The sequence below is a fragment of the Cotesia glomerata genome, linkage group LG1 (assembly GCF_020080835.1).
Source record: "Cotesia glomerata isolate CgM1 linkage group LG1, MPM_Cglom_v2.3, whole genome shotgun sequence".
NCBI classification, from domain to species: domain Eukaryota; kingdom Metazoa; phylum Arthropoda; class Insecta; order Hymenoptera; family Braconidae; genus Cotesia; species Cotesia glomerata.
This window is the reverse complement of record NC_058158.1, coordinates 14,559,467-14,631,555: the sequence shown is the minus strand read 5'-3', so window position 1 is coordinate 14,631,555 and position 72,089 is coordinate 14,559,467. Positions and strand designations below refer to the sequence as shown.

The 72,089-nt window shown below is 33.6% G+C and overlaps 1 long non-coding RNA gene across 2 annotated transcripts; it reads left to right on the top strand.

The window, feature by feature from the left end:
• The first annotated feature begins 15,975 nt into the window (after positions 1–15,975).
• On the top strand, positions 15,976–41,735 carry LOC123263189. 2 transcript variants are annotated; one of them, XR_006509120.1, is made up of 4 exons: positions 15,976–16,052; positions 39,689–40,026; positions 40,676–40,864; positions 41,572–41,735. It is a non-coding gene; the product is annotated as an uncharacterized LOC123263189 (long non-coding RNA). The 2 variants fall into 2 exon arrangements; XR_006509119.1 differs by lacking the exon at positions 15,976–16,052 and adding an exon at positions 39,415–39,617.
• The last annotated feature ends 30,354 nt before the right edge of the window (positions 41,736–72,089 follow it).

Sequence of the window (72,089 nt, the reverse complement as noted above, 5' to 3'; positions counted from 1 at the left end):
AATTAATATTCAATATTTATCAAAATGAGACAAGTAACATTTATTTAAGAATTTTCAATTTATAAAATTACGCAGAAATCGATTTAATGAATGTTATACAAGTTAAATAATATTTACAATATTAAATGTTTAGGAACAATATAATAATGATTTTATCGTAGCCATGATGTTCCTCTCAATATAATGGATGTTTTAAACATGATAAATTAATAATTTGATAACTTTGCTTTTTTTACAGATATTTCATTTGTACATAAACTCATATTGTAACACATAGCTTATAAAACAGCATTATATTATCATTATAAAAGAAAATTCTTTGAATTTCACCGTAAATGGGCAATTTCTCAATTCTTAAACTGTCCGAAAAATGTCCTAAAATTGTCCAAAAAATTTTTCATCCATTAATTTCGGGACAAACCCACAGCTGTCCAAAAAGAAATTATCTTTATGAAAATCATTTAAAAAACGTTAAAAATTGTCGTAAAATTGTTCTAAAAACATTTCAAATTTTTTGTAAAAACACTCTAAAACTGTTCAAGAAATATTCCAAAAATATCCGAAAAATGTCTCAAAAGTATTCAAAATTTGTTCTCAAATAGTTAAAAAAAACGTTTTAAAATTATTCAAAAAACGTTCCCGATAAGATTTAAGGACAAAATTTCAACTAAATTGCTTCAAATAAATTGCATTAATTCTAAAATTATTTTAGAAGTATTCCGAAAATCAAAAAAACTACTCAAAAGTTATGAAATAATTACTAAAATGCACTATTTTGGAGTTTACGATTATGTATATGATGTCCTAAAATTGACCTTTAATAATGGTGTTAAAGTAACACGGATCGAAAATTTACACCGAAAGAATTTCACACTACACGGCCGTGTAAAGAGCTCTAGGTCCATTTTTACATCGAAATTTTTTACAGTGTATTTATTTTAATTAAATATTTTTATCTACTTAATATTTTATTATTTTAAACTTTCTAAATTAAATATTAACTTTTTTTGATTATTTATTTTTGATTATTAAACATAAAAAGTTTAATTATAAAAATTGTGTTAGTTAAAATATTATCAACACCGGAAAATTTATAACACCGATTTAACACCGAAAAAAAATATTTACACCGCGAACGGTGTTACTGCTACACTGATTTCGGTGTTGAATTTAACACCGGAATTTTTAACACCGTACACCGCATGGACTCACACCGGTTTTTTTTTACAGTGTATAAAAGAATAGTTTTATGATGTAGAAGCGGTAAAAAATATTGGATAAATGATGTCATAATAGTACACGGTAAATACATTTTGGATGGCATCAAGGTTACTGTGTTCATGCCAACCAAGACATAAAATAAGCTTTTTTCTGAACCTCTGCTTCTTATTTACCTTCTAGATAAAGTCGAAATCAAAATAACTTGGAAAACTTTAACCTCAAGAGTATAAAAATATATATTCTTTCTATCTGCTAACAGAGATCTTTACATCCGGTTCACAAATCACTTGCGATAACAAAAAATAGCATGAATTTACCTCAGTTTTGTGTTCTAGATTTCTAATTTTGTTATTCGCGTTCTTATCCATGGTTCATAATACATTCAATAGGTTTTTGTTTTAAGGATATTTAATATTCGATGTTTATTTAATTTTCATAGTATGAAAATTAAATAAGCATCAAATATTAAATATCCTTAAAACAAGAACCTATTGAATGTATTCCTGATTTTGTTTTTGAAGAAACAATGTTTTTCTAGTGCATACGGCAATCACCACATTTATTATTTGTTTAAAATTAATGCTTTCATCAATTAATTTTGTATATTATTAAAATTATCTTTAATGTAATGATATAGCAAAAATTTTAGCTACATTACTCAGACTTCGTGGTTGCGAAGCGTGTAACATATGCTTTTATCTAAATTAAACTGTGTTGGTGCGATTTTCATTTCCTGTTGCCGAAGCCGCCGATGTTATCCACGGTAGGATAACGCGAGATGCCAAGGGTCGAGAAAGGTTTTCCCTCGACGTTTTCCCTAACCACGTGCACCCCCTTTTGCCAAGCTTTCATGACACTCACTAAAGTCTCGTTGCTAACTTTATGTCACTTTCTCTCTTCCACTATTTTTTCAGCTATACACTGCTATTCTACTTACTCTTCATACTCAGTCTCTTTCTATATTTTAACCAATTTTTTCGCAATTTTTCTTCTCCTCTGTTTTGATTTTGACATCGCGCTACAAATTTACTTACACGCAAATCTTTCGAAAAATTTCTGCCTTTAGAAATTTTAATTTAAGTAAACAAGGTATTATAGTTAATTTAAGTAATTTTCGAGTGAACATTATAAATTGTGCTAGTTAAGAGCTGATTAGTTTTTGGAATCGATCGGTAAAGCCGTTAACAAGTTATTCCAAAAAAACAGTTTTTCAAATTTTTTATTTTTGAGATTTCTCAAAATCTACTGGTCTGACTCGGTTCAAATTTTCAGGAAATCTAAATTTGGTGGAATTCTTCGGAATCCCGCTTAGTTTATTCCAATCGGTCATGCCTTTCAAAAGTTATAAAAAGGTCACACACACACACACACACACACACACACACACACACACACACACACACACACACACACACACACACACACACACACACACACACACACACACACACACACACACACACACACACACACACACACACACACACACACACGCACACACACACATATGGACATCATCGCGAAAACATTCAGGGAAGCTTCCTAGGACCTCAAAACGTTGAGGTCTAATGAAAAGTCGATTTTCGAAAAACGGGATAAAACCAATAACTTCCTGATGTTCAAAAATTTTCAATTTTCTTAGTGGAAAGTTAAAAAGTTTTTTTTCACCCAGAATACAAATATTTTTATGCAAGTTTTTTTATATTCAATATACGTTTCTTAATATAAAAAAACTGGCATTTTTCGCCTGAGAATACCTAAGTTTTTTCTGAAGCTAAAACTTTATGCTGCATTACCATAGCAACCGCAGCGGTGGTGCCACCATTTCTCTGATGTCCCTCCAATTTCACAGTCCCGACGTGTTTGTTTACATCATTGAAAAGTTGTACTAATTCATTATTTATTGAACAAATTACCTAGCTGTATTACAATTAATATTACAATTTGGATGGGTCCTTGGGTACGAAAAAAGTTGCTTGATGGGATTTACCATCTCTGCAACAAATCTTTGAAAGTAATTATTTTTTTTAATTCATGTTTCAAAGAGTTATTCATCACAAAAGTTTGATTCAATAAAATAAAAATAGAAATCAAATCGTTGAAGGTAATTAAAATTCAATTTTTCAATAATTTAATTGCACTTTAATTTTTAGTGTAGAAAAAAAACTTTGGTATTCTCCACACAGGTATACCAGTTTCTTTACTAAAAGGAAAAATTTCCTAGGTGGAAAAAGACTTTTTTTCAGTGTGTATTAATTATTAGAAAATATCAAAATTATCTAGTTATTGTATAGTTGTGAGACATTTTAGTTGAAGATACAATTTTTTTAGAAAGTACCAAAAAGCTAAGGTACCTGCAAGGAACGAATAGCAATATAAAACAGTCTAGAAACAGATCTAGAAAACAGTTGACTCTGTAGGCTGCCTCTAGAACTTCACACTATTTTCAAGCTCACAACACTAAAAAATTTTTCCATTACAAAGTTTTGAACTCCTTGAGTTAATAAATACAACTTTTGTTCATTCTTCAAGCTCGAAAATCTAGTCACTAAATTGATAGAATAATTTTTAAAAATTTGGAATTGTGATATCTTCTGAATAAATAAACTGATTCTGAAACACTTTGTATCATTCAACCTTACGCACGCTCACACATACACGCACGCAAACATATACGCGCGCGCGCGCACGCACACACACACACACACACACACACACACACACACACACACACACACACACAACCAGATGGAAGGGTGGAACGAAAGAGTATTGCCTGGTGGCGACCCTAGACATCAGAAACGCATTCAACTCCGCCAATTGGGAATGCATCATGCAGGCCCTCCAAGAGAAGAATGTACCAGAATACCTTCTTAAGATCGTAGCAAGCTACTTTGAAAACAGGGTCCTGAAGTATGACACGAAGAACGGTCCGAGGGAGTATGATATTACTGGAGGTGTACCACAAGGTTCAGTCCTAGGCCCGCTCATGTGGAATATTATGTATGACGGTCTATTAAGACTAACTCTGCCAATTATTATCTTCATCGTAGTAATAGTCATCAGAAAACTTTCCCAAAATCAATAACTTTTTAAATTTTGAAAACAATCGATTTTTACAACGAGAAGTTACAAATGGAAACCTATCCGTTAAGCAAATAATTAAGAGATAATTCAAACTCATTTTGGCTTAATTCTAATTTATAAAACGTTGAAATTGCAGAAAAGAACGCACAAAATCTAGTCGATTTCACTATTTGTTAAACAGAAAGTAACGAAGTAGTATTCTGTCTATTTTCAAAGTAATATTCTCCAAGAGAGTCTACATTATTTATCTTCAACTTGAATTGAGTGTATTATATGTGTTGAGATAAAGTGTATTGCTATCTATTTTTAATAGTCTATACTGCGTAGTTTTATGAAGTGAGCTGTTCCCTTAACATTCGTAGTTGCATCCTTAAATCTTCATATCTGTTTACCCTTTGATCAAATTTTCAACATTGCGGTTGGATATATTGTGGTATTATGAACATATGTGAACTTTACTGTGAATCGTAAGATTAGAATACAAACATAGAAGACGATTTTCTCTGGTCTAATTATCTAGTAATTTACATCTTTGTATTGCCGACCCGTTTTCACAGAACAGTAATATAGTTTCTTTAATATACCATTCCAAGGACTCAACAGTTTCCTTAAAAAAATCGCTTTTCTGAAAACTTCTTCTCAACGATATTTCTCCATCAAATTCAGATCTCTTGGAAAATCGCTCTCAATATAAGATTGCAAATAAAAATGTGTTGCGGAATGTTTGGTTAAACGCTAATACTAACCGTTTTTTTTACCCCCACAAAAACATGAACATATGACAATATAAAAGCAAAGCTTTAAAAAATTTAAGTGACATATATATATATATATTTGATTCTTAATTTTTGACTTACTACTATAAAGATCAATGATTTTCAATAAATCGAAAAGTTATTGGTTTCACCTCGATTTTCAAAAATTAAGTTTTCATCAGATCTCCACTCTTTGAAGTCCTAATAGGTAGCTCTTCTGATTATTCCTACAATGATGGCAGTATGCCGGCATGTATATATTTAGACACTACAAAATGTCCCGATTTTATCAGCTTGGTGAATTACCCCGACTAGAAATTTTAGTGTAAGACCTATTGGGTCCTCATTGGGTTGCCCAATAGGGACCACACATAGGGATGTAACGCAAAGCCCTATGCGGCCCTCATTGGGCAATCCTCTCTTGTGTCCCAATAGGGAAATCCCCATCAGAACCCCATGTAAATTTTAAAAAAAATATTAAAATTTTCGAAAAAATTAAAAATAATTCAGGATTAGATACTCATATTAAATTAGAACTCATTAGTGAATTTAATCTCGGATTGACATGGAATTATTGATTGAAAAAATCCTTGGCATGAGTTGGGCTCGAACTTGCGTCTTTTAGGTCCTCAGTCGTTCACGTTACCGCTGGTCCAAGCAGGAGTACTATTAATGTGGGTTTTTATTTCGTATACATCAACTTAACCGATTTACTGAGACATTATTTATGTTATACTTCAAATTAAAGAAATTATTTTTTGCACGTCTCATAGCGCGAAGCGCGTGAGGTTGTGCTTTATACTCGACTCGTCAAGGTCAAGCAATTTTGTGATCTTTAAATGTCTCTATCACAACCATATTACACTTATACAATAATATAAGTAGATGTACACGGAAAAATCACTTAAATCAAACCATTTTTTACTTTCTAAAATCATTTCATGTAGCTATTTTGAAAAAAAAAAAACGTTTTGAAAAAAATTTTACGTGGACGTCCGGATGTCACCCCATTTTGGATGTACCAATGATTACTCCCGAACAAATTGATATTTCAAGACCGGACCTTTTTTATTAGTTTACGAATGCGATGAACTGGGTCCGTATTTCATATCAGTAGCCTAGTTTACGTATTTTTTTTTTAAATTGAATTTTTATTAAAATTTATTACGATATAACCGTACAAAGACAAACGAATTTTTCTTATTTGTCACGTGAAAACTATGGCACCACTTGATAAAGCTAGATTTTTTTAGACTGCGTACGCATATAACAAGAAAAAAGGGCGCTGATATTTAAAAAAAAAAAAGTACTCTGTAAGAAATTACTTAATTATAATTTTCTTTTTTTTCATCAGTTACACAATTTATTTTTTCTTAAAAAATGAATGAGCGTTATGAGGCGTGCACTTTTGGATTTTCCAAACTTTTTTTTATTTATTCACTTTACTGACTTAAAAATACAATTTTTGTAGAAATTAAATAGAAAATTGAAACATTAAAAAAAAACTTTACTGAAAAATGAAAAAAAATTGAAAGAATCAAAAATAAAAAACCATAAAACTGTCCGATTGATTTGGAATCCTCCTTATACTAGCAAAAAAATTTTTTCTAGAAAATTAAAATTTTTTTGAAATGCAAATTTTTTTTTAAATTTTCGGTAATTATTTACAAGTAGGGTCAACCCCATATTTGGCCATATCTAGGCGAAAAATTACATTTTTGAATTTTTTTTATTCTGCTTGTTTTTACGGCGCATTTATGATAAAAAAATGTCGTGAAAGAAAAAAAAAGGTTTCGATAGCTTTTTTGCCTTTAAAATTTAGAAAAAATTTTGGCTTTCATGTTTTTGGATAAAATTTCTATTTTATCTTTTTTCGATGTTTTTGAATTTTTTTTAAGTACATAAAAAAACGAAAAATTAAAAAAAAAATTGTTTAATTGAATTTTTACATATTAATAATAAAAATTTTTTTCAATAAAAATTTTTTTTTTGTAGTGAGAAGAAAAAATTTCACGTATGAATCTTGTTTCAACAACATAAAAATCTATTTCAGTCTCACAACTTAGTATCTGGATTTAATCTAAAATTGATCCCAAATTAATCTGGAATAACTCTGCTAAAAAAACTCCGCATTCACTCCGTGCGCGAATTGCTTAATTATTTCACTCCGAAAATCCGAGTAATGGGATTAAATTTAAATTGGGATTAAAATTTTCTTCGAATTCATCCCAATTTGTTACAATTTATTTTTAATCCCGTAAAACTAAATTTTTCAAAATATAAAGTTATGTACAATTTGAAAAAGCTTAACTAAATTTTATTGTTTTTATTTAACAATATTGAATGAATTTTTTTCCTAATTCTTTTCTATACTAAACGACTAATTTTTATTTATATTTCTAATTAATTTACAGCAAATATATGCTAATAATATAAGCTCACATAATGCATTTGCAAGTGATGAATTAAAAAACTGATAGTTTTTCATTTTTACCCTAGGTATTCCCACTTTGGTCTCATATGAATCCCAACTAGAAAAAAACTCCTAAAAATTTTGTTATTTTACATTGGGCATTCCCATTTTGGCTCCTCATGAATCCCAACTAGAAAAAATGTGCAAAAAATTTTTTATTTTCATGTTGGGTATTCCCATTTAGATTCCACATGAATTCCAACTAGAGAAAAACTTCTAAAAAATTTTTAATTTCACATTGGGCATTCCCACTTTGGTCCCACATGAATCCCAACAAGAAAAAAGTGCAAAAAAATTTTTTTTCTCACGTTGGGTATTCCCATTTAGATCCCATATGAATCCCAACTAGAGAAATTGAGAATAATTTATTTCATTTTCAATTGGGATTTCCCAATTGGGTCCTCATTGGGATTTCCCTATTGGGCATGCCTCATTGGAACCCAATGGGGCCCAGATATATACCTTGGGTATTCCCAATATAATTTCTAGTTGGGACCACCCGAAATTTTCGTTACCGACACTAGCTAACCCGGGAAAAAATGATCAGACCTGATCAGACATGAACAGGCATGAGTCTCCAGGCCTAATCAGGCATGAAAAATGACCATGCTTGATCAGGCATGAATTGACCTGATGAGGCTTGATCAGACATGGTCAGGTCTAAAAGCCCATTGTTACTTTTAATTAATTATTTGCTTAATTTTATCGATATAGTACTTGATAGAGTCATACGCAATTCTCTATAATGAATTAAAATTTTAAAAAATAATTACAGATAATTGTACAGCTGTAACACCAGCAGTCACCCATCCAATTACTAACCACGCTCAATGCTGTTTAACTTTGGTGATATCAGTGCGCCTTGAAGTTCCTGCCTACTGTGCTGCTATCGTATGTGATAACAATTCTATGAAGTGCATAACGTATCGAATAAGTTTATCATAAATATAAAATAAAAATTTATTTTATAATATATTTTAATAGTCCTAATTTATTTATTTAAACGAATCTCATTATAACATCACATTTATGTAAATAATAAAATAAGTAATGATTTTAATATTAGGCAGGTGCAGAGCAGACTAAAACAGCAATATTTATAAATAATGATTTCAAAATAAGTTATAAAAAATCTATAAAAAATTAAATTTATTAATTGATGAATTTCAAATTATTTATTTTATTTTTATTTAATAAAAAAATCTGGAAAACGGTCAATCCTGCAGGTCATTCCTAGAACTTCCCGCTTATTTTCGAGCGTAACTCAAAAATCTATTCATTTTTTGAGCTCTTCGAGCTCAAAAAATTCTTAAATGGTTATAATGTTTAAACGCGTTATCTGACTTTGACTTGCTTGGTGACATTCGACGCAGTTTTTTAAGTACAAAAAATAATCCGAAAAGAAATGTCGGAGTTATGTGAAAAAAACACACACAAATTTATAGACTCTTCAAGTCGAACTACAGCTTGATTAGTGAATTCTTATATCATTAATAGAACTAGTCAAAATTTTACTGACAACTGATGAAAAGTACTATGACTACACGCATAAAACAATTTTGTTGAAATAACAAAAGACGGGATAACTGAAAAATATGTTGTGGTAACAAATGAGTGTAGTTGGAGCAAAAAATCCATTAGGTGCATTAACAAAATGTTTCAAGTTGTACTAACAAACCAGTTTATTAAATCACAAAATCAATTTGTTGCTCCTAACAAAATCATTTTGTTGCTGTCACAAAATGACTGTTGTTGCAACAAAATAATTTTGTTGCTGTTACTAAGTGATTTTGTTGCAATAACAAAACTAATTTGTTGCCAAAATATTTTCCAAATCAGCTATATAGCTAATTATAGCGTATTTTTGAATGTATTCTTATAAAATTTACTCTAACAAATTTATTTGTTATTGCAACAAATTCTCATTGTTATTATTACAAATTCTCTTTATTACTTCAACAAATTACCTTTGTTACTCCAACAAATTCTCTTTGTTATTTTAATAGAATAATTTTGCTATTTCAACAAAAAAAATTGTCATACTAACTAAAGTATTTTGTCGAATCAACTTAAAGATTTTGCTGTAGTAACAAAACTTTTTTGTTGTTATAACATATCAATAACTTGTTATAACCTAAATTTTGTTATTTTAAAATATAATTTGTTATCCCTATGTTAACAAATTCATTTGTTACCATAACATATCTTAGGTTATCTTAACAAAATTTTTTTCTGCGTGTACTATGAAACTAACAAAAGTTTATTAGTAAGTAGGAGTTTAGATCGATAATATTCGAGTTAATCAAACCATAATTATATGTTTATATTATGTACAAGTATAAAAATAACTCTGATAAGAGATTAAATAAAAATATAATTTTACTTTATCTAATTAATGATTGAAGCAGTAATTCTATACCATTAGTATAGTGACGTCAGAGTTGACGCAAAATTGAGGGCAAAAAATTGATTGTAAAAAAAAACTTAGAAGAAAAAACAGCTCAGGATCACTTTTTTCATCGAAGAAATGGTCTCACCCTCACTGAATGGAGCTGCGATCTTCGTTTCAAGTGAAGAAATACTGAAAAAAGTATGGCAAAGAACAAAAAGAACGAATTTGACCTACCGTATTAGTAAAAGCCAGAAGATGATGCTAAAGAAAATAGTGGGTAGCAAATATAAGAAAAGACAGAAGAGGGTGATAGTAAGAAAACTGGCGGCACTGATCTGCAGACAGCTCTTACCCCGGTAGAGAATAGCTGATTTTGTAAGGGAGAGTTGCAGCAAGGGAATAGATGGCGGCAAAAGAGGACAAGAGAAAAAGGATGAAAAAAAAAAAAAAATGGGTGATAGGACGGGCAGATTCGTTCCAGCTATGAGCGGGAGTCTAAAAAAGAAGGTTGTACACCGTATAAGGCTACACTCAAGGCATGCAAGACTAAAACGTTCAACAAAGATGGAAAGAGAAGGAAGAAGTAGAAGATATCAAAGTTAAAAGATTCAAGAAAAGACGATACGGAATGAAATCGAGCAAGAGAAAAAAAGATGAAAAACCGTTCTCGAGTGAGGTAGGAGACTAAGATATCGTAGAAAAATACATTCAAGCTAAGTAATGCTGATCAACTCTGTTTGGTTACAGTTTATTTCATCAACTCATGAATTCAGATCATCAATGGATATTTATATTTATGTATCTAAAAAATAGCCTAAATCTGTGATCAGGGTATTTTCTTTGTGTTTGGAAAAAGTTGCAGTCAGTATTTTGAGGAATTTTTTCTCTTCGTCTTAATTTGAAAATATTTCAATTGTAAATTCAACATTATAGAGTATTCAGTCAATATTACGGTATTTAATCCAAAGTGACACCTTGCTGTCAATTCCAAAAAAATATTGAATTTATTTTTTTACAACGAAAAATTAATGTATTTCTAAATCGTATATTTGAAAAATTATAAATCAAAATTTAAATTATTTTCAATGGTATGAGCGTTATTAGTCTATTGTCATAATATTCCGTAGAAAACTTTTCTAGTACAACCTGATATGTCTATATTTGACCCAATATAGTCATGCAAATATGTTTATTAATTATTTTTATTTTTTGAAATGGTCTGGCTTGACATGTTTTGAAATATTCTAATATGCTCAGATTTTTTGAATTATAGTATTGGAAATAGAGGACACATGGACACAGAGGACACATGGTCGGTGAATCGTCTCATTCTTAGAAAAGAGGTAAGTTTGCATTTTCTATTTTTTTTACTCTCTAAATAACATTAAAAATTTAACATTTAACATTAAAAATTTTAATGAAAATTTATTTTATATTCTCACATGTCGCCTAAAATGACTTTTTACGACAAGATTAACCCATATATCAAGTGTGATATTAACATTGGTCATAAAAAAAATTGATTTGATAGGATTATTTATTATTACAACAACTATATGCTTTGGCTCAGAAAGCTTGAAAAAATTTCAGCTCAGATATTTTGGAATTATAAACTTAAAAAAAATTATACATACATTTTAGTAGGTTCTAAAAGGAAAAAATTTTGAGTACATTAAAACGTTGTGGTTCAATTAGGCTTTTTTAAAATGCATTCAAATTTTATAATGAGCCTTTATCGAAAATTTTAAATTTTAGTTTCCATGTAATTCAAAGTTAAAGATGCAATTATGTTTTAAATATCCTCAGATCCATTTTTTAAAAATAGTATGTTGGCATGTTACTCATACTGTCCAAATGGCTATATACAGATAAAAAATTGTTCTCTAAATAATTGATAAATGATTGTCACATCGTAATCTAAGACCAGACGTACAATATATTTACTTTCATAATTTTACATTTTAAGGAGGTATGGTGAAAAATCACTTTTCTTACAATATTCCTCAATTTTTGAATACGCGTACTTCTAAGTGTCCTCTATACGAATAAATTTTTTTTAATAGTCCTTGCAGTGTTAATTTTCGAAATATTAGCAATTAAAAATCGTACATTTAACATGTATTCCCTATCCTGACCGTAGTTAGAGTGAACATTTTATTGAATAACAACCATACTTTTCTTAGGATTTTTTTTTAAAACTGAGAATATTTAATTGAAGTTATAACAAGTATTTTTTTGAAAAAAAAAACATAAACGAGCGATATTAATTTTTTTATAAACAATGTTCAAAGTTTGTTACTTTTAATGATTTTCAAGCGTTCTCTTATAGCCTAATAAGTGAGAGATAGTGACTTGGCAACGTTGCACTGCGCGGGAAGTTCAAAATACAGTAGAAGCCTAACAGATTCAAATAACTATAAAAATTTAATGGATATAGGTTAAGCACAAATTTACTGTATAGGAAAAATAAATATGTAAAATAATAAATAGTATAAATCAAGAATATAGCTACAATATTAATATAATAAATATTTATTTATTTAAAAGTACATTTTTCAATAAATATTTTATTGCACTTATTTAAAATAAGTCATTTTTAACTTTAGAAGAACATTAATACTACTAATTATTTTATTCTTTTTTAGAAACTCTTTCTTTCTTAAAATTATTTTTTTTTGGTTTCTTAACTGAGTTTTTTGGTAATTTTTTTAAAAAGTCTAAGACGTTCTTTATAATATCTTTTTTTTTTGTTATTCTTACTTTGTTATTTACTTTTTCAGTAAACAATTGCACGATAGCTTCATCACCTCCTTGTTTAAATATTTGTTTCAAAGAATCAACTGAAATATCATTCATAGCTAATTTTTTACATATATTCAACGAAATAATATCTTTCAAGTCTGTTAATACTTTTAAATTATGTTTTGTTTTATTTGCATCAGATAGTTCTTGCAAATAAACGTGACATTTTTTATAACAAGTGAATAAATTATTTTTTAAATTTAATATTTTCACTAAATTCTGTAAAGTTAGAACGTCATAAGCTGCATCATGAAATGATTGTTGTTCATCATCTGAATTTTTTAAAAAATCTTGACTGAGACTCTCTAATTTAAATTTACCAGGACCTTTTCTATCACTCAAGACCGATCGAAATATTGCTAAAGTAAAATCTGCCATTCTTTAGCCGCGAAGTTATTATTTATTATTTGCAGTCTCCAACTATACGTAACCTCAAAATTATTTCAAAACATTAAATTTTTCTACAACACATGTCTCAAGGGGCAAATGATTCTGAGCGAGAATGCAATGTAGCCAAGTCAAAAAAAAGACGCAGTGGGATTATTTTTCTACTTCTGCGCATGTGAGAGGAGGCGCAAAAGTGTACTGCATCTCTACTACTTCATATTGTAGTTATAATGCTTTACATTGGGGCATATGGGGAGAAATTTTTCTGAAAGTTGAGAACCGTTGTAGGGTAATACCTCCTTAAAATATACTACTTTATACATATTTTAAAAGTAAATTTACGATGTTACGATATTGAAAGTCTGATCCTAGACTTCAATGTGACAAATTTAATTTTTCGTAGAATTTTTTTCGGTATATTCTGCAAATACCAAACCTAAATTCCGTCGAACAATGTTTGAACATCTGATTGAAAATGATAATTTTTCAAACGTTGAAAATTTTAATTTTATAACTAGGTAAGCGAAATTTGAATATTCCCTACACGTTAATTGTATGGAAATATCTGGTGATATTAAATTATTTTTGAGCTATTGATGGATAAAGATTAACGAGTATTATTACGGAAAAAAATTTTATCAATACGCAACAAAAAAGCATTAATTTTTCATTCTATTCAGAACAGTGTAGATAGCTGGTAACTCAATGTCACTCTAAGCGATTATTAAAAACAACGTTTAAAAATGTTGCGACATCTGTTGATGCATAAATGAATCTAGTATGTGGCTAGCTCTGCTAACTAAAAGAAGTATGTGTTTGCAGATACATAGAAACTTGTTTTATCGGCGATAGGTCAGAAATTTCATCTCTTGAGCAAAGTTTTTGAATTTTTTATGCTATAGTCTAAATATTGAACTATTTTAACATTCAAGTTTGATATAAATATATCTTAATCTTACTAAGTAATATGATGATGTCAATGTATAATTTATACTTCTCGATAGTTAATGTGAGAACGATAACGAAGAAATTTGTGAATATTTAATGAAATCTAAAAAATTAAATTAAGTCAACAGTAAATTACAATAAAAAATATATATATATATATATATATATATATATATATATATATATATATATATATATAACGATTATGACACACTCATTTAAAAATATTCTTTGGAAAACTAATTCCAAATACTTTCATATAGTTTCATCATAATTCTCATTTGTCTCGTGGCATCGTGTAACGCAGATCAGTCAGAGCGCAACGAAGCGACAGCTGTTCGCCGGTTGGGTACGATATTCGATTGTCTCGCCCTTGATGATTGATGATCGTTTCAGGCTGCCGCTGTTATGCCTTCCTGCAGTACGTTTCTCCTTCAGTTTTATTTATTCTATCCTCTTTCATATATGTATAGAATATTTTGCTACTTTTTTTATATGTTATATTAGAGTAAAAACAGGAAAGATGTATAAAATCATTTTGTAACAAAATCTTCATTGATTAATATTGATGAAGAAGATAAAATTCCAAATGTTGTGAATATTTTGCACCTAAGTATATTAATAATAATATCAAACCTTCTGCATGATTTTAAATTTAGAACAGGAGTTTATTCTATTGACATTACCGATGAGCCAACGAGCCAATACTAATGGGTCATTATAAGTTTCGTATCGGTTTTTATGTTAAATAAATTGCTATTTATTATGCTATCGATTCCAATTAAAAGAGATTTTTGTTCTTACCTACATCATAATCATTTATCGTTGTCACCAAGAGGATTTAAATTTTTTGAAAACGATTGAACATTTCGACCGACACGAAAAACATTGTGCTATTATTACATACATTCAATCTAAATTTTTAATAACGAAGAAAAAATTTTAGTTTCATTAACAAAGTTTTAACTTATGATTATTTAATTATTTCAAATACATAAAAATTCTGAAAAATGTTCTAGTCACTCCGGAGTTCTTTGTTGATTATCGAAATGCATTCACATCGGATTAAAATATCCACTAAGTTATTAGTATTATGATAATTCATTACAATTCACGGAAACTCTACAATAATTCGGTTAATTCTCACTTTTAAATAATTTTTCAAGCAATGTTTACAAAAAATACTACACGTGGATCACAATATGAGCGATACTAACTGAAAAACAGTGTGAAGCAGAACTTTGCTTGATCCTCAATGGCACCCTCTCTGAACTCCCTCGTGGTCATAAATCATTTCCCCGCAATACTACCCTTCAGGCTTTTCGTGCACCACTACCCCGCTCGACCAGCAAGCATCCAGCATCACCTGGGAGCCGACTATTCTCAGTTTCTCATTTGAAAGTCTGACCTGAAAGGTCGACATTCTCAAGTAACGAGTAAGTATACGCAGTCTGAATATTTTCTATTTTTAAACGTCAAGTATAAACTTAACTATTAACTATGTCACCGGAATTAAAATCATAATTTCAGTTCTATTGCGAGCGATGTGAAATTACAATATTTGTGTTATGTGGTTAAAATGTGGCTGAAAATTAGTGCTATTTTTTATACATTAGTACCTAGAGTATATACAATATATGTATTATTTACATATGTATGTGTGAAAACAATACCCTGATGAATAAGTGTGAGTGAAGTTCTTGTTTATGGTATTTCATAAACAATTTATTAAATCATTTTTCAGAATCTAAATTATTTACAGAATTGGTCGATATGCTGTATATAATTTTGTTTATTTGAAATCAAGTTTTTGAATCAGAAATCGATGAATAGTTAATGTTAATTACATCCAAGATCAATAACAAGGACATTCATTCGTTGTTAAAAAAAAAAAAAAAAAAAAAAAAATATAAGCGGAAGAGGAAGGGAGAGGTACTTCACGGCTGGCGCCATCAGTAGCAATATAGGAGAACTATTTTCCTATCGAGTAAGTTTCCCAGTGATACAGAAAGATGACTCTTAATTGATCATAAAGTTTATTGTTTTTGATATTTTTTTTGCCGAACTTACATATGAATGCTTCTAATGAAAAATATGGTTAAACTTTTGTACGATGATAATGATTTAAATAGTATTAAATAATTTTAACAATTTAATGAATGATTATCTTCAACTCAAAATACACAGCTCGTGAGAGTCAGTCTAAAATTACATTTAGGTATTGATATGTTCTATTCCTAAACTTTTAACATTTAAAATTTTCAAGGATTTGGAAAGTAACTGTTTTTACTTTTCTTTTCTACAGTTAAATTTGTTCCGGTTTTCGAAAAATTTGCTTGTGTATACGTATGTGTGTGTTTGTATGGACTTGTGCACAATCGTTGCATGATATTGCACACGAAATTTTTACAAATTGGTAGAATCTCTGTTGAAAAATAAACTATCATTCCAATTTTGCATGTATCGATCGAGCGATGCAACAGCTCTCATCATACGTATCAAAATGACTGACTGGCAGTTGTGAAATTGCGCGGATATCATCCCCCTTCTTTTCATATCTCTCACGATCCAACCTCCATCAACGATTTAGCCGTTGGCCAACCCCTCGTCTCCGCCTATATTCCTTTATTATGTTTATTTCTTTTTAACTAGTAGGAGCTTAACCGTTATTATTATGCTGTATTAGCTCTATTGAAGTATTTTTTTATCCAATTTTGAGTGAATTCAATCGAGAATTATGTCATCAATGTCGATCAATCAACTAATTTATCGAAAGAATAGTTTCAAAATACATCGTCTGAAGCATTTAAATTGACAGGTATTATTTACAAAATGTATTTCTTTCAAATGTGTAAGATTAAATTTTTCTACTATCAATCTTAAGATTGAATTTATCAAATCAAGTGTGTTTTTCGCAGAATTTGCGAAAATAGTGATTTTAAAATATCACGGTGTTATTTAGTTTTACATGGTATTACTAGCTATTTTCTGATGGATGTGATAGTGACTGCATATGAAATAGAGAGAATACCACTAATAATTTCGTTCTTCTGACCAACGATGAAAATTTAATCGGAAATTGATGATCATATCAATCATGTTATTGTATGAATCCAGAATTATATCTAATTTCAAAATGTCAAAACTTTTACACGTATATTTCTAAATCTTTTTTGAATACTTGCAAAATGTTTTTTTTTATCTTTCGTAAATTCAAGATTGAACATTTCGTTTCGACTCAAAAGACTATATTTTTTTATTTTTGATCTATGATTACTTTTCGCTGAGAATACGAAACTGTTGACCTTACGTGGGTTACAACCTCTACGTACTGCAAGAGTAATTTCAATAGTAATTTCAAATGATTTTTTTAATTTTTAGCTCCGCTCGTTGTGAGTGTGCGCGTGTGTGGAATTCACGCACGCGTGACCCGTGAGGGTTCCAAAGGCTGATTGGTCGAGCAGACTTTATGGAAGTTTGTAAACAATATCTAAAAAATATTTTTTATTTTGGTGTCCTTTACTGTTTGGAAGTTATCAGTATTTCTTCTGAAATCTTTTCGATTGCTGCACGGCAAAAATAGCTCCTAATATACCAGTCTATTAATATCCGACAGCAATATTTCATATATCAATATTGTAATCTTAATACTCGATTAAAAATTATTGATGGAAAACTATTTTAAATACTAAATAAATAATAGATAGCAAAACTAAAAAATACGCTTTAATAGAAAACTCAACTAAAAAGTAAAAAACAATATTCAATAAGTCTGAAATGAAAATAAAGTGATTAATAAATAAATTTTTTTTTTTATGATGATAAAAGTTGAGTAATTATGAAAATATCTTAAAAAACACCCCACACTTTTTAATAATAATAAAAATTTTTTTGTTAATCACTTTATTTTTATTTGAAACTTATTTTATACTTTTTAATTTGGTTTTCTGTTGTTAAACTGTTATTTATTCTTTACTTTTTAATTTAATTTACTATCAAATTTTTTTAACTATAATTCATTGAATTGTAACTACCACTCTGTGACAGGAGTAGGAAATTTGCGCGCCTGCTGCTTTCCTTGGATTTGATAGCCGTTTCTCAAGCTCTTTCCTGAGTGAATTTAAAATTGCCAATCGTGACAATTTTGAGCAGGATAATGGGTCTAACTGATTAAATTATTGTATTTTCATCGGTCCTTGATAAGTGTACAAGGATTTGATTTTTCATCTAACGTTTTGAGGTGGCCGAAAATCGAGTTCAACCAGTCCGTTATATACACATAGATACAAAGATATAGGCGAATCCGATAAAAGCGTGTTAAAAAAAGTAATATATCTGTATCTCGTACTCAACCGATTAAATTTACTGCGTTTAGCTCCATGGCATTATCTAAAATTATAGAAAGTAACATTTCTCGTGAAAAAATTATCTGATATAATAAATATATAGATATAATACATAAGATACGAATTTAGAACCACGTGTAGAAACAAATTTAGAATTACTTTCTTTTCTGTGTACCCCAATTAAGATGCCGTATTAAATAAATTTAATAATTTTTTAATTTATTTAATACTTTATTTAATTTAAATTTATTGACCGAGAGAAAATATTTATATATAAATTACTTATATATGATTATATATGAAAAATGGCCAAATATAATCATATCTAATCATATATAATTATATATAATTATGTATAATTATATATAACTATATATAATTATATATAACAATATTCAATTACATATTTATTACATCTAATTAATTATTGGGTTAATTTTATGGATAGAGTATTTAATATGGTCCTACGCAATTCTCACTAACCAATTAAAATCCCGAGTCAAAATTCGAGTCCCGTTTTGACCGTAAAAATGTCCCAACTCTTTGAAGTCTAATATGCCGCTAAAAATCGAGTCTATTTTGACCGTACAAGATGGTATCGGAGAATAAGTATGGTTAAAACAGCCGTACGCAGGTCTGTTTTGACCGTAAAAATTTCCAGGAGTATAATATTATCATTATAAATATTATTACTATATTTGTCATCTTGTTGATTATTATTATTTCTCTTGCCATCTTGTAGTTCTTAGGTGCGAAAATTTAAATTAATAAAAAACATGAAAAGTTGACATTTAAAAATTAAAAATTTAATAATAATAATAATAACAACAATAATAATCTCAGAGAAGGCTTTTTCTTTCAAAAATTTGAATTTTGGAAAAAAAATATTATTCTTTTCTAAATTCAGCTTAGTTCACATATTTTCACTGAAAAAGTTTTAAAATATATAAGAATCGCAGGTAATTGTTTAATTTCACATTTTTAAAAGTAATTAATTTTTGATATTTTTTCATAGTTTTTTTTTAATCCAACAACTGACGTTTTTCATATTTTTTACTCTAAAATTGAAATTTTCAAAAAATTAAAAAAATTTTTCTATTTTAGATTTACTCTGATAAAAAAAAATATTTTACAAGTAGAAAAAAAAAATTTTTTTAATTATCGATTTTTCGATATTTTGCTAAAACTTTTTTTTAACCCAAAATTTGAAATTTTTCATAATTTGTTTTTAGTTAAAAAATTGAAACGTTTCATAATTTTTCTTATCCCAAAATTAACATTTTTGAAAAAAATTTTGAAAAATTTTTCTATTTTAGATTTATTCTAAAAAAAAAAAAAAATATCTATTAAGTAGAAAATAATCTAATCATGTTGATTTCACACCCCATGAAAATAAGCAATTACCGAATCTTACAATTGAAAATAGAAGTATAAGATTAATAATTGAGAATGGGTATCTAAATTTCAATTTTGAATGTCTATAAATATAATTATTACTATTCATTTAATTTCTCCGTAAAGTTCTTTTTCAGATTCCACTCAGAACTTAGTCATTTCAAGACGCGTCATTTAAAAAGTTTATGAGACTACTGAGATTCGCCTTTTACCAATCGGCAGTGTAGCGATGCGGGTAGCGCGTAAGTCTTGACGAGCGATAGGTTCCAAGTTCGGTTCTCGGTTAGGGCAAAGCGACTTTTAATTATTTCTTTATTTACGAAGCGTATTAGGTTAAGTTACCATAAGTAATCCTTTCCTCCTATTTCCTTACTCCTTAATATGTATAAACTGGACAATAAATAACCCCTGTTCGTAAAAAAAAGACTCAAATTTGGGAAATCATCCATTTTTGTTTTTTTTATTACAAAATTAATTTTATATATTTTTTTGTGCTCATAAACAATCTTGATAGTAGTAATTGTAATAATTGTTAATTACAAATTTTTATGTTAATGACAATTATTATTAATTACTATTACTTATTTCTTATAACAATAATAATTATTAATTATAATAATAATTATTATTGCATAAATTAAAACAAAAAAATAAATAAATGTGATTTCAATTGGATTTGAACCCGGACCCCTAAGAATTTTAAAATTTAATTTATTATTATTTATTATTATTATTATTATCATTATTTCAAGCCTGGTTTGACCGTAATCGTGGTAGAATGGGACAAAACTCCACTAGTTACGGTGAAACCAGGCTCAGTTTAAATGAGCTATCAATACAGCGCCAAGTCTGTTTTGACCGTAAAATTGAGATGGGAAAAAATTACGGTTAAAACGGAACTCGAATTTCGACTCGGGATGCAAAAAAAATTTTGATCAAAATCTAAATATAGATTTTAGATCTTACCAGATCTTTCTAGAAATTTCTAGATTATTTTAGAATTTTCTAGAACATTCTCGACCGATTTGAACATTGGTATACATATTAAGACTTTCTAGATCATTCCAGAAATTCTTAGAACAATCGAGACCATTTTAGACCAATGATAGTCTCACATTTTTAAAGTTAATATCTTTCAACCCCCGTATCATTTACACCCTTATAATTATCAACTTGCAACCACCATAGTGCACGATGGGAACCTTGTACCTATTGCCATATACAAACACTATTCGTCTGCGATGCGTAGTTTTGGCTGCAAAGTGAAATATCGGGACACCTCCAATTTTATAAATATATAAAGATATATGGAACTATATATAATCTTGCCTGGCTGTATATTGTTCCATATATAGTCATATATAATTATATATAATTGTATATGGAACTATATATAATCCTGCATGGTTGTATATTGCTCCATTACGAGTCTTGAGAAAAAAAAATCAACATGAAGCAAAAAAAAAGAACCCAATTAAAAAAAAAAAATTACAAAAATAAGGTCAAAACCAAAAAATTAAAAAAAAAAAAATTAGGAAAACGGTTGACTCTGAAGGCCATCCCTGCAACTTCCCGCTACTTTCGTAATTAAGCGCTCAAAATTGCACTTATTACGTTTTTGAGCTCTTCGAGCTCGAAAATATGATTTTCGTGTAGTTTTGAGCTCTCCGAGCTCAAAAATCTGATAGGAGTTTCATAAAACTATTTTTTGAATTTTCAAACCGCAATAACTTTTGAATGAATGAACCGATTTTCACGCGGTTGGCGGAATTCAACGCAGTCTTTCAAATTCTATGATATGTTTTCAAACACAAATTGATCAGACCGGAAATTTGGGTGTAATTCGAAAAAAACACTTTTTTTCGATTTCTTTCGTCAACGATTACTCACGAACGAATCAACCGATTTTAACCGGCTTGGTGGCGATCGACGTGGTTTTTCGATGTTGAGAGCTGATTAGTTTTTGGAATTGATCGGTCAGGCCGTTTGAACGTTATTAAACAAAAACCGCAGTTTTTTTAAGATTTCTCAAAATTGATCGGCCCGAATCGGTCCAACTTGTATTCAAAATCTTAGTTTAGTCAAACCCTTTCGAATGGCAACGACCGCGATCAAATCGGTCAAGCCGTTCAAAAGTTATGAGAAGTTTACACACACACACACACACACACACACACACACACACACACACACACACACACACACACACACACACACACACACACACACACACACACACACACACACACACACACACACACACACACACACACACACACACATATATATATATATATATATATATATATATAGACACAGTGACAACATCGCGAGGGTAGTCAGGGAAGCTTCCTATGACCTTAAAACGTCGAGATCTGATGAAAACTCGATTTTTTCAAAACAGGGTGAAAACAATAACTTCCTAATTTTTGAAAATCTTCGATTTTGTTAGTGGGAAGTTAAAAATGTCGCAGTGATTTTAAAAACACTTGTTTTCAAATCTTTTATTGACGATATCTTTTGAACTAATTAACCGATTTCTACGTTTTTGGCGGCAATCGACGCGGTTTTTTAAGCTCTATAAATTATGCTATGTCATCAAAAGTGATCCGAGAAGAAATGACGAAGTTATGTGGAAAAACACTTTTCGGTTTTCGGTTTTCTTTCGTTCACGCTATCTCTCGAACGAATCAACCGATTTTGATCGGGTTGACGCCGATCGGCGTGGTTTTTCAAGCTTAAGGGCGGATTAGTTTTTGAAGTTGATCGATAGAGCCGTTTAAAAGATATTCCAAAAAAACTACTTTCAAAAATGATTTTTTTCTTATTTTTTTTAAGATTTTTCAAGATTTCTTAAAATCTATCGGTCCGAATTGGTTCAAATTCTCAGGAAATCTAAGTTCAGCGTAGCCCTTTCGAATGGCACCAACCGCGATGAAATCGGTTCAACCGTTCAAAAGTTATAAGCGAGTCACATAGTCACACACACACACACACACACACACACACACACACACACACACACACACACACACACACACACACACACACACACACACACATACATACATACAGACATAGTGACAACATCGCGGGGGTAGTCAGGGAAGCTTCCTGTGACCTTCAAACGTCGAGATCTGATGAAAACTCGATTTTTGCAAAACGGGGTAAAAACAATAACTTCCCGATTTTTGAAAATCTGAGATTTTTAGCGGGAAGTTAAAAAACATTTTAAATATTTTTATTTATTATTATTAGCATTTAATAGAATATTTTAACAATTCTTAAATACAATTGGCCAGGAGTTCACTGGTTAAAAAATATTTAAAATATTTCCATTTTTACATATCATAGCGTGACTTTCATATACATAAAAATAAAAATAAAAATAATATTTGGATACATTTAGTTATCAAGGACATATACTAACATGAATCAAGCTAAATACTGACTTCTTTTCTGGAAGCACTTTTTCAAAAATAAATAAAGTTTGACTAGGTTAGGGGAGTTGTTTGCACCAATAATTCGCCCCAGTAGGGCTAGATCATCTTCCTCAGCCAGTGGAGCCCAGAATTCCGTTAGAATGTCATTTAGGAATGGACATCATGCGATGACATGAGTGATAGATTCTTTTTCCTGGAGCTGGCAAAAGCTGCAGTATCGGAGCAGTGTAAGCTTGTGTGTTACTTTCTTAAGTGTGATATTGCACACATAATTGTTGGCAAGACGTAACTGCACCAACACTTTGAGAAAGGATAAAGGAGCATTTTCCACGTGATAAGTTGCACCGAAGAGTGGTTGTGGGAGTATGAATTGGCAGGCTGAAGAGTGCTGGTATCTTTCAACATCCAGTCTGCAAAGATATTCTAAAAATTTATCTATGATCCGGGGAACCTCTAATTTCCAGGTAGTTATGTCAAGGTGATCCAGAAGACCATCCTCATTGATTGTTCTAAGCAGGTCTCTTAGTTGCTGTACCCAGTTGTGTCTGTTAGAGTTATAAGGAGATAGACTGAGAGTGTGAAGACGACGGAAGCATTTTTTCGGAAGTCTGTTTTCATGCATATCCAGGATTTTTAATAACCAGCTTAGCGCTTGCTTGAGCACCGATACAGCTACATGTTCCAGGCCGAGTTAATATCTAATTGCATATCCCGGAGTGCATATTGGGAGGTAAAACATTCTCTTGTGGAAATCAAGCTGGGTTGCCTCTAGTTTCTCAAGGTTTTTTGTCCTTAAACACCAAAAGTGTGATAAATAGATCATCATGCTTCTCGACAAGCTGTTAAAGAGGTGGACTTTACCTTTCCAAGAGTTCGCCGCAAGCTTCGCGAGGATATTGAGAACTGTGCCGGACGCCAACTTGCTTTTCTTTATAGCGGAGTTAGTGGCAGTATCTCCTTGAAGGGAAGACGTAAAGTAGATGCCAAGGTATTATTGGTATGAGCTCACAATTCCCAACGGTTCGCCCTTGTACAAAAATTGTTCATTTCTCTTGCCAATCCTACCACAAGAGCTCGTTCTAAGAATTTGCGTTTTTGAGGTGTTGACCGTCAAATCATTTGGATCACAGTAAGTCTCAAGGTATTTTAATGTTCTGCGAAGCATAGCTGGAGTCCGAGCAAGTAAGGCAAGGTCATCAGCGTATTCAAGACAGATTAGATCAGTGTGTGCATCTACGTTGAGTCCCTGTATATCATGCTCCTTCAAAAAAGTAATGAGATCTGCTATGTAAAGTATAAATAATAGGGGAGTCAGCGTTTCGCCTTGAAGCGCTCCATTTGATACGTTGAAGGTCTTTGAAAGCCCATCTTTGCTCTTGACTTGCATGACTGTTGTGTCGTATAAGGACTTTAGTATGTTCAGTATTCTGGGGCTGATGCCAAGATGGAACAGCTTAGACCATAGCTTGTCATGCGGAATGGAGTCGAAAGCGCGATTGAAGTCAACGAACAGTACGTAGGCTGCAGTTCCTTGGAGACGTATGGCCATTTGGAGAGTAGCTAGTAAGCAAAAGACATTATCACTGCAACCACGCCCAGACTGAAAGCCAGCTCGTTCTTCAGGGATGATGCTCAGCTCTACAGCCCACTTCTGAATACGAACCGCAAGTGTTCGCGTAAATATCTTTAGGATGCAGTTTATCAGTGCGATGCCACGGTAGTTGTTGGGGTCTTCGACATTACCTTTTTTATGTAGCATGCACATGACAATCTTGGACCAATCTTCAGGAGTACTGCCAGCGTTCAGTACTTTATTGTAGAGTGTCAGCAGAAAGTATAGCCAATTGTCCGGCATTTCTTGGAAAAATTCATAACTAATGTTATCGGATCCTGCTGCTTTACCTGTTTTGAACTTCTTAAGGCTGCTTATAAGTTCCGCACAGGTTATGTCAGCATCGAGTAGCGGAAAGCTAGGACCGAAAAAGAGCAGATCCATTCTGACTTACGGCTGGTAGACGCTTTCATAGAATTGCTCTCAAACATGTGTAGGGATCGAGTTGGGCAGTTGTTTGAATTTGCGAACTGAGTTTACTGCCTTCCAGAAATCAGATGTGTTACTGATGTTAGCGAACTTATCTTATACACCTTTCTCATATGCGTGTTTTTTAGCTTTTGTTAAAGCAGTGTATTTTTCCTTCAGCTTATCATATTCGGACCAAAGCAGATTGCTGGACTTATGTCTTTTACAGAATTTAAGTAGGTTGGTAACTGTATTTTTAAGGGCTGCATACTCAGCATCATACTAGGGTTTGCTTACGTAGATACGATTCTTAAGGTGAGCACTTTTACTTGTAACCATTTGCGCGTGCGTGGCTGCATCAATGACGGTTCAGTGTAGCTTGGGATAAAGGTCCCCAGCTGATTCCTGAGGGTACATTGCCACATAAGGTGAGTTGAGCATGTGATATTTGTACTCAGTGGATGCGTTTTGACACCATCTTAGGATGTGTCGTGGCTGACAGCAGCTTGTGGGGTTGACTGTCTGCAACCCAACTGTAAGTTAGATAGTCACTGGTAGGTGGTCAGAGTCTGATGTCATGGACTCAACCCACATGTTATTGATGAGGTCAGCTCCCAAGAGGTTAACCCAGATGAGATCAGAAGTACTTTTGCCTAATTTGCTAATATATGTATAACCTCCGGGTATATCCTTTTGACAGCGGCCATTGAGTAAAATGAAGCCATTTTGCTCCAAAAATTCTAATAAAACTGAACCGCGCTTGTTAGTTTCGAGGTCGAGAACCGATCTTCTGGGATTAAGAAGAGTTGAAAAGAGAAGAGTTTGGTCCAGTTCACCAAGTAATCCAACTCTGGCATTGAAATCACCACCTATAATCATAATGTCGAAGCTTCATGCACTTTCCATTTGGTGTAACACACTTTACAGCGAGCTGAGTTGAGAGCACAAGTCAGCAGTAGGCTTGAGATATACAGAAACAACTACAATTTTTAGGTTGCATATTGACGGTTGACCGATAATCCAGCTGCTGGAGCTATGTAAGAGGTTGTAGGTTACCCCATTTGGCGTGAGAACTGCTAGACCACCGCTGGCACGCCCAGGAAGATCAGATTTTTTGTCAGCTTCAACAGTGATCGCTTGCCAACCGGCCGGAGGGTGAAGTTTGTGCTTTGATGAAAGCCAGGCTTCGCAGAGACCTATATAGCTTTAAGAAAGATCTTTGATACAATCGATGTTTCTGGGACCCTGAGTGTTCCAGAAGGTTAGCTTGATTCTGTTAGGGTTGATTAGTTTTTTGAGACGACGGGCGACTCACTATTGGAGAGATCCATCATTGTATTGGCCGCAGATGCTTTTGCAGATGAGACCAGCTTATTTAGAGACATATCAAAAATGTAAGGAGAGCCATCGACTATCAGCTTGTTCGGTCTTATTTTAACGGATTTCCCATTAGCTCTTAAAATTTTGGCTTCGTCCCTAAGCTTTTTTGCTAATTTTTCTTCTTCTGGGGTAAGATCATATCCAATATAGACCGGGACCTTAAGTTGGCTTTTTCTCTTCATTATATACTCCTTATTTGAACTGCAGTTCACCGTAGCCTTGATATTTTCTTTATCTTTACCTATGACAGAAACATCTGTTATGCAATTGGTGAGTTAAAAGTGTTGATCGAAGAACTAAGAAACTTGTGAACGGACATCTTGATTATTTGGCTTCAAGCCTCTGATGATAATGTTATTCCTAAGGTGTTTTTCTATAGCGTCAATGCTGTTTCTTATCAGGGTTCTTTCCGTTTTTGCCAGACTGGTCTGAGACAAGGGAGATACGAGTACGTCAGGGTCCATAGAGTTTGTACTCGAGGACTCAAGTACAGCTAATCTTTTTTTCACTGCCTCAAGTTCACCTCTTAAAGCAGCATTTTCTTTCGATAGGGCCATATTCACCTTCTCAATTTTCTCGTTACTAGCAGCACTGGTTGCTTCGATTTTATTGACTAACTCCTCCTTCATTTGGACGAGATAACCCTTGTCCTCCGTTCTCCATATTGCGAACTGGGTAAACAGCTCCTGAACAGTCTTTGGCTGATTGTCCACCATGTCGCTATGGGACTTTGAATCAATAGGACGAGAAGTTTTTTGCGGAGGGGCAGCTTTATCTAAGTGTAAATCGGCTTCTACAGTACATTGTCTTTTACCTGCTTGTCTCTGCAACGCGGCATATATAGTTTCCGATGACTGCGGTTGTAATTTGGATAGCTGGGCAGTGTTCGATGGTCGGCCTTTTGGTGTGAACTTTAAAACAGGCGAGGATTTGGCTGAAAGGGGTTCGAACTTTCGTGACAGATCTATAGCACTTGGAGAAGAGATATTACTTGAGGTTTTGTTTACAATACTACTGGTGACCTCTAGTGGCTGGTCCGAGGGTCTACTGTTCACTGAGCTGGTGGCTTAATCGGTAAGGTCACTTACTGTCGACTTTATGTCCAATCTAACCTCATTGACTGAGTCCGGCATTTGTAAATGAGGGAAAAACTGTTTAATAACTGTAGTTGAGCTTGTTATTTATCACAATTATTGCACACAAATTTTTGTAGTATTGATTTTGACAAACACTTGATTTTTATGTACATAATAAAACAAAATATCTAACTTAAAAGGTGCAACGCACGAAAGCACGTCTGAACGCCAAACGGTCTCCAGTTGAACTCAAAAACATTTTAAATATAAAAATGAGGATTGCCATTGTCTGTATTGCAATGGACTTTCCTCAGAGTCCTCAGAGTCATGGATTCAATGTAATAATTGTAATAATAGGTCTTATGATTTTTGCGCAGGAATTGGCAAAGATTATTCTGACGAATATGTTTGTGATCATTGCAAATAATCTTATATTCATTAAAATATCTCGATGTGATTTCCTAATCATCGAACATTTATATTTTATGATTTATTCAAAGTGTAATTTTTGTTAACGTCTTAAAAAATTATTATAAATTTTATTGTTAAGCTGTTAATTAGTTTTAAATAAATAATAATTAAAAATATAATTAATTTCTTTTATTGCACTCAGAGGTTTTAAACCTACATACAAGAAAAAATATAGAGATCTTATTTAGCAATGAATTGGTTACATTAATTTACATTGATTGAAATCACATGTTGAGTTTTCAGATTGAGATTTTAAAATACGTAATATCTTGAATCAGACCTTTTTTTTTCTATATTTTTATTAAGTCAAAATTAGAAATATGAATTGCGTAGAGTAAAACATCCTTGGAGGAATTCAAATAAAACTTTGAGATTAGGTTTCTGTCTGGTGCAGAGGATACCGTGATCAATAATTAATAATATAATCATTACTGTTTTAATTAAAAAAACTTGTGTCTTCAATTTTTTATAAGCCATATAATTCAACTTTTTATTAAATTTTTCAGTTTAATTAAATTCATTCTAATTCATTGACCTGCAAAGGTCTAAAATAATGAATTCTTTAAATTTGTCATTTTTTTCTCGAGTGGTCCATTACGCCCCACATATCACATATTGGCCCGAAATATAATAAAAACATCATAGAGGCCATGACGGAAAATGGAAAAAAAAATTTTTACCTAATTTATGAGAGAGGCCGTTATGCCAGGGACCGTAGTGTACTTCTCTCCCCGGTATGACTCAATTTTTTAGTTCAATTAAATTTTTTCTAATTCATTTTAACACAAATTTATCACAATTTGAAAAAAAAAATTTTTTTCCGTTACAATTTTTTTCTCGAGTGGTTATAAAGGTCATAACTTCAGGGAAATTGAAAAAAAAAATTTTTACCTAATTTTTGAGAGGGGCCGTCGTGCCCCAGGGGGCCTTCGTGCCCCAGGTTCCCCTATAGAATTATATATGATTATATAGAAAAATTTTTTTCTCGGGTGGTTTCGCCTCGATTTTTGAATTTCAAGTTTCCATTAGATCTTCACGTTTTAAAGTCTTCAGAAGCTATTTTGACTATTTCTAAGAAGATGCCTGAGATATGTGAATATATTTATGTGCCTGTTATAAATGTATATTTATACACTAATTATAAATGTATATTTGATGATGGTTCTGAGGGAGCCTAGGCTACAGAATCCAATAAAATTATTATCTATCTATCTACCTGTGTGTATGTACTGGTGTGCATGTATGCCCAGAAAAAAACGTGATTCTAATTTTGGATGATGCTATTTTTGGCTCAGTGGTATAGTAAGTGTTGTGCTTCAGTTTCGTAAGTGTACTTATTAATTCAAAGAGCTCAGAACTTAGAGATAGGAATTTTTTGGAGAATGTCAAGTTTGAAAATAACGAGAAGTTTCAAAAATAGTCCCCAGGCCTATTTTAATAGGCCAACTGTTTTATAGATTTTTTTATTTGAGAATTTAAAACCTCAAACTTAACTTTTCTTGTGAGTAGACATGAATTGTTCCTGCAGAGATTGTGCATCCTCCGTCGGGAATTTTCAATCCTACCTAGGATCGAAAAATTATACATAGAAAAAAAATTGACTTGAATCAAGTAAATAATTTTGAAGAACTTCATCTTCTTGATTTGAGTATAAAAATTCTTAAACTAAGAAATTTTTCTTAATTTAAGTGAATTTTACTTGATTCAAGAACTTTTAACTTCCCGCTAAGAAAAGTATGTGAACCGCTTATAACTTTTGAACGGCTCATCCGATTTTATCGCGGTTGGTGCCATTTGAAAGGGCTTGGCCGAACTTAAATTTTGAGTATAATTTGGACCGATTCGGATCAGTAGATTTTGAGAAATCTTAAAAAAACTAAGAAAAAAAATTTTTTCAAATGTGGTTTTTCTTGGATAATTTTTAAACGGCTTTACCGATCGATTCCAAAAACTAATCAGCTCTAGACAATAAAAAACCACGTCGATCGCCACCAAGCTGGTCGAAAGTGTTTTTTTTGAAATTACTCCGAAATTTTTGGTTTGATCAATTAAAATCTGAAAATTCTTTATGATGCTGATAAAACTGCGTCGAATGCCGCCAACCGTGTGAAAATCGGTTGATCCATTCAAAAGTTATTGCGGTTTGAAAATTCCAAAAGTAGTATTCTATGAAACATCTATCAGTCTTTTGAGCTCGAAGAGCTCAAATGCATAGAAATACTATCTCTTTGAGCTCAGCGAGCTAAAAATATCACATAAATTATATTTTGAGCTCAAAAATCTCAAAAACGTCATAAGTACAATTTTAAGCGCCCAGGTATGGAATTAGCGGGAAGTTGCAGGGATGGCTTTTAGGGTGAACCGTTTTACTAATTTTTCATCTTCATTTAATGAAACTCTTCAAAATATTTTCTTGGTTCAAGAATTTTTCTCTTGATTCAAGATAAATTTTAACTTCCCACTAAAAAAAATTGAAAATTGAAAATAATTCAGGAAGTTATTGGTTTTAACCCGCTTTGCGAAAATCGGGTTTTCATCAGATCTTAACGTTTTAAGGTCACAGGAAACTTCCCTGACTATTTCCGCGATAGTGTCCATGTGTGTGTCCGTGTGTCCGTGTGTGTGTGTGTGTGTGTGTGTGTGTGTGTGTGTGTGTGTGTGTGTGTGTGTGTGTGTGTGTGTGTGTGTGTGTGTGTGTGTGTGTGTGTGTGTGTGTTTTGTAGGGGGAATCCTTTTTACGGATTCTAGGCATAGCTGTTTGGCCTGGATATGTGGCGACTCGACGCAGCGTCATACTAACTCGACACTAACGCCCCTACCCACTAAACCCTAAACCCCTTTCTCTTCTATCCTCTGATCCCCCATGGTACCGCCGTAAGGCATTTCTTCGCGGGGGGAGGAATTAGCTGCCGCTCTTCCTTCTGGTGGCTAAGATGTTTTTTATTTCTATCTCCCTTCTAGTTTCTGTTTTCTGCTCTTTTTCTCTCGATGGACCGCAACTCTGTAAGCACTTCAGTGGCAAAGGTGCTCGTGGCGTTCCAGACAGCTTCTGATGACAGCATTTCTTCTACTATTGTCTCCGGTTGAATTCTCTTTTTTAGAATCTTCTCTAATTCATCGCGCTGTTGGTTAAAACGAGGACATGCAAAGATCACGTGCTCCACGTCTTCAGCGACACCTGGGCAGGATGGGCACTCCGGAGAATCGTCGTGCTTAAAGCGGTGAAGATAGGCTCGGAAGCAGCCGTGTCCTGACAACATCTGCGTAAGGTAGTAGTTAACCTCTCCATGACTCCGGTTCAGCCAGTCGTCGATCCTCGGTATAAGCCGATACGTCCATCTTCCTTTTTCTGCAGCGTCCCACTGGAGCTGCCATCGGTCGAAGCTGTTTTGCCGTTCTTCAGTTCTGAGCTCTTCAGCGCTTAGTGTAGTTGACCTTTTACGATGATAAAGGTTCCGTCTTTCCTCAGCGAGGACTCTGAGAGGCAGAGTTCCGGAAATAACGCACACTGCTTCCTCGGATATTGTGCGGAAGGCGCTGGCGACTCTTAAGGCACATTGTCGGTATACTGGTCCAGCCTTCCTCCATGATTCTTGCATCTCGAGAGCGTTGGTCCAAATAGATATACCATATGTAAGCACCGATGTGACTACAGATGATAACAGTACCCTTCTGCTCTGCTTTGGCCCTCCGATGTTCGGCATCAGTCGTGCTAGACTTGTTCCCACTGCTGACGCCTTGGCACTGACGTGTTCTACCTGCTGCTTAAAGTTGAGTCGGGCATCAAGCATCACTCCTAAATATCGAATATAAGGTTGTGATGTGATTTCTTGTTCGGCGACTTTCAGCTTAATTGTCTCTACCACTTTCCTGCTGGTAATAAGCACTGCCTCAGTTTTGTGTTGCGCCAGTTGCAGGTTCACTGCGTCTATCCACCGGTTAACGCGCTCGAAAGTGAGATCGAACACATGGTTTATCTCGTCAAGATGTTTGGCAACGATCACTACGGCTACGTCGTCTGCATATGCTACGAGTTTGACGTTTCTTGGCAGAGTTAGTCTTAATAGGCCGTCATACATAATATTCCACAGGAGCGGGCCTAGAACTGAACCTTGTGGTACACCTCCAGAAATAGCATACTCCCTTGGACCGTTCTTCGTGTCATACTTCAGGACCCTGTTTTCAAAGTAGCTTGCTACGATCTTAAGAAGGTATTCTGGTACATTCTTCTCTTGGAGGGCCTGCATGATGCATTCCCAATTGGCGGAGTTGAAGGCATTTCTGATGTCTAGGGTCGCCACCAGGCAATACTTCTTCGTTCCACCCTTCCATCTGGTTGTGTGTGTGTGTGTGTGTGTGTGTGTGTGTGTGTGTGTGTGGGTAAGTATGTAAACCTCTCATAACTTTTTAATGACTTTCCTCTCATAATTTTTTAATGGCTCAACCGATTCGATCGCGGATCAAAATAGGTAGTGATCTAAAGAATATCATTGCCATTAAATTTCGTAAAAATTTGAATCGGTTCGGTTGGCTAGATTTTGAGAAATCTCAAAAAAAAAATTTCAAAAAATGGTTTTTTTTGGAATAACTACTTAACGGCTTCACCGATCGATTCCAAAAACTATTACACTCTTGAGTTTAAGAAACCACGTCGATTGCCACCATTCCCGTCAAAATCGGTTGATTTGTTCAAGAGTTATCGAAAACGAAAAATTTCGAAAAAAGTGTTTTTTTTTCACATAACTTCGACATTTCTTTTTGGATCGTTTTCGCTGAAATAAAATAATTATTAGAACGTAAAAAAACACGTCGATCGCCACCAAGAACGTGGAAATCGGTTAATTGGTTCAAGAGATATCGTGCAGGAAAGAAAACCCAAAAAAGTTTTTTTTCGGAATTACTCCGAAATTTCTAGTTTGATCAATTTTAACTTAGAAATTTTTCATAAGGCTTAAAAACTGCGTCGAATGCCGCAAACCGCGTGAAAATCGGTTCATTCATTCAAAAGTTATTGTGGTTTGAAAACTCAAAAAATAGTGTTTTATCAACCTTCTATCAAACTTTTGAGCTTGAAGAGCTCAAAAGCATAGAAAAGTTATCTTTTTGAGCTTAGAGAGCTTAAAACAACATATAAATTGTATTTTTGAGCTCGAAGAGCTCAAAAACGTCGTAAATGCAATTTTAAGCGCCCAGGTATGGAATTAGCGGGAAGTTGCAGGGATGGCCTTCAGGGTCAACCGTTTTCCTAATTTTTTTTTCTCGTAGAAATTAGTTAGATGAGCTTTAGTTTGTGAACTGTAATACACATAATAAATATAATACTATATGTTCCTTTCAGCATCGTCAAATACGGCTGACACAAAATTTCTGTTAAATATTTAAGAACAAAGTAATACATTTTATATTATTTTAACACAAAAATTTTTTAACATAGGCCGTATTCAACACAAATACACAATATTTTTTACTGTGAAAATTCTAAATAAAGCAACCATTTAGTAACAAATTTAGCAACACATGTGTTATATGCATATAAATTTTTTTGCTTGAATAATGGTTCAATGCATGATGGATGAGTCTATATATATATATATATATATATATATATATATATATATATATATATATATATATATATATATATATCTATCGACCTCCTTTTCAGATTTTACTTCACATAATTCATAGTCTCATCCTCGTAATCAAGTTGATTATTATTATTATTGTATGTAATAAAGTTCATACTTAAGCTATCATATTTATTTATATCTTTTATATCTAAATCCAGTATTTGTGTTAATTAACATTCTTGCTCTTAAGAGTAATATTTAAGAATAATTTAAAATTTTAAATATTCTAGAATTAATTTTAATTACGTTTCAGTAATCTACATTTGATATTTATTTTGCCATACACAGAAAAAAATTTGCTTTAAAATTATATCACTTATGATATTAAAATTGAATTTACGTTTAACATACTGTTTTAATCACAGTCATATAAGTAATACGGGTTATGTTCTGCGCTGTTATTGTTTACATTATCTCATATTTGGACACTGTTATGCATTAATGTGTTAAGTGCTATGGAAATTCTATGTTAATTAACACACTATTGTATAACAGAGTCTATTTATTCCTAAGTAACAAGATGCAAATGAAAAATATGTGACTAATAATTTTGTTCATTTAAAATGAAGGTAGTGTTTATCAGAAAAATCGATCAAAAATTGTGAACTTACGCGGACTTCTTATAACTGATGTAAATTTTAAATCATCTCGGTTAATATAATAGTTGATACAGTTTTTAGATAGTTTTAGATAGTCAACTAGTGAGGTTTGTACACCACTATTTTCCTTGTACCAAAATGAGCATTTTCTTTAACATTTTAAGTATTTTATATATGAGAAAAAATATGATTTCGGATAACTGTTTAGATTTGTTGGCAATCCATCACTTGGTTTCCGAAAAAATATTTTCAAGAAATATGATATAATAAAAAACATCAACAGGTGTACTTATAACTTTTCATTACGAGCACCCAAAAATTCTACATTCTACATATGACTGGAAGAAATACACCTGGTAATTTTACCGCGTCATATGCTTAATTTAAGGTTATATGGCACATTAGTACTTCAGCACAAGTCTTATAAAAAAAGATTATCATCAAAATGAGAGGTATATCATTATGGTCCCGTAGTTATAAGTACGTAAGTAAAAACTATTATTAATGATGATATCACGAAATTTTGACTTATAAGCTATTAAAAACAGAAATTCAATCTTGTCTTGCAAAATAATTATTATGTATAGACGTACATGATCATATATGTATGACTATGTAGGAAATTTTACTAAATATTTACTAGTTATAAAAAAATTTAATCGTACAGGTCTAAGATAATATGCTTTATACTGACATCTGACTAATTTAACGAATATCTAGGTATATTGACACGAGTATAGATAAATTTGATTGCATTTGGTTAAGCTTATGTAAAACTATATGGGCTGTAAATTGTCAACAATTTTTATACGTAGCTAAGTGCAATCACGTATGGATAAATAAAATTAGGAATTGGTATTTCTACCGAAGTAGATTGCAATTATGTATTTTGATTTTTCGTCTTGAGACTTTTTAATAATATAGTATTGAGCAAAAAAAAAAATTACAGTTTTCATAATTAGAATTGATATTTAATAAGCTCTTACAAATACACGAATTAATCAATCACCGTAACTTGAGAGGGCTGATCCAACTCTTTTACAACAACAAAAATTTAGTACAACTTGTACCTTCTATTGGAGATTTTCAGAAGTGTTTACACATAATCTATGTGCAACAGTTTTCAATGATTTGGATAAATTATTATCAGCTCTTCGACAGTCGCGCTTTTTTGAGTTTATCATTCACGCTCAAGAATTAGTCATCAGTTGAGTACTATCAGCGCGTTCCTATATGATCATAGCACGACGGGTAAAAGTTTAATGCGATCATGATGTAATGAAAAATTTTGAGAGAAAAATTAGAAAATGGAATAAAGAGAAATTGGGTAGAATAAGATTATCATGTAAAAGTTTTTCAGAGATTGAAAAAATTTAGTCAGCCTGGACCAGAAGTCGAACCTAGCTCACTCAGTGAAAAAAATTCATTGTCCAAGTTGACTAATTTTAATAAGAAAAAATACATCGTTCATATGAAAGAGATCAAATCTGTTTAAATAGGATGATTTTTTTAAAAGGATGCCTTTATAGTAATGAGAACTAAAATATTATGAAAATTGTAGAAATTTTCAACATGAAATTCAGTGAAAATTCCCAAGTAAATACTAAAATAATAACGATGCTTCGATAACATTTTACAATGATAAACAGAGAAATTATGTTTGAAGTTGGTACATGGAAAGAAAACTATGGGAACTATTTCTAAACATTATAGGAATATCCCGTGTCAAAAAAAAAATTGTCCCGTAAAAAAAACCTAATAAATAATCAAAAATTTTTATAAGAGTGATGGTTTTTAACTAAATTTCAAAATCCATTAACGACGAATGAATTAATAATTTTAGTAATGAAAAAACTTTCAACCAAATTGAAAGTGGTCAATTTCACACCAAAACAATCATAATGCGATTGTAAATATAGTTTTAGTATTTACAGTGAAAATTTAGAAAACGGTTGACCCTAAAGGCCATTTCTGCAACCCGACTAGAAATTTCAGTGAGGCAGTGATTTGGCGCAAGTAAGGCATGCCGAATTCCAAACTTGCAGTAAGTGAGGCATCCAAACCAGGCCGAAGTTTGGGATGTAACGCAGTTGCGAGGCTCAGCCTAACTTGGCTTCCTGATTAGGTTGCAGTTTGGAAACCAAATTCGCAACGAAGAATCCAAATCTAATTCTTTCTTGATTTTTAGCTTTTTTATTATCAAGCGAAAATTAATAATAACAAATGCTTATTCTTTTATCTTCTTTTACTATTTTACGTATAAATATTAAATTTAGGACTAAATTTTTTAAATATTTCATGAATAAAAAAAAAAAATTCTTTGTTTTTATTTAATATTATTTTTATTATTTAATTTTATTTTTTCTGTAATTTTTTTTTGTTTTTTGGAGCGTTTTTTAATGTGAAGAGGTTTTTTTGATTGGTAGATTTGATAAGTCAAGGGGGAAGGAGATGATGGAGGAGTTAGATACACTAATCACACATAACACTTAACTTTACTTCACACTCGCCTTAATAGTAATTATAATTAGTAATTATTAATTATTAAAAATCGTACATGTCGAACGCGAGACTCGAACACGGTACCCAATGCACGAGGGCCCTATACCCTACCGCGACGCTACGCCGATGATGAGCGACCTCTTACCTCAAGATACTTATAAGCACAACTAATGTTCGGCTTGCCTAATTTAAAACAAATAAGATTCGAATTGGGCTAGCCTAAGTTCGGAAAGCCAAGTTCGCTCCAAACTAGCAAAACTCAGGTTATCGTTACTTGAAACCAGTTCGGCGTTCCCATGATATATTAGACTTAAGGAATCCATGAAACTTTCCTAGTTACGTTCAAATATGGCAAGCCAAACATTTCGTTCTGCCTACCTTGGTTTTTATGAGGTATAACCTAGGCAAGCCAAACTTGCCCCGAATTGGTTCTTCGGCATATGCCTCACTGAAATTTCGAGTCGGGTACATGAGACACCATGTTTATATGTACAATACACAAATACTCTCATAAATACACACTTTTATAAGTATAGAACTAAAAGGCTTAACCTTGGAAAGACTTGAAGCCAAATATCTTCTCCCACTCCGTTTTAGAGTACTTTGGCAAGAAACGCCGAAGTTCGTCAAACGTTTGGAATGCCTAACTTGCAGGAAATTATAAAATCCAAAGGTCTACGGAAGTTCGGTTTGCCAAACTTAAAAGTAATTGGGGCCATCTTTGATAAGACGAAGTTTGGCGAATGTTTGGAATGCCTAACTTGCAGGAAATTATAAAATCCAAAGGCTTACGAAAGTTCGGTTTACCAAACTTAAAGGTAATTAGGGACATTTATGGCAAGCTAAACTTCGGCAAATCTTTGGTTATCGTTACTTCCAGCTAGTCAGGCATTCCAAAGGTTCGCCGAAGTTCGGCTTGCCATAGATGTCTCAAATTACATGCAAATTTGGCATGCCAATCTTCGTTTTGCCTAACGTGGATTTAAGAAGGCGCAAATTAGGCTTGCCTAAGTTAGGCAAGCCAAACTTGCCCCTCACTAATTCTTCGGCATTCCTCACTACAATTTTTAGTCGGGAACTATCCACTAAATTCAGTCATTGAGCGCTTGCATCTTTGCCGCCTATTGCAATATTTTTGAGCTCTTTGAGCTATGGTTTACTTTTAAACACAAATTGATCAGACCGAAAATTTTAGAGAAATTTCAAAAATTCACTTTTTTAGAATTTTTTCGACAACGATATATCTCGAACCAATCGATTTCCACGTTCATGGCGGCAATCGACGTGGTTTTTTAAGCTCTAATAATTATTTTATTTCATCAAAAACGATCAGAAAAAAATTTCGAAGTTATGTAAAAAAAACACTTTTTTTTGAAATTTTTCGTTTTCGATAACTCACGAACGAATCAACCGATTTTGACCAGCCAGGCGGCGATCGACGTGATTTTCCACAGTTAAGAGCAGATTATTTTTAGAGATTGATCAATAAAGCCATTTAGAAGTTATTCCAAAAAACGATTTTTCGAAAATTTTGTTAGTGAGATTTCTCAAAATCTAGCGAACCGAATTGGTCAGGGCAACAAACCATTTTTATAAGTCTTAAATTATGTTTCGATTGGTCACAATCTGTTAAAAAGTTATGAGGGTTATACATATACACACACAGACACACATATACTCTAGATACCATTTTTAACTTAGGTAGAGCAGTAGAGTAGTTTTGTAGGACATCAAAACGTTAAAATCTAGATCTGATTTAAAATTTAATTCTCGAAAAAACAAGACTGAAATCAATAACTCTGATTCCTTAAAATTATAAATTTTTTTTAGAGGGAAGTATAAAGCAAAGAACAATTTGTAAAAAGTGTGTGAACAGAATATCGTGTATATATTTTTATGTCAAAGTTACTCGCTTTATTTCTCATTAAATTTTGAAAAAAAGGCTACCCAGACATTCAAACATTTGCTTACACACATTATTATATATACTCAGTATATTTCCTCCAGACTTCAAATGCGTGAAAATTTGAGAAAGACTCTATTTTCAACAATCAGACTGAAACCAATATCTTGGTGAATTTATCTTGTATAGTAACAATTTTCTTAGCGCGAAGTTCAAAAAACTCCAGACTCATAAGAGTACATTGATATCCTCCCCACTTCATTTTCATTGGATTTTTCAAGTTCTTCAGCTTCCTCTCTCGATCAATACCACACAATAATGTGTAAGTAAGTCTCTCAGGATTCATGAATAAGAACACAACAGCTTATAACCTTATTTTTGTATAGTTTAAAGTAGAAAAATGAATTATTAATACATAAATATCTTATAATGCTTTAAAAAAACAAACACGGTTGTGTAAGTTCAATAAGTATGAAAGTCAAAAGATAATGAGAATATTTAGAGAGCAGATAGTTAAAGCGAATTCGGAAGAGCTTACAGTGGCAGTCGGAAATATCCGAGTGCTACCGAATCAAATTTAGTTCAACAGTCAGTTGATGGCATGTATCGTGCCTTCATATTTTTATCTACTACACTTCATTGCTTAGTATAAAGATTATAAAATCCCAAAGTTTGAATTCTCTTATTTTACAAGAAGATATCAATGTTCTAAATGCACAGATTTGTAACGAACGTTTATAAACTAATATGCATTGTAAAAATTGACTAGCCATGACAGAACTAAAACGTAAATTTTCGTTCAAATTTAATGTAAATCTGTTTAATATAATGATTAATAAATATATTGATATGTTGCAGGACTGAATAGAGCATGATCGAAAGCACAATAAACATAGACCAGTTTTTTGATATGATACGATGCACGGACCTATATTGGGATCGCCTTATAGAGTTGGTGGGTGCGCGTGATCCAATCATCACAGAATTTGGGAACCTCCTGCTTTTGCCCGGGGAGCTTCAATGAGGAGACGCCCCATGTTACGACAACTCGCTCGACGAGACACCTTTCCTTTCATGGCGAAAAGAATAGTCGAGATATCGCGCATTGAAGGGCGTTGGCCCATGTTCCTGTGACGCACTGAGACAGCATTCAGGAATCAGCCTCTTCGATTTCATAAATTTACTTTCATATTACGGTAGATACTTAAAAATAATATCTAAGTGCATTCATAATCTATTAAAAACTATAACAATGTTTGTGACTTAAGGATAATGTGCTACTGCTAGAAATAGTGCTGGCCAGTTCAAGTTTAACGTATCGTACTTCATTTGTTCAATTTAATTTCTTAATCAAAAGCTTTTCTTTATACAAATTTTTAGCTATTAGCTATCAACAAATATTTATTTTATATTGATTTACAATCTTTTGTTTAGATTTATAATTTATAATAAGAAAAAAAAAGATTCAAGTATTTGATTGTTTATTTTTGCACATATTTCATTCGTTTTATAGAATCCCTGCTTGACCTATCAATTAAAAAATGAAAATAGCAACTTTCTATCAGTATAATAAAAAATAATGAAATTCAATCTACTTTTGGAAATTTATTCAAACAAGATAATTATTTTGAGTGATTTTTTTTCCTAAAATATATTTTAACGTATATTAACGTTAAATTATCAAGTCTAATTTCAAATATATCAAAATTTTTTTAATAGGGAAATTATTTCCATATTTATTAGAGGAAATTTTTTCGTATCGTTGAAATTTGTATAACTATTTTTTTTTTTTTTTTATTAAATATAAATTTCGAACAATATAATTGAGCCAACTACTTTTTTCAGGTAATTTAACAAACATTATTCTGCACGTATCAGCTATAGAAAACGTAACAATTCGTTCGTCATCTGCAACTGATATTGAAGAAAGTTCTATAAATAATAAACAACTTATCATGGAAATATTGATGAAAACCGTTATTGATTGCAATAACCATATCCAATACTATAATATAAAAATTAAATTGCACAGTAGTAAGTATCAAGTAATTATGTGTTTAGCTTTGTGTGTCTTTTTAATTTTAGTCATGTCAGGTATAAGCCGTTCAGGAACCTGACTTCCTTTCACCATATAGTATTGATATTAATGCCCAGTCAACTATTCATCAATGAATAAGTAACTGGCCATATTACTTTTGTATTCGAAACCTAGTGGTGAGGTTATACATTCTTGTGAAAATTTTAAGTTTACTATTAATAAGTGCATACATTTTTTTTTTATTCTTGTTTTCTATGACTTGTAAATTTTTTGTGAAAAAATATTTACCTAAACAATTTTTTTAATTTCAAAGGGATATAATTAATGCATAACTTGCAAAAATAGATGGAAGTTTTCTTAGAATCATTTTTAGAAATATAATAATACAATTTTGTTTGATAATTAATCGATTTATTAAATACATCCATAGGTTTTGCCAGTTAATTAAAAAAAAAATGATAAAAATAAATTTGTTTACATATATTTAATTAAACTTTTTGAACTAATTGAACTTTTTTTAAGAATTGGAAACAACAATTTTTTTTGGTTCATTTTTAAAACAATAGCTTGTTCAGGACCGTTAATTTCTCCCAGTGAAAAAATCTTGGTGTAACTTCTATTGATTATTATAATTTACCAAAAATTTTTAGCTGCGTACAACGATAAACATAGTATATATATTTTAAATTTTTTTCATTTCTAGGATCTTAATGGTGTACAGAATTTGTTGGAGCTTACATTTCAAAGAGAAGATAATTGCAGAATCATAAATATCGAAAAAAATACATTAATCCTATTTTTTCGAGCAATGGTAAAAAAGTGAATGTACGTAAATGATTTTGAATAAGGTAATGAAAAAAAAAGTAAGAAATTATTTTCAAGGATTGTATTGCAATTATTTAGAAAAAAAAAAGAATCATTATTACAAGATTAATTAGCGAAAAAAAAATATTCTATACTGTATTGCTCAGAAAGTTTAAAGTTTTCCAATAATTTTTATGTTGATAGTTCCACTACATATAATTTTCAAAAATTTTATTATTTTTTTACGTGAGTCTATGTCTATTAGGGTGTATAAGAAATATCGACAGTTTAGATTTTTTAAATGATCTTGCAATTTTGTCAGAAGAGGCAAAAATGACGACATGAAATTTAAGCCCTTAATTAAAAATTAGAAGATCACGTATAACAATTCCCAATTTTCTACCTAAATAACGTTGGCAATAGATTTTTTTTTCTTTTCCAGTGAAACTATTATTTTCTAGACATTTATCATTTATTTGAAAAATATCTAACTCAGACTATGTAATGTTGAGGAACTAGAAATAAATTTAACGAATGAGAAAAAACATGGCTAAGTGTATAAAAATTTGCTGTCTTAATTTGAAAATTTTATATCTTCCAGAATTATTACTCTCACAATTTACAACTTTATCTGTCGTTTTATGAATTTTTTTCTCCTAGATAAGAATTTAAACAATCGATAGGTAGTGCCTATTTTCGAGTCGCTCGTTTCGGGGGCCATATCACAAAATGCATTTTTATTTTAATATACAATTGTCAACTAAAATTTTTAGTTGGCATAACTCTTTTATTCAGTAACTCGATTCCTAATAATTATTTAAAATTTTAAATTGTTTTAAATTGTTGCCATTTACTGATGTATCCGCAATTCCTACTAACCATACTAAAATGGATGCTTCAAGCCATGTTATTTTTCAGGAATTAAAATTTATTTTAAATTTATCGGTTACAATACTGTCAGAAGTGATTATTTTATTAATACATGAGAATTTTTGTTTGAATAATAATAATTTGATTGCAAAAAAAATTCGAAAATGCAAAAAACATTAAATTTTACTCTTGAATAATTTTTAGAAAAGTCATTTTCTCGTAAAATCATTAACCCCCATGGTAATAAAATATATTTTGGATATATTAACCCGTTGAGGACACATGGGGTCCAGTGGACCCCAGGCGAACTTTGAGGCAATTTTAAATTTAGAAGGAGATTTATAAATGAGTCTTAGTGTGCAATCTGTTATCGGTTGAAATCTACGCAATAAGTTGTGATACGTCATAAAGGTCTCCATGCTGTTCCAGGTATCCATGCCTCATTTTAAGCGACTGACCAAAATTCGTAACTTCAAACTTCAGAATAAATATATTTCTTTCAAACTTCATTAAATATTGATTTTTTTCTTTAAAATATATTGTTTTCCGAATAAAATGGCGTCGGTTTTTTTTCGATACCGTAAAAATCAAAATTTCTGCGACTTTTATTATAAAAAAAGTTTACTTTTTTTTTTTCTAAACGATTTTTTAGAATTTTTAAATTATTAGAAATTAAAAATAGCTAGTAGATATTTCGAGGGAATGTTATATTAAAGTTTGGTGCCAATTATAAGTCAATACATCACATAGGAAATGAATTAGAACTGTTTTGCTGAGTGGGATCTACTGGACCCCGTGTGTCCTCAACGTAATTTTTTCGACGTGTGTCCTCAACGAATTAAAAATATATGTCATTTTATATTTTGAATTTAAATAAAATATATTTATTATAGGGGAACCTGGGGCACAACGGTCCCCCTCAAAAAAATTTTTTTTTCAATTTCCGCGAAGTTATGAACTCTATAATGTTTTTATGATATTTTGGGCCAATATGTGATATGCAGGGTATAATGAACCACTCAAAAAAAAAATTGTAACGAAAAAAAATTTTTTTTTTTCGAACTATGGTAAATTTGTGGTAAAATGAATTAGAAAAAATTTAATTGAACTGAAAAATTTAACAAAAATTAAATCATACAGGGGACAGTGGTATACGATGGCTCCCTAGGATATGACGGCCCTTCTCAAAAATTAAGTAAAAAATTTTTTTTTCGTCAATTTATGACCTCTATGATGTTTTTATGATATTTCGGGCCAATACCTGATATGTGGGGCATAATGGACAACTTGAAATAAAAATTGAAATGAAAAAATTATTTTTAACTTCGCGCTAAGAAAATCAAAGATTTTCAAAAATCGGGAAGTTATTGTTTTCACCCCGTTTTGCAAAAATCGAGTTTTCATCAGATCTCGACGTTTGGAGGTCACAGGAAGCTTCCCTGACTATCCCCGCGAGGTTGTCACTATGTCTGTGTGTATGTGTGTGTGTGTGTGCGCGCGTTTGTGTGTGTGTGTGTGTGTGTGTGTGTGTGTGTGTGTGTGTGTGTGTGTGTGTGTGTGTGTGTGTGTGTGTGAGTATGTGAATCGCTTATAACTTTTGAACGACTAAACCGATCGGAACCAACCAAACGGCGTTCTAAAGAGTTTTCTCAAACTTAGATTTCCTGAGAATTTGGACCGATAAATTTTGAGAAATTTTGAAAAATCTCAAAAATAATAAGAAAAAAATCATTTTTGAAAGTGGTTTTTTTGGAATAACTTTTAAACGACTCGATCGATCAACTCCAAAAACTAATCAACCCTTAGCATTGAAAAACCACGTTGATCACCGCTAATCCGGTCAAAATCGGTTGATTCGTTCGAGAGATATCGTGAACGAAAGAAAATCGAAAGTGTTTTTTTCACATAACTTCGACATTTCTTATCGGATCGTTTTTGATGAAATAGAATAATTTTTAGAGCTTAAAAAACTGCATCAATAAAAACAATAGCAATTATCATTTTTATATTATAAATGTTTGTTTTTTTTTTTTCAAGTTTTTTGTTTTTGATTTTATTTTTTTTTTTTTGTTTCACTACGGTCTTTTTCTTTTTGCTTGATTTTGACTTATTTTTCTTTAAATTCTCAGCGATACTCAAAACTTGTAAGAATCGTGATTTTCCCTCAACGTCGTTATCTGGGAAGAGAATCTCTAGATTTCGATGGTTATTGTTTCAGTAAAAAAAAAAAAAATTTTTATATGATTTTTTGAGAGGGGGCCGTCGTGCCCCAGAAAAAAAATTTTTTTTTTCGATTTTTTGCAAAATTTCGACTGATTGATTCGAAATAGATAGAAAATAAACGAATTTGATGGTTAAAAGCCACAAAAAGGAAAAACCGGCTTAAGGGGGCCGTCGTACCCCAGGCTCCCCTATACGAGAAATATATAAAAATATATTTCACGTATATTTCAAATATATCAACAGACTCGATAGAGTCTGGCGCCAAGTTCCGTTCTCAAGCCAGACTACCGAGTGTGTATACACCGTAAGCAGAACGGTTTTTTGAGGCTACAAATTTTTTTTCAAATTTATTTTGATTTTTTTTTTTATATGATATTTTATAATAGTAGTTCATGCTTTTTATTACGCGTATTACTTGATTATTATCAATTACCTTTATAATTTCTATTTAAAATTATTAAAAATAATCAGCACAAACTATAGCGACCCAGATTTTTAGATTTTAACTTTTTTCTTATGTAAAAAGCGGACGGCCAGAAACTAAATAATATAAGGATGCATGCTAATCTTATAATAGATGGGAAACTACAGTGAAAAAAAGACATTTGACAGCTTGCAATTACACACGCCAGGCGGCGCAAGAATAACTTTTACATGAACTATAGCTTAAAGGGGATAGTTTGCCACCGGAAATGTATTAAATTAAAATTGTCAATTTTTATTATAATTACAAAAAATACTGAAATCCGAACAAAAACAGTTTCACTGTAAAAAAATCACGCCAAGTCCACGTTCATAAGACTATTAAGAAAAAAATTTTATTTCTTTACAAAAAGATATAAAATGAAAAATTAAAAAATTCAAGTAACCGATATGGTTGTATATGATTTTCGGAAATTAAAAAAAATTTTGTTGTAAATTTAAAAATTAAAAGAAACAACTTTGGAACGTACTTGGTGTGCGTCATTGTGTACTTCAATTTTTTTTAAAAGTCCTAGTAGATAGATTTTAGGAATTTCATAAAAAGTGAAATTTTTCGTAACCACGCACACTAAATACGTTCCGAAATTGTTTCTTTTAATTTTTAAATTTACAACAAAATTTTTTTTAATTTCCGAAAATCATATACAACCATATCGGTTACTTGGATTTTTTAATTTTTTATTTTATATCTTTTTGTAAAGAAATAAAATTTTTTTTTCTTAGTAGTCTTATGAACGTGGACTTAGCGTGATTTTTTTACAGTGAAACTGTTTTTGTTCGGATTCTAATTACAGTACTTTTGGCCGTTTTTATATATAAAAAATATATTTCTAATATAAGAAAAATAAACGCAAAATATATGTTTTGGTATAATAAATATAAATGACGAATATATAAAAAATATACTCAGAATGTATTTTAAATATTAGCAGCTTTATAGGGGAGGGAGGAAGGCAAAATGGGGTAGGGGTGGCAAAATGGGGTACCCCCAAAATTTCGTAAGAAAATTTTTTTTTTCCAAATAGCTCTTTCAGCTTCCTAAAATATATTTTAACGTCATTTCCTATAATTTAAAAGAAAAAAAAATTTTTTAATTAAAAAAACAAAAAAAATTTTTGTTTTCTAACTTTTCTTACAGTAATTTTTATCGTCATTGTGCATCGTAATAAATTTTTTTTCACATCTACGATGACTTTTTCTAAATTTTTAAGTTCTCGCTTTACAAATGAATAATTTAAAAAAAAAAAAAAAATGGGGGAGTCATTGGTTCCATGCCAATTTTCGAAAATCAAATTCTAATCTGATCTTCACATTTTTAAGGTCCTAGGAACTAGTTCTTAATATTCCTACGAGGATATCTGTCGGCGTGTGTGTATGTGAGTGTAAACCTCTAATGTGTCGAAGAAAAATCTTACACAGAAAGAAAAATTTCTTGACTGGAGAACAAAATTCTTGGCTCAAGAAAATTTTCAGGTTCCTGAAGGAAAACTGAAGTTGTGTTGCCCGAAATAAAAATTTTTCTTGAAATTCTATTTTTTGTGGAAGTAATTTTTTCTTAATTCAAATTATCATAAATACTTGATGCAATAAATTTTTACATTTGATCAAGATTTTAAGATACTTTAGGGAAGCAGTGCCACCTACTTCAGCTGAGAAAAAAATTTTCTCACCTTGAGAAAATTTTTCTCTTGAATATTTGATACCCATTATATATTATTTTAGCGTGCAATTATACATATGGGATGAAAAAAAATGATTCAACATTATTTGATCTTCCCATTTGATATGTTAATCAATAAAAATATTAATCAAAATTTACTTCTATCTTTATATTTAATTTTTTTGAACGAGGCTTAATTTTCTCAAAACAAGAAGATTTTCTTGACTTAAATAAATTTTCATGGATCAAGATACATATTTCTTAAAACAACCCGACTAGAAATTTCAGTAAGGCAGTGATTTGGCGCAAGTAAGGCATGCCGAATTCCAAACTTTCAGTATGTGATGTAAGTAAGTGAGGCATCCAAACCAGGCCAAAGTTTGGGATGTAACGCAGTTGCAAGGCTCAGCCTAACTTGGCTTCCTGATTAGGTTGCAGTTTGGAAACCAAATTCGTAACGAAGAATCCAAATCTAATTCTTTCTCGATTTTTAGCTTTTTTATTATCAAGCGAAAATTAATAATAACAAACGCTTATTTTTTTATCTTCTTTTACTAATTTAAGTATAAATATTAAATTTAGGACTAAATTTTTTAAATATTTCACGAATAAAAAAAAAACAAATTCTTTGTTGCTTTTATTTAATATTATTTTTATTATTTAATTTTATTTTTTCTGTAATTTTTTTTTTGTTTTTTGGAGCATTTTTTAATGTGAAGAGGTTTTTTTGATTGGTAGATTTGATAAGTCAAGGGGGAAGGAGATGATGGAGGAGTAAGATACACTAATCACACATAACACTTAACTTTACTTCACACTTGCCTTAATAGTAATTATAATTAGTAATTATTAATTATTAAAAATCGTACATGTCGAACGCGAGACTCGAACACGGTACCCGACGCACGAGGGCCCTATACCCTACCGCGACGCTACGCCGATGATGAGCGACCTCTTACCTCAAGATACTTATAAGCACAACCAATGTTCGGCTTGCCTAATTTAAAACAAATAAGATTTGAATGGGGCTAGCCTAAGTTCGGAAAGCCAAGTTCGCTCCAAACTAGCAAAACTCAGGTTATTGTTACTTGAAACCAGTTCGGCGTTCCCATGATATATCAGACTTAAGGAATCCATGAAACTTTCCTAGTTACGTTCAAGTATGGCAAGCCAAACATTTCGTTCTGCCTACCTTGATTTTTATGAGGTATAACCTAGGCAAGCCAAACTTGCCCCGAATTGGTTCTTCGGCATATGCCTCACTGAAATTTCGAGTCGGGTACATGAGACACCATGTTTATATGTACAATACACAAATACTCTCATAAATACACACTTTTATAAGTATAGAACTAAAAGGCTTAACCTTGGAAAGACTTGAAGCCAAAAATCTTCTCCCAATCCGTTTTAGAGTACTTTGGAAAGAAACGCCGAAGTTCGTCAAACGTTTGGAATGCCTAACTTGCAGGAAATTATAAAATCCTAAGGTCTACGGAAGTTCGGTTTGCCAAACTTAAAAGTGATTGGGGCCATCTATGATAAGACGAAGTTTGGCGAATGTTTGGAATGCCTAACTTGCAGGAAATTATAAAATCCAAAGGTCTCCGGAAGTTCGGTTTGCCAAATTTGAAAGAAATTGGGGCCATCTATGGTAAGACGAAGTTTGGCGAATGTTTGGAATATCTAACTTGCAGGAAATTATAAAATCCAAAGGCTTACGAAAGTTCGGTTTACCAAACTTAAAGGTAATTAGGGACATTTATGGCAAGCCAAACTTCGAAAAATTTTTGGTTATCGTTACTTCCAGCTAGTCAGGCATTCCAAAGGTTCGCCGAAGTTCGGCTTGCCATAGATGTCCCAAATTATATGCAAATTTGGCATGCCAATCTTCGTTTTGACTAACGTGGATTTAAGAAGGCGCAAATTAGGCTTGCCTAAGTTAGGCAAGCCAAACTTGCCCCTCACTAATTCTTCAGCATTCTTCACTACAATTTCTAGTCGGGAAGAGAGTTAATTTTGTTGGAATAAGTGAAATTTCTTGCGTCAAATAGAAAATTTTTTTTTCGCTCAAGGAAATAATTAGGAAGAAAAATATTTTCTTGGCTCAAGTGAACCTTGTTTTCTGTGTTGTAACGGGTGGTTTTCCGCTCATTGGCCCCTTAATTAATTTAATAGAAATAAAACAATACCTAGCAAAAATGATTCTAAATTAACAAGGGCGCCACCAGGATTTTGTATCTTGGTTCCTGGAACCGGTAACCAGAGCTGAGCTTATAATCTACAGGAAGAGAGAGTCGAGGAAGGTGGTCTGAAAGAAATAAATTTTTATTTAACAAAAATGACCGGTATTTATTTAACAACAAAATATGATAACAACTCGTGCCCTTGCACGTACACCGCTCACTTACGGCTAATTTACTTACAACTAAACTTACTTAACGCTTTCCCCCGGAAAGTCGCTACTACAACTTATATCTAACGGAGGATTTCGGGCTAAAACCGGCGACTCCGACTTATCAACAAGACATCTCGTACAAAGACATCAGTGTACGAGAGCTTATCAACAACGCCTGGCTACAGAAGCAACAGCCTAGTGACTGCAACGTAAGCCAAGAAGCCTCTGCAGCTCACGCACACACTCCACACTATCCTTACGTCGCGCAGTCCACCGGACCCTCACGCTCTATCAAAATTCTTAATCCTGACGGTACCCTCTTATGGAGCGTCTATACCGCAGTTTCTAACTAAGTCGCGCTGTCCACCGGACCCTCACGCTCTATGCCAGCGAAACACCTCGCAAACGGACTGCTCGCTTGCGAAGGAACGCTGGTAGCATTCACACACACATAACCCACGCGTCTCACACACACTCTGACTCTACTTTACTTTTATTTCCTGGATTACAAAATTAAACTCCAAAAAAAGTCAACGTTCAATTCTTACTAAAATTATTCAGTCATTAGCTCGAGATTAAAATCATAAACAATTTTCACAATTAATAATTACTACTTAAAATTTCCGACTTAAAAATCGACGCCTAAACTTATTTCAAAATTACCACGAGTTTAATACTCAGCACATTGTATAATCCTCAGAATATTCTCTATAAAATTAACTAAATTTCTCAGACGTAATCCACACTGATAGGTAGTTTTACAAAGAATTTTACCGGAATAATGGTATTAAATTTTACTTATTATAATTTTCACAGGCTTCAATTTCAATATAAGATTCAACCGCGTGGAATTTCCGACTAGACAATTATTATTATTGTTATTGTCGACTGGATAATTAATTAACAACAATTTTATCTCGATGTAAAAATAAATTCCGAAAATCATCCACGGTTATTTCAATTTCTAATTTCGTCGCAATTTTCTCAATACTTAATTTTCCAAATAATAAAATAGTTTCCAAAATTAATACGATATCAATATTTAATTCAAGATAATAAATAGTCTTAATAAAAGATAATTCAATTGTTGTAAATAGTAATAATAATCCAGTTGTTAATTTTACGATTTATTGCGTAATAAAATTCACAAGAAATTTGCGCGCTCAAAATGGATGCCGGCGTTCGTTACCGCGTAGCACGTTTTGACCTCGGGTACCGAATACTATGTCGTGTCGATTGGAACCTTCTCGGTGTTCAGAATTTAATTAATATAAAATATATTTATTTAAACCAATCTCAAGATGTTAATAATTATTAACCAACTGTATTAATAAAATTAATTATTCACGACTTGCAAACCCAAGAGGTCTAGAACATTCCTCGGGTATAAACCCCCAGGAGGAACGCTCCCAGCAATTAACGAAACAATTCAATTAAATAATTAATCATTATTGAGCAAAATTATTAAACAATTGAATTATCCAAACTTGAATAAATAAAATGAGAAGTAGTGTAATAAGTGAGCCGGGTATGAACCCCAAGGCTCAACGAAGAGACCAAATTTCAATACCTTGATAATTTTAATAAAAGAAGAGAACTCTCGTGTGGAATTTGTCTTCCTTCTTGGTGGCTCGGCAGGCGATGTCGCTCGTTTAGGCACTTCACTACTTCTGCTTCACTTATGTTGAGCGATCAGCCAAGAAACCTCAACCTTCCCCCTCCCGCTTGATGCTAGACGGGTCCCGAAGACCGAGACGCGCCAGTACTGCGTTGAATTATAACCACGTGTGATCGGTTTTACCGATCAAGGGCAAATTACCCTGTTACAGTGTAAACTAACCATTCTAAATGAATGTCTTTTTCAAATAACTTCGAAATTTATTCTCGGATAATTTTTGATGTCATAATTTAACTATCAATGCTCAGAAAACTGTGTCAGAGGCCGCCAATTTCTTCAAAATCATTTGGAGGGCTTGTGAGATATTTAATTTAAAAAGTAAGATCTTCAGGCCTACAAGATCATTCAACTTTAAAAAATTTTCCTGAATCCCTAAACGAAGAAAGAGAGTGCAAAAAAATTACGAATGTTTTTTTTCGTGCTATTGTTTGGAATTGCGTGAGAACTACCCGACTAGAAATTGTAGTGAGGAATGCCGAGGAATTAGTGAGGGGCAAGTTTGGCTTGCCTAACTTAGGCAAGCCTAATTTGCGCCTTCTTAAATCCACGTTAGGCAAAACGAAGATTGGCATGCCAAATTTGCATGTAATTTGGAACATCTATGGCAAGCCGAACTTCGGCGAACCTTTGGAATGCCTGACTAGCTGGAAGTAACGATAACCAAAAATTTTCCGAAGTTTGGCTTGCCATAAATGTCCCTAATTACCTTTAAGTTTGGTAAACCGAACTTTCGTAAGCCTTTGGATTTTATAATTTCCTGCAAGTTAGATATTCCAAACATTCGCCAAACTTCGTCTTACCATAGATGGCCCCAATTTCTTTCAAGTTTGGCAAATCGAACTTCCGGAGACCTTTGGATTTTATAATTTCCTGCAAGTTAGGCATTCCAAACATTCGCCAAACTTCGTCTTATCATAGATGGCCCCAATCACTTTTAAGTTTGGCAAACCGAACTTCCGTAGACCTTAGGATTTTATAATTTCCTGCAAGTTAGGCATTCCAAACGTTTGACGAACTTCGGCGTTTCTTTCCAAAGTACTCTAAAACGGATTGGGAGAAGATTTTTGGCTTTAAGTCTTTCCAAGGTTAAGCCTTTTAGTTCTATACATATAAAAGTGTGTATTTATGAGAGTATTTGTGTATTGTACATATAAACATGGTGTCTCATGTACCCGACTCGAAATTTCAGTGAGGCACATGCCGAAGAACCAATTCGGGGCAAGTTTGGCTTGCCTAGGTTATACCTCATAAAAACCAAGGTAGGCAGAACGAAATGTTTGGCTTGCCATATTTGAACGTAACTAGGAAAGTTTCATGGGTTCCTTAAGTCTAATATATCATGGGAACGCCGAACTGGTTTCAAGTAACGATAACCTGAGTTTTGCTAGTTTGGAGCGAACTTGGCTTTCCGAACTTAGGCTAGCCCAATTCAAATCTTATTTGTTTTAAATTAGGCAAGCTGAACATTGGTTGTGCTTATAAGTATCTTGAGGTAAGAGGTCGCTCATCATCGGCGTAGCGTCGCGGTAGGGTATAGAGCCCTCGTGCATTGGGTATCGTGTTCGAGTCTCGCGTTCGACATGTACGATTTTTAATAATTAATAATTACTAATTATAATTACTATTAAGGCGAGTGTGAAGTAAAGTTAAGTGTTATGTGTGATTAGTGTATCTAACTCCTCCATCATCTCCTTCCCCCTTGACTTATCAAATCTACCAATCAAAAAAACCTCTTCACATTAAAAAACGCTCCAAAAAACAAAAAAAATTACAGAAAAAATAAAATTAAATAATAAAAATAATATTAAATAAAAACAACAAAGAATTTTTTTTTTTATTCATGAAATATTTAAAAAATTTAGTCCTAAATTTAATATTTATACTTAAAATAGTAAAAGAAGATAAAAGAATAAGCATTTGTTATTATTAATTTTCGCTTGATAATAAAAAAGCTAAAAATCAAAAAAGAATTAGATTTGGATTCTTCGTTGCGAATTTGGTTTCCAAACTGCAACCTAATCAGGAAGCCAAGTTAGGCTGAGCCTCGCAACTGCGTTACATCCCAAACTTCGGCCTGGTTTGGATGCCTCACTTACTGAAAGTTTGGAATTCGACATGCCTTACTTGCGCCAAATCACTGCCTCACTGAAATTTCTAGTCGGGTATGTCTAAAAAATTTTTCACCGGGAGATCCAAAAATTAGAATCTTTTCAAAAGAACTTTCTTTTTTATCTTGATATTATTTTTACTCAAGCGAAACCCGTCAAAAATTACTACAAAATTAAAAAATTTTTTTTGCTACCTCAATTTTTGTTAGGAGTATATTGCGTCAACTATAACAATGTTTCTTTTTTTTTGTGATTTGCTCATCTCTCTGGGTTCTTTCGTAGACTTATCGATAAGAAAATGTTACTTTTTTAACGACATTTCATTTTCGGATAATGAAAATTTTTTTTCACTTTTTCAGGGGGTACCCCATTTTTCCCGCAACAAAAAAAATTTTTTTTTCTACGGTAACTTGAAATTTGATTATTTTTCTTCAATTACAACTGAAAACGAGAAAAATCAGCACATTCACGTCCTTAAAATCATAACGGTTTCTTAAGTACCCCATTTTGCCCCCCCCCCCTCCCCTATGATGAAAATATTTTCCAGACTCTATTTTTTATAAATTTTAAATATAATTAAAATATACGCAAAATAAACTTTATAACGGGTATCATCGTCCCCGTGCGTTAGCGAGGACGAAGTCCGAAATAAATAACCTGGCCTACCTGCTTTACCTGTTGTTGGGCGCCAGGAGCTTTGCTCTGATCACGTGGATTTCCGGCTACTCCGGTTCGGGACTCTCTTCGTCGGGTGGTGGGCCTTAAGGGTACGACTTAATTATAGAGGAACGAGGAAAGTATTCGGGATTGCTCGGATTAATTCGCAATTAATTAAAAAAATTAATAGAGAAAATTAAATTATAAATTTATTAACAATAAATGAAAACGATTGGTTAATATTGACAAATAAAGAAAGTAAATGCAAGGAAAATTAATAACAATAATCGTCGACGCTGTCGTCGATTCGCAGTTCGCAACCCGAACAAGGAAAAAGTTCAAAGTCGCCGCAATAATAACAATGAGTTAATCATAATAATCCACTTAATAATAACTCGCTAAATACCCAAAAAAAAATAATGAACCTTCGCTCAGCTAAATTAATAACCATCGAATCAATAAAATCAATCTTCGCTCAAATTAATTAACGGCAATTAATTAACTAAATAAAACAATAATCTTCGCTGAACTCAAGTAAATACAATTAAGCAAGATAATAAAACATAAATCGTTGCATCAATTCAGTTAATTCCAGTAAATTAACAAAAACAAATTAATCTTCGCTAAATTCAGTTAATAACAATTTATTAACTCAAAGAAATAAATCGAATCGCCGGCTTTAATTAATGATGATTAATTAAAATTAATAACAACACAAAAAAAATAAATCTCCGCTTGCTTTAATTAATAAAGATTAATTAAATAAGTAAACTCGATAATCGATGCGCCAAAATTCAATTAAGAATAGCCAAATTAAATTTCAAGATTTAAATAATCTATTCGCCGAATTTAATTAAACCTTAAATAATAAATTCAATCATCGAATTTACTTAATAATTAAATTAAATACTTAAGTAAAAGAAAATTAAATAATCACTCAGTTTCCTATCACTGAGTCTCACACAGTTCAAATTCTATTCTAAGTCCCAAACGCTCCGCTGAGAGTGGGCAACTTACGTCCGATTGCCTGTCTCGGATGCGGCAGCCGTTTCTCGAGTTCCCTCTCCGTAGGCGAACCTCTTACTTAACGTCGGTACATCGCACGAACCCGAAGCTCGATCAATGGGGAATCGAACTCATTGATTACCCCGGGAGTACAAAATCAACCAGCGTAATTCTTATAACGAACAATAATAATTATACAACCGTAAACACACACACAAAAAAATATGGCGGTACCTAAATACCTCGTGGGATTATCTCTGCTGACTGACTCAACTTAGCCTTGACGTTTTTACACTATGACTCGACTAGTGTCGAGTACAATTAGTAATAAATAAATTAATTATTTAATGAACCCAATCCAACTGTTTAATTAACAAACTCGAATCCCACGAGCTACTTCAATTGAGACAAAGCCACTCACCCTGGTCACAGCGACGACCTGAAGTTATTCCTGGGTTGTTTCTGCCACCAAGTTGCTCTCGGCTTCCACGTCAGACTCTGGGATAATGGATTCCTCGGCGAGGATACTTGCTGATTCTTTGGAACACGGACACGTCGACTAACAATCACACCAAAACACGCGTCGTACTTTATGACGCTTTCGTCGAGTAACTAATTAGCAACAGCTAATTATCGTCGCACCGCCTTTATTTTTCGGCAACTCCAAATCAGCACACTACGTCGTGGCTAATTAAAATATACGTTAGATTTCAAACGCAAGAATTATTCAAGGATTTTTCCCAAAAAATAACCAAAAAAAACTAAGTACCGAAAAAAAACGTGTCCACATACGACAAGTCGAAAACGTGGAAGAAGGAAACATCAGCACATGTCGCATTCTTTTCTCTCTCCCCTCTCTGCTGGGTCCGTCGTTAGCTGTGAACTCCAGAGATGGCGCCGCAAGTCCAATTTTCCAATATCGACGTTTTGAATGATGTATTGGCTGGAGCATTGGCGCGCTCGAAAGCTAGCTTTACACCTTTACGCATGCGTCGATTGCTCACTTCGAGTTCCGATCAGTCCGTCGTTTCGCTCGCTCTCGAGACAGCCATCCTCCCGTCGTTGATGATCTTGCAGGTTACCCACGTCGATGATCCTCGTTGTTTCTCTTCGCGGGTTCGTGGCCGACGTCGTTAGTACCACCACAGTTATTAAGTACTTAAATCTAACTTGAAGCTACTTACTTACTAAATTAAATTACGTATTATCGCATTAAATTTTGGTTTCGTGCGCAATCGAGCTTCGTTCGAGTTTCTACACGCGAGGGCGACTCGGTCGCGGCGAATCCAACCAATGGGCATAAAATAAAATAAAAAAACTCAATTAAAATTTCCTTTAAAATTAAATTCAAAAAGGTAAAATTAGAGAAACAACGCCTTAACAGGTGGCGCTAAAAGCGGCCTGTTACAACTTAGCTACAGGACAAAATTGACAGCCCAAGATTTTGGATTTTGTTAACTTGAGAACATTTGCCAGTGCATGGTTACAATGTTTGTTCCGAAAAACTTTAAACTAGGCCAGTTTCTTGTACAGTTCAAAATCTCGGGCTGTCAATTTTGTCCTATAGGCTTTAAGTATATTTTACGTGTATTTGAATTATATTTAAAATATATAAAAAATATAATCTGGAAAATATTTTCATTATATAAAGCTGCTTACATTTAAAATAAATTCTCACTATATTTTTGATATATTCGACATTTATATTTATCATACAAAAAAATATATTTTGCGTATATTTTTCGTATATCAGAAATATATTTTTTATGCACAAAGAACGGCCAAAAGTACTATAATTAGAATACATTTGAAATATACATGAACTATATTTGAAATATACATGAATTTAAAATATAATATATTTGAAATTTACATGAACTATATTTTTATATATTTCACGTATATAATAAATATATTTTATTTATATTCAAAATAAAAAAAGACATATATTTTTAATATATCCAAAATATATATTACTTCCATAAGGGATAAAAACTTATTTGGTACACGGAAAAAAATAGGTGCTGCAATAGGATGCAAAAAAAAAAAATTTTGAAAAAATATCAAAAAATTAATATTTTCAAAAAAATTTTTTTTTTATTATTTATTTTTATCCATAGAATACGAAACAAATCACCAAAAATTGATAGGCTAAGTACGTTTCTTATATATTTTAAAACTTTGTGTAGTGAAAATATGTGAATTAAGCTGAATTTGGAAAAGAATATTTTATCCAAATTTTTGAAAAAATACCCCTTTTCTGAGGTCATTATTATTATTATTTTTATTATTATTCATTAATATATTTTTAATTTTTAAATGTCAACTTTTCATAAGAATTTGTTTTTTATTAATTTGAATTTTCGTGCCTAAGAACTACAAAATGGCAAGAAAAATAATAGACAAGATGACAAGTATAGTAATAATATTAATCTGAACAAAAACAGTTTCACTGTAAAAAAATCGCGCCAAGTCCACGTTCATAAGACTATTAAGAAAAAAAAATTTCTTTTTTTCTTTACAAAAAGATATAAAATAAAAAAATTAAAAAATCCAAGTAACCGATATGATTGTTTATGATTTTCGGAAATTAAAAAAATTTTGTTGTAAATTTAAAAATTAAAAAAAAATTTTGTAACGTGTTTAGTGTGCGCGGTTGCAAAATATTTTACTTTTAATGAAATTCGTAAAATCTATTTACTAGACTTTAAAAAAATTGAAATAAACAATGACGCACACCAAGTACGTTCCAAAAATTTTTTTTTAATTTTTAAATTTACAGAAAATTTTTTTTTATTTCCGAAAATCATAAACAATCATATCGGTTACTTGAATTTTTTAATTTTTTAATTTTATATCTTTTTGTAAAGAAAAAAACAAATTTTTTTTTTCTTAATAGTCTTATGAACGTGGACTTGGCGCGATTTTTTTACAGTGAAACTTTTTTTGTTCAGATTTTATTATTTTTTGTAATTATAATAAAAATTTACAATTGGTACCAACTTAAATCTCGCGTTGGCTGCATTTTTTATAGCAAACTATCCTCTTGAAGCTACAGCTTATGTAAAAATAATTCCAGCGCACCCTGGCGGGTGTAGATGCAAGCTGTGAAATATCTTTTTTCAACTGTAGTTTCCCATCTAATGAAGGATTACTATGCATTCTCGAATTATTTAGACAGTGGCAGATCACTTTGTCCATCGAAAAAAAGTCAGGATCGAAATTTTTGCGTTGCTATAGTTTGTGCTGATTAAATTTAGTAATTTCAAGTAGATTAATTGTTATAAGTTAATATAATTAATTAATAACAGTCAAATAAAGTATGAATTACTGTTATAATATACAATTTAGGAAAAAAAAGTACCGTAGAATTAAATAAAATTTTGCAACCTCAGAATACCGTTCTGCTTACAGTAAACACAGTCGGTAGTCTGGCGCTCCGTTGACAACGGATTTGAACGGAACGTGGCGCCAGATTCTACCAAATCTGTGGATAATGATAATATTATACTTTTGGAAATTTTTGCGGTCAAAACAGACCTGCGTACGTCTGGTTTAACCGTACTTATTCTCCGATACCGTCTTGTGCGGTCACAACAGACTTGATTTTTAGCGGCATATTACTTCAAAGAGTTTGGACATTTTTACGGTTAAAACGGAACCCAAATTTTGATTCGGGTTATCCAACAACTGACGTTTTTCATATTTTTTCAACTTCCCGCTAAGAAAATTGAAAATTTTTAAAAATCGGGAAGTTATTGGTTTTACCCGGTTTTTCGAAAATCGAGTTATCAGATCTTGATGTTTTGAGGTCCTAGAAAGCTTCCCTGAACGTTTTCGCGATGATGTCCATATGTCTGTATGTGTGTGTGTTTTTTTTTTTTTTTTTTTTTTTTTTTAGAGGGGGAAATCCTTTTTGCGGATTCCAGGCATAGCTGTTTTGCCTGGATATGTGAAGACTCGACGCAGAGTCATACTAAAACTCGACGCTAACGCCCCTACTCACTAAACCCTAAACCCCTTTTCCTCTTTCCTCATGGGAACCGCCGTCAGGCATTACTTCGTGAGGGGAGGAACTAGCTACTGCTCTTCCTTCTGGAAGCTAAGGTGTTAACTATCGTCCTTCTATCTTCTGATTTTTGCTCTTCTTCTTTCGGTGGAATACAAGTCTTTGAGGACTTCTGTTGCAAACGTGTTGGTAGCGTTCCAGGCAGCTTCTGATGACAACATTGCTTCCACTAGTGAATCTGGTTGCATTTTCTGGTTCAGGATCCTCTCCAATTCTTCACGCTGTGGATCGAAACGAGGACATACAAAGAAGACGTGCTCTGCATCTTCAGCAACTCCTGGGCAGGACGGGCACTCCGAAGAGTCATCATGCTTAAAGCAGTGTAGATACTCTCGAAAACACCCGTGTTCCGACAAGATCTGCGTAAGATAGTAATTGACCTCGCCGTGATTACGGTTAAGCCAAATGTCGATCCGAGGTATGAGGCAGTGCGTCCACCTACCCTTCTCTGCAGCATTCTATGCTGCTCAGCATTCTATGCTGCTCTGCTGTTCTTCAATTCTAAGTTCTTCAGGGCTCAGTGCAGTTGACCTTTTTCGTTGGTAAAGGGCCCGCCTTTTCTCTGCTAGAATTCTAAGAGGTAGGGTTCCAGCAATGACGCACACTGCTTCTTCTGATATAGTGCGGAAGGCACTAGCTACTCGTAGGGCACTCAGTTGATATACTGGTCCAGCTTTTCTCTATGATTTTTGGGTTTCCAGTGCATCAGCCCAAATGGATATTCCGTAAGTGAGCACTGATGTGACTACTGATGACAATAGTAGCCTCCTGCTCTGCATTGGGCCTCCGATGTTCGGCATCAGCTGTGCGAGACTAGCCCTCACTACTGACGCTTTGGCACTGACGTGTTCCACCTTCTGCTTAAAGTTGAGTCGGGCATCCAGCATCACTCCCAGATAACGGATAAATGGTTGTGATGTGATTTCTTGTTCTCCGACTCTCAACTTGATAGTTTCTACCGTTTTTCTACGCGTGATGAGCACTGCTTCGGTTTTATGCTTGGCTAGTTGCAAGTTCACCATGTCCATCCACAAATTGACTCGTCTGAATGTAATATCAAATGCCATTTGTATCTCTTCGAGGTGCTTTGCGACGATCACGACAGCTACATCATCCGCATATGCTACAAGTTTGACTCCCGTAGGTAATGCTATTCTCAGGAGGCCATCATACATGATGTTCTATAGCAGAGGACCTAAAACTGATCCCTGTGGCGCTCCTCCGGTGATTCCGTACTCTTCTGTACCGTTCTTCGTGTTATATTTCAAAACCCTATTCGTGAAGTAGCTCGCTACCATTCTGCGAAGGTATCCTGGTACGTTTTTTTCTTCTAGAGCCCGCATAACGCAGTCCCAGTTAGCGGAGTTGAAGGCATTCTTGATGTCCAAAGCAGCCACCCGTATTTCTTCTTTCCACCCTTCCATCTCGTTCCGGCGATTGCATCCTTGGCTGTATCAACAACCAATTTGATCGCATCCAGAGTTGACCGTCCTTTTCGGAAACCAAACTGGTTCTCTGCCAGGAGTAGATCGACTACAGCCTCTATTCTCTGATGAATTTTGCGCTCGAATATCTTGCCGGCCGTGTCTAACATGCAGAGTGGTCCGTAGGATGACGGTTCTTCCGGCGGCTTTTTCCCCTTCGGAAGTAGCACTAGCCGTTGCTGTTTTCACTTCTGGGGAAAAGTCCCTTCTTTCAGGCATGTATCGTAAACGTCCAGGAATAATGCCGGTGCTGCCCTAAGGATTGATTCCAGGGCAATATTAGGGATTCCGTCCAATGCCGGCGCCTTATTATTCCCTACTCGATTGCCTGCCTCTATCAACTCGTCCAACGTGATAGTTGGAATGTCTTCAGGGTGGAGCTGCTACAACTTGTAGGTGAATACCGGCTGTTGGGAAAACAGCGCAGTAACAATCTTCTCTAGGAGCTGTGGACACGTAGGTGATGGCATTGGCTGGCATTTCAGGTGGGTCATAACCACCTTATATGGTCTGCCCCATGGATCTTTCTCTACTTCTGCGACCAGTTCCTTCCAGCAGCGTCTTTTGCTTTCTTTAATGGCTCTGTTTAGTTCTCGACGGGCCTTTTTATACTCTGCCAACAGCTCTGCGGAGTTAGGTCATCTGTAGCCACGCTGAGACTTTCTTCTTTTTTTAAGACACTCTGAACGTAGAATGCTAATGTGATTGTTCCACCAGTGCACCGAAGGTCTTGTATTAATGCAACGTTTCCGAGACATACTGGCGTCGCAAGCCTGGGTGACTCTTCTCATTAGGTCCTTGGTCTTCTCTTCAGCAGTTTCTATGATGATCAGATCGCATTCTAGGGCTACTACTTAAGCAGTGAGGTCGAGATATTTAACTGTCCACCCAACCGCGCTGGCGTTCCTGTTGACTCTTGTTAGATTTTGGCCAGTTGATATTTCTCATAGTATCGCACGATGGTCACTGGCTGTGTAGATTTTCAATACTTTCCAAGAAAAACCTCTTCGAGCTAAGCAACTGCTGACAAATGTAAGGTCGACAGTTGAGTTTGCATCTCCCTTAGTATACGTTGACGTGTCACCGGTGTTAAGAAGGATCACGTCCAGTGTGGCCATTGCCTCGAGAAGTGCTTTTCCACGTGTATTAGTGGAAACTTGCTGCCCCAGTCTGCTGCCCAGGAATTGAAGTCACCAGCTATTGCCACGGGAAAGTGTTTTCTTGCGTCCTCAATTAGCCGATCGAGGAAGTCTTCAAACTGTTCATTAGAGAGACTAGGTGGTGCATAGCAACTGTAGAAGCGGAGGCCATCTACCCATGTTGCTACGAATCCGGCTTCTTTATTGTCGACTGTTCTCTGAAAAGGACATTTACCGCAGGACCAGATGACGGCTTTGTTAGTGCTGTCGGATTCCCAGGGTTGGTTACTCAGGTGTCTATAAGGCTCACTTATAAGTGCTACGTCTGCCTCTAATTCGCGCATGGTTTGCATGAGCAGGTCATGCGCAGCCGTCATCTTCTGGAGCGCTTCTTAGAAGACGGGGCATTTTTTCGTGCCTGCATGGTGAGCCGCCTTTTCTACGCCGTGCCGTTCAACGCACAGTGCACATTTAGCTGGATTTTTACAATCAGAAATTTTGTGTCCTTTTCCGCACCTTATGCAGTGCTTAGACCGGTCGACTTTGCTTTTGCACTGAGATCCGAAGTGCCCAAAGTGCCAGCATTTGAAGCATTGTATGGGTCTCTTCGTTGCTCTCATTCGGCAATTGACCCAGTCGATCCTTATTTTGCAGTTTCTCTCCAGTAACTTTTGTGCTGCAGCTGCTGGTAGTGACACTGTGGCTGTCTGTGTACCCCTAAAGACTTTACGGATCTTGATTGCCTCTAGTGGGATTTCACAACTTTCTCCAGCTTCCCTCTTTAAAGTGGTCTGAATATGCTCTTTCGTCGTGTCGTCATCGACATCTCGAATCTCGATGGTCTCCTGTGGCCATTTGCAGATCACTTTGGCCTCCTTCTTAAGGATGTCTGCGATCGTCTTTTGGAGGGCTCGGCGTTTGTCAGTGCTCTTCCTCGAAATCGTAATCAACAAGTCGCCACTTCTAGTCTTGTTGATCTTATCTACAATTGAACGAACCTGCTCATCTGGGACGTTCTGCTTTATGCGACGCAGAATTTCGGCATACTTTATTTTCTCGGCCGGGCGGATGATCAGTGCGTCAGGTCTGATCCATTTGCGTGGTTTTTTCCGCTTAGGCTCTGGCCTGGGCTTCTTCGGCAGCTGCTTTGAGACTTGCTCTCTAGCTAGCTTCCTCTTCTCCTTCTTAGACTGTACTTTTTCTCAATCAGACGCCTTCTTAGGTTCGTCACTCTGCTCTGATGCTCGTTGCGGAGGGCTTTTTTCAAGTCCTTTTTCTTTGTGACTTTGTCGGTTGGCTCTGGCGAGTTTCGGTCCTTTCTCTTTCTAGGCCTTGTGCCATTTTTACCTCTGTCCTTAGCAGCAGATTCGCAGTCTACAATCGGCTCCAGTGTCCATTGCTTTTTCAGTCTCAACTTCACTTTGAATGCGTCGTCGTGATGACTGCCATTTCTCGTCCAGTTTCTTAAATCTTCTAAGAGCATAGACTATACCGGTTGTCTTGGTCTTTATCTCCTTGTGGATATTGACCTTTGTTTGGACAAACTCTTGCAGCTCAATGGTCAGCTTTTCAAGGCGCTCCAGCGCTTGCGTTCTCTTCATTTTAGCGCTTGTTTCAATCGCTGCTTGTTGGGCATGAAGCCCGTTTCCACTTTTGTTTATTTCTTGTAAATTACTCATACTTTTTGATTTACCAGCGCATCGTACGGAGTGGAGCGGGTTGTCATAACTAGGAACGGATGTACCCTCGGAGATAGTACTCCTACTCCAGTTCCCTGAGGCTTAGTCGACAATTAGCCAGTCCCGGAATACACGGACGGACTAGACTCGCTCGGGGCGGTGAAGATTCCGATCTCTAACACTCACTGCGTACTTCCTGATCAAGGCCCGAAGTGAATGGCTCCTGATCCACTGCTGCAACTTACACCTCAGCAGAGCAAGCTCACATCAGCCGTGATCCGCATCGTCGGAAATAATCGACACGGGTCCCGGACACTCCCAGTGAGTTACAGCAGGGAACGATCGTCTTGCTAGGTCAGTTAGTGTGACCAACCCATTAAAGGGGGGGGGGGAGTTTTGTCCAAGGGAGCATATTTTATTTGGATCCTACCCTCTGTATCTCATCAACTAAGAGATCTAGTGTCATCCAAGGACAGCCAGCGTAAGTAATGTGTTATTTGAGAGCTTAAGTACAAAATGAGCCGTAAGTTGTAGGGATGGCCTTTATGATCAACCGTCATCCTAATTTTTTTATTCTAAAATTGAAATTTTTCGCAATTGTTTTTTTATCCAAAAATTAAAATATTTCAAAAAATTTTTCTATTTTAGATTTACTCTAATAAAAAACAAAAAATATTTTACAAGCGGAAAAAAATTTTTTGTAAATATTAATTTTTGATATTTTGTTAAAACTTTTTTTTAACTCAAAATTTGTCATTTTTCATAATTTGTTTTTAGTTGAAAAATTGACATGTTTCAAAATTTTTTTTATCCAAAAATTAACATTTTTCAAAAAAAAATTTTGAAAAATATTTCTACTTTAGATTTACTCTAAAAAAAAGAAAAAATATTGACTAAGTAGAAAATAATTTAATCATGTTGAACACATCCCGAATTATTGTGACCGTCGAAATAAACAATCACCGAATCTTAAAATTGAAAATAGAAGTATAAGATAAATAATCGAGAATGGGAAATTAAATTTCAATTTTTGTTCACAAAAGGCACAAAAAAAGTAGAAAGAGATAAGAAATCAATGGAAAAAGGTGTCATTTCGTCCATTTGTTACCAAACTATAAGCTTTTGAACATTTATAAATATTTGAATTTACAATTGGATTGCGTTACATATTTTTTTTAAAACCCACGGCTTTTTTCTTAATAATTTATTTTTTATTTTTTTTTTTCAATTTCGAGATCCTGTATATGAAGATCTTGAAAATTTTTAGCGTGATAATATGTAAAATAAGTTGAAATATTTTTTGTTCTAAATTCAAAATTTTATATATTATTAGGGATAACGAGAATTTTGAATGTCTATAGATATAATTATTATTATTCATTTAATTTCTTCGTAAAGTTCTTTTTCAGATCCCACTCAAGACTTAGTTATTTAAAGACGCGTCGTTAAAAAAGTTTATAATGCTACTGAGATTCAGCGTTTGCCAATCGGCCGTGTAAAGATGCGGGTAGCGCGTAAGTCTGGCGAGCGATAGGTCCCGAGTTCGGTTCTCGGTTAGGGCAAAGCGATTTTTATTTATTTTTTTCTTTATTAAGCGTATTAGGTTAATTTGACATATTTAATCCTTTCCTCCTATCTCCCTACTCCTTAATCTGTAAAAACTGGACAGTAAATAATCCCTGTTTGAGGAAAATTACTCTCCCGAATTTTGGAGATCGCTCATTTATTTTTTTTTTGTTAAAAAATTAATTTATATATTTTTTTCTGTTCATAAACGATATTTATAGTAGTAAAAATTGTTAATTACAAATTTTTATATTAATGACAATTATTATTAATTATTACTACATGGAAAGAAAATTATGGGAACTATTCCTATACCATTATGGGAATGGTTCTCATAATGCTACAGGAATATTTCCTATACTATTATAGAAACTATTCCTATATCATTATGGGAACTAATCCCATAATATTATGGGAGCTATTCCTATAATATTATGGGAATAGTTCCCATAATTCTATAGGAATCATTCCTATACAATTATAGGAATGGTTTCTATAATTTATGGAAACCATTCCCATAATAGTATAGGAATGGTTCCCACAATATCTAAGTTTAAATTCTACACGGAAAAAAAAAATTGGGGCTGCTACATGATACATTCCTGTGGAAGATACATGACTTTCATGTGACAGCAACATGATTTTCATGTGGCAAGCAATAATAGTTAAAACAACAATAATAATTTAATAATAATAATCATAATTTCTATTATTAAGAGAATAAGAACAATTTTGTCTCCTGGATAGTCACATGATAAAATCGATTTTTTTAGTGAAATTTAGTGTCATTGCAAAGGACTTGACTCGAATTTGTGCCTTTTCAAGGTTTCATATCATTCTCGTCGATAGTCAATTTATGATGATAGATATTTAGGTTGCATTCGAAAATGCTCTATCTCTAAACAAATAATTGAGAAATGGCCTTGTATCTTGTGAATTATTGACATTTTTAAAGATATAAGCTCATCTCGATGTTACACTCATCAAGACCTTTTATTTGAGTACCCACATCAATTTTTCATATATTTTATATGTTTATATATATTATGTATATGTATATATGAAAAATATATCAAAATGTATGTGGGTATTCAAATGAAACATCTTGATGAGTGTAACATCGGGATGAGCTCCTATCTTCAAAAATGTCAATAGTTTACCAGATACAAAGTCATTTTTTCATTATGTATCTAGACACAGAGTATTATAAGTGTCGTTTTTTCTACAAACGTAGGGTAACGCGATAGATAAAATATTTAGAAAGATTTTTATCTAGTTACGTCAAAGAAGTATAACTTCTAACGTGCGTACAAAAGTACACACACACTTTTTTTTTCCGTGTATGTATTATAGGAATCACTTTGAACTCACTTCGCACGAAGATTTTATCTTTATTTTATTGTGAGAATCATTTCCATAATGGTATAGAAATGATTCCTGTAATATTCTAGGAATCCTTCCTATACCATTATGGAAATAGTTCCCATAATGATATAGGAACCATTACTATATCATTATGGGAATATTTCCCATAATATTATGGGAATGATTCCTATAATTATATAGGAATCATTCCTATAATTATAGAAACAATTTCTATACCATTATGGGAACCATTCCCATCGTTATAAGAAATGTTCCCAAAATTCTGGAAAAATTTCCTATAACTATGGGAACAGTTCCCATAATTCATGGGGACAGTTCCTATAATTGCCTGGGAACTGTTCCCATAAAATTATAGGAATAGTTCCCATATTTTTCTTTCCGTGTACTTATTTTTTATAACAATAATAATTATCATTCATAATAATAATTATTATTGTAGTGATTAAAACAAAAAAAAAAAATAAATAAATAAATGGGATTTCAGTTGGATTTGAACCCGGATCCCTCAGAATTTCAAAATTTAATTTATTATTTATTATTATTATTATCTTTAATATTATTATTATTTCACGTCTGGTTTGACCGTAATCGTGGTAAAATGGGACAAAACTCCACTAGTTAAGGTGAAACCAGACCTCAGTTTAAATTAACTATCAATACAGCGCCAACTCTGTTTTGACCGTAAAATTGAGATGGGAAAAAATTACGGTTAAAACGGAACTCAAATTTCAACTCGGGATCATTCAAATAATTTATACTTGAACTATTGCTACATCAAAATGTTAAAAAATTATCCTCTAAAACATAAGGAGTTAGACCAATTGCTAATTAGACCGTCGACATGTTTTAATAAAAGAGAGACAGAGTCCAGTAATTTGCGACGCCACCACCGAAAGATGACCAACTACTGTATGGAGGGTCTTATTGTGTGACTGAACATAACTTTTGGATATTTCCTCAGATAGCGTAAAATAATAAGCTTTGGGCTTGTGACGGAGAGAAAACCGGGTTTGATTCCTCGGTGATTCAGAATTATTTTTTCGGTGACCAAAACTTCTTTGTAATTTGAGTGATAAAAAAAATATTATTATAGTAACATCGTAATTTTTCTTGTAGTGTATAAGACTGTGCGTAATGTTGAACAGTACAATTCTTTGAAAAAAATTTACAATGTTGTATCGTATAAATCATTATGTTTGAGTCTGGTCCGGCACTACAATGTCCTGAACTGCAAATTACGATGTTTTAATCGTAATTTTTCGCATAATTTTCTTTCCGTGTACGGACGTGTATTTTGACCCGCTGAATTCGAATTTGAAATCCGTTTAGCCCGGTCACCCTCCAGATCTGAGTAAAATGCAAAAAACCCAAAAAAAAAAAAAAATTAGGAAAACGATTGACCCTAATGACCATTCCTGCAACTTTCCGCTAATTCCGTACTTCGCCCAAAATTGCGCTTGTAACGTTTTTGAGCTCTTTAGCTCAAAAATATAATTTTCGTGTCATTTTGAGCTCTCTGAACTTAAAATTCTGATATAGGTATAATAAAACACTATTTATTGAATTTTCAAACCGCAATAACTTTTGAATCAATGGACCGATTTTCACACGGTTGGCGTCATTCAATGCAGTTTTTTAAGCCTCATAAGAAATATTTGACTTTAAATTGATCGAACTGGGAATTTTGAAGCGATTCACATACTTACACACACACACACACACACACACACACACACACACACACACACACACACACACACACACACACACACACACACATACAGACATACAGATATCATCGCTGTAACATTCGGGGAAGCTTTCTAGGACCTCAAAACGTCGAGACATAATAAGAATTCGATTTTCGAAAAACAGGGTAAAACCGATAACTTCCCGATATTTGAAAATTTTTAATTTTCTTAGCGAGAAATAGAAAAGGCAAAAAATTTCGAAAAACTGCAATCATAGCGATGAAAAAATTTTTGCAGACCCGGATCATGTATGATTTTTATGTATTTCAATCCACTAAATTTAAATCTGAACGTTAATAAATTATTAAAAAATTTAAATTACTTTCATCCATGATACAAATAATAATTTAAAGTTATCAGGAACATGGACCAAGGGTAAAAACAAATGTTACGTTTTCAAATGTTGCAACGTTTCGTTGTTATTTATTTATTTGCCTGAAGAAGTTGTAAATAACAACGCAACGTTGCAACATTTGAGAACATAACATTTGTTTTTACCCTTGGTCCACGTTCCTGATAACTTTAAATTATTATTAAAAAAATGGAAATTATCAAGATGAAAAAAATTTTATGGATTCAGATTAAGTTAAATTTTCATGTATTATGTTCCACTGAATTTGAATCTGAAGATTTTTTTGTTCGATTAACATTTTAAAATTAAAAAAAATCTAAAAAAAAAAACCAAAAAAAAATTAGGAGAACGGTTGACCCTAAAGGCCATCCCTGCAACTTCCCGCTAACTCCATACCTAAACGCTTAACATTTCACTTATTTTGTTTTTGAGCTCTTCGAGCTCAAAAATCTGATAGAAGTTTGATAAAATTTTATTAATTATTTTTTTAATTTTCAAACTGCAATAACTTTTGAATGAATAAACCGATTTTTACGCGGTTGGTGGCATTCGACGCAATTTTTGAAACCTCATAACAGATCTTTAAGTTCAAATCGATCGAACGAGGAATTTCGAAGTAATTCTAAAAAAACACTTTTTTCGAAATTTTTCGTTTTCGATAACTCTTGAACGAAACAACCGATTTTGACGGAACTGGTGGCAATCGAAGTGGTTTTTCAAACTTAAGAGCGAAATAGTTCTTGAAATTGTGTGTGTGTGTGTGTGTGTGTGTGTGTGTGTGTGTGTGTGTGTGTGTGTGTGATTGTGTTTTAGGGGAATCCTTTTTACGGATTCTAGGCATAGCTGTTTGGCCTGGATATGTGGCGACTCGACGCAGCGTCATACTAAAACTCGACACTAACGCCCCTACCCACTAAACCCTAAACCCCTTTTCCTTCTTTCCTCTAATCCCTCATGGAAACCGCCGTCAGGCATTACTTCGTGAAGGGAGGATCTAGCTATTGCTCTTCCTTCTAGTGGCCAAGGTGTTAACTACCTTCCTTCTATCTTCTGCTATTTGCTCTTTTTCTTTCGGTGGAATGCAAGTCTTTAAGGACTTCTGTTGCAAACGTGTTGGTAGCGTTCCAGGCAGCTTCTGATGACAACATTGCTTCTACTAGTGAATCTGGTTGCATTCTCTGGTTCAGGATCCTCTCCAGTTCTTCACGCTGTGGATCGAAACGAGGACATACAAAGAAGACGTGCTCCGCGTCTTCAGCAGCTCCTGGGCAGGACGGGCACTCCGAAGAGTCATCGTGCTTAAAGCGGTGTAGATACTCTCGAAAACATCCATGTCCCGACAACATCTGCGTAAGATAGTAATTGACCTCACCGTGATTCCGGTTAAGCCAAATGTCGATCCGAGGTATGAGACGGTGCGTCCACCTACCCTTCTCTGCAGCATCCCATTGTAGTTGCCATCGGCCTATGCTCTTCTGCCGTTCTTCAATTCTAAGTTCTTCAGGGCTCAGTGCAGTTGACCTTTTTCGTTGGTAAAGGGCCCGCCTTTCCTCTGCTAGAACTCTAAGAGGTAGGGTTCCAGCAATGACGCACACTGCTTCTTCTGATATAGTGCGGAAGGCACTAGCTACTCGTAGGGCACTCAGTCGATATACTGGTCCAGCCTTTCTCCATGATTCTTGCGTCTTTAATGCGTCGGCCCAAATGGATATTCCGTAAGTGAGCACCGATATGACTACTGATGACAATAATAGCCTCCTGCTCTGTTTTGGGCCTCCGACGTTTGGCATCAGTCGTGCGAGACTAGCCCTCACTACTGACGCTTTGGCACTGATATGTTCCACTTGCTGCTTGAAGTTGAGTCGGGCATCAAGCATCACTCCCAAATATCGGATATAAGGTTGTGATGTGATTTCTTGTTCGCCGACTTTCAGCTTAATGGTCTCTACCACTTTTCTGCTGGTAATAAGCACTGCCTCAGTCTTGTGTTGCGCCAGTTGCAGGTTCACTGCGTCCATCCACCGGTCAACGCGCTCAAAAGTGAGATCGAACATATGGTTTATCTCGTCAAGGTGTTTGGCAACAATCACTACGGCTACGTCATCTGCATATGCTACGAGTTTGACGTTTCTTGGCAGAGTTAGTCTTAATAGACCGTCATACATAATATTCCACATGAGCGGGCCTAGGACTGAACCTTGTGGTACACCTCCAGTAATATCATACTCCCTCGGACCGTTCTTCGTGTCATACTTCAAGACCCTATTTTCAAAGTAGCTTGTTACGATCTTAAGAAGGTATTCTGGTACATTCTTCTCTTGGAGGGCCTGCATGATGCATTCCCAATTGGCGGAGTTGAATGCGTTTCTGATGTCTAGGGTCGCCACCAGGCAGTACTCTTTCGTTCCACCCTTCCATCTGGTTATGTGTGTGATTGTGTATGTGCGCATGTGTGTGTGCGTGTTTTTTTTTTTTATTTTTTTTATAGAGGAGGTAAAATACATTTACGTATGCCAGGACTAGGTGTTTGGCTGGGTATGTCGGACTCAAAAGTCAATATTATTTTGCAACAATACTGACTAAACATCCTCCTCTCTCCTTTCCCCATAGATGTTACAGGGAAGACTGGACTGCGTTGGCATTACTTCAATCCAGTCGATGTTGTGTCTCACGACACTTTCTTCTTGTTACTACTGGTTTCTAATCTCTTTCTGCGATTTTTTCTTTTAAAAGGCGCTGCGCGTAGGCTGCGACAGCTGACCAGTTTTCGTCTTCTTTGATCATGCAGGTTACCAAGCTCTCAGGGGAGAGCGTGGTGCGTATTGTTTCTTCGGTGCTGCTTCTGTCGTCCTTCCACCGATCACACTCAAAAAACGTGTGCTCGCTGTTGTCAATTTTGTCTGGACAGCAAACGTTGGTGTGCTGTGCAAACCCATCTTGAAAAGATAGGCATCGAACTGCTCATGTCCTGTCAATAGTTGGGTCAGGAAGAAGTCCGTATCCCTGTGCTTCCGAGAGAGCCAGATGTTGATGTTTGGGATCAGGCGTGCTGTCCATCTGCCTGTCTCTCCTGATGTCCATCGGTTCTGCCACTCTTGCTGCGTTTCAACCTTTATCCTTGTTTTTACCTCCTTCATGTTTTCTCCACTGCTTTTAGCGTCGTAAAGTTTTGTTCTCTCGAACGCTAGTAAGTCGATGGGCGCGGCTCCCGCAATGACCAATATATCCGCTTCGGAAACCGTGCGGTAGGCACATGCAACCCTGAGGGCACCTTGCCGCTGTACTGACGCCATCTTTCGCTAGTAGGTCTTCTGCTTTAATATGTTTGCCCATATCTCCGCTCCATAAGGCAGTATTGAATGGACTGCTTCCAAAAGGACTCTTCTCTTTTTTGTTCTTGGTCCCATGGTGTTGGTCATAATTCGTGCTAGGCTAGATACCGTCTTGCTGGCTTTCTTGCATGCACTGTCGAGGTGTTCGCGGAAAGACAGCTTCTCGTCTATCATCACCCCTAGATAGTGCGGGGCCCTCGTTGACGTCAGTGCTGTTCCTCCCATGTCCACAGAAAATGGTTTTGGGAACCATTTCTGACGTGTCAAAACGACCATCTCGGTTTTCTGTTTGGCGAGTTTTAGGTGATGATTATCAAGCCAAGTCTCGACGGTGTCAATGGTTTTCCGAACTAGCAATTCGGCCTCTTCTACGCTGTCCACCACTATAGTGGCCGCAACGTCGTCACTTCATTATTGAGCCTTACGACACGCCAGCCGTTATGGCGTATTCTTGTATTGCCAGATTCTCTGGCTCCGCGTCAAACTTGTGCTCCAGAGCGTCTAAACTGTCTCCCCAATTAACGCTGTTAAATGCGTTTTTGAGGTAGCTTTAAGGCTACCAGACCATGCTTGTGTTGCT